This window comes from Uloborus diversus, chromosome 3, assembly GCF_026930045.1.
Source record: "Uloborus diversus isolate 005 chromosome 3, Udiv.v.3.1, whole genome shotgun sequence".
Classification (NCBI taxonomy): Eukaryota; Metazoa; Arthropoda; class Arachnida; order Araneae; family Uloboridae; genus Uloborus; species Uloborus diversus.
This window is the reverse complement of record NC_072733.1, coordinates 64,816,366-64,888,454: the sequence shown is the minus strand read 5'-3', so window position 1 is coordinate 64,888,454 and position 72,089 is coordinate 64,816,366. Positions and strand designations below refer to the sequence as shown.

General features: G+C 33.1%; 1 protein-coding gene across 1 annotated transcript; it reads left to right on the top strand.

Annotated features, from left to right (window-relative positions):
* The first annotated feature begins 17,165 nt into the window (after positions 1 to 17,165).
* On the top strand, positions 17,166 to 69,495 carry LOC129218774 (uncharacterized). The gene is made up of 3 exons (XM_054853098.1): positions 17,166 to 17,363; positions 18,953 to 19,138; positions 69,331 to 69,495. The coding sequence occupies exons 1-3, from the start codon at positions 17,166 to 17,168 to the stop codon at positions 69,493 to 69,495; spliced, it is 549 nt and encodes a 182-aa protein (XP_054709073.1).
* The last annotated feature ends 2,594 nt before the right edge of the window (positions 69,496 to 72,089 follow it).

The following is a 72,089-nucleotide window of genomic DNA, read 5'->3' as shown; positions in this document are numbered from 1 at the left end:
ACGTTATTATTTTTTGTCCATCTTAGATTAAAACGGAAAATATTTAAATAAAATAAAAGAATAAAAAACTGAAAACCGACTACGGCAAAAAAAATAAATAAATAAATAAAAAAACTAATTTGAATTTTGACATCTTGAATTCAAATCATGTTTTTCGCAATCACGAGTGTGTGTATGTGCGTGTGTGTTTGTGTGTGGGGGTATGTGTTTGTGTGTACGGGTTATGTGTATGTGTGTGTAGGCATGTGTGTTTGTGTCTGTGTGCTGGCATAAGTGTGTGGGTAGTTGTGTGTATGAATGTGTGTGGGGGGGGGGTATGTGTATGTGTGGTGTAGGCATATGTGTTTGTGTCTGTGTGCAGGCATGAATGTGTGGGTAGTTGTGTGTATGTGTGTGTATGTGTGGGTGTCTGTATGGTATGCGTGTGTGTATGTGTTTGTGTATGTGTGTGTAGGTGTGTGTGTGTGTGCGTGTGTGTGTAGATGTGTATGTATGCGCGTGTGTGTATTACATGGATGCAACCTGGAGACGGCTTTCGCTATAGGAGCAGCATCGTGAGGAGCCCGTCGACGGTGATGGTGCGGAGGGTGGCGGGGGGAAAAATCAAAGGAACGTCAAAAACAGTCAAGTGAAAACAATAAGCAATCGTGATTGCTCAAAAAAAAAAAGCCCTAAAAGATAAGAAACAAGGTAGGTGCTGTTTAATACCATCGTCCTATTGAGTAAAACCAGTAATTTGATAGGTTAGATATTCCTGTTTATTTAGTTCTATTGAAATCCTCTGCCACTTTCGCATTAATAACATAATTCAATTCAAATACCGTAGTCGTGCGGTATAGTAGAACTGTAGTTGAGAACGCACGACAACGGCATTTGAATTGAATTATAATGTTATTAATGCGAAAGTGGCAGAGGATTTCAATAGAACTAAATAAACAGGAGTATCTATCCTATCAAATTACTGGTTTTACTCAATAGGACGATGATATTAAACAGCACCTACCTTGTTTCTTATCTTTTAGGGCTTTTTTTTTTTTTTTTTGCCGTATTCGGGTTTTAGTTTTTTCATCTTTTATTTTTTAGAGCTACAATTTCCGAGGGAGTGCTCCAAACCTCTTCTCCCCTACCATTATCAAAGACAAGTAGAATGCATCTTTAAGAATGCAAATTAGAAAAATTTCTTGTGGCGGGCCCTTGAATTACTCCTCCACGTCATATCACAAAAAGAACGTGTTGAACTCCGTTTTTAGCACTACAATTGCAGAAAGAAATCCGCCTGACAACCCCGAACCACCCTCTTCTAAACATTATTGGACATAATGTTTGCGTTTTTAACGTTTCAATTTCAAAAAACGGGCGTGGGGAGGGAGTCGCACCGGAGCGCATAATATTACGAAAGTCAGTTAGAATTACAAATAGAGAAAATTTTCCTTTGATATGGGCCCTCAAATCTCCCCTCACTCTAACATCATCAAAAAGATCGTCTAAAACTGTATTCTTAGAGCTAGAAGTTCGAAAAATAGACAGGTGAGTGACACCGAACCTCTTCAATCCTAACATTACCAAAGATCGTCTAAAATGCGTTTTCAAGAATAAAATTTCGAAAAATTTCCGGGGGAGAAACCCCCGGACCCCCTTTACTTCGGAGTTAATACTATTTTTAAGGTTTGGTTCATATCGGCTTCCTTTTAAATCAGAAGATCTATACAGCCGCCACAGAACAAACAGTACTTACAGAAATTCCACTTTGAGGCGCCGATTATGCATACATTTGTTGAGAAAAAGCTGTAACCTTCTCAATAATTTTTACTCTTATGATGAACTTGTGTCGCCTAGTAAAAATTCCTTAAAAAATGCTCTGTCGCAAATGACGTCATTTTGGTTACTCTTAGTTGTGTTTTCAGTTTGCTGCACACATTTAAAATGTTTATGGCAATTACCGATCATCCCGACTGTGGGATTCATGCTGTGTTCGATTTTTGAGAGCAAGAAATGAGAAAGCGGCTGAAATTCACCGTCAAGTTAAAGATGTTTACGGTGAAGACAGGAGCAGTGATGGAATGGTGAGAAAGTGGGTTAGAATGTTGAATGAAGGTTGAACAAATGTAGGGAACTTGGAGTCCACAGTGAGGCTCCAAGTAGTCGTTTTTTTTTTTTTTTTGTCAGCAATGATCTGGTAAGGAAAGTTGCTGAAAAAATGCATGAGATGAGACGTTTCACACTGACGACACTTTCAGACTATGCTTAGTTCACGATAAGAGTATGTGAAAGAAGCGTGGAGTCTTGGTTATCGTCATTGGTGGGAAGTTTCTATGAAAAAAGTGCAGAAAAACTGATAACCCTCTACGAGTGTTTCTGTGCGACCTAAATTTCTATTTTAACGATCCTCAATTTAAAGTTCGCAAGTTTTTTCGGCTCATCTGTACATACCTAATGTATGTACATACCATCTGTATGTACCTAAATACATATAGATGACCAAAATGTCCATTTTGAACACCTCCTAATTATTACAAGTTCTCGTGTGACGTCTTCATGCGCGTAAACGTTCGTCACTCAAAAACGTTATTAAATAGTAAGTTGTGTTTGTGTGTGTGTGTGTGTGTGTGTGTGTGTGTGTGAAAACTCATACGTACGTAGCATGATCTACGAGTTCGAGGACAAACTGTATAAAACCTTAGCCTGAATAGTTCACATTGTCGAAGTACATCTACCTACAAAATAGTCACCTTGAGTGATTATGCACTTCTGCCCACGTTCGTATAGCTTTTAGAAGCACTCCTGGAAGCCATTTTTCGAAACCTCCTGTAAGGCTTCTTGCGCTGCTGCTTTAACTTCATCGTGGGGAAGAAGGCGACTTCCATATTGAGGATGCACACTTCGATTGGTCAATACTCTGATATGAAAGCTTATAACAATGTTTCGTCGGACTTAGCTCCGTGTGACTTTTACGTACTCCCAGCAAAAAACAAAATATTGCATGGACGCCGCTTTCTTTCGTCAGATGAAAACAAGGACGGATCCAGAAAATATTCAAGCAGGGGGCAATCGATTTCATTTTTTTACTTTTTTCTAATTTCCAAACATTCACTTCCTAACATCATGGAAAATCGTCTCAAATTAAGTTTTTTTTTTTTTTGGAACTTCTATTTTTACAAAATTCCGGCGGAATGAAACCCACCCTTCCTTTTCCTGAACGTCATCGGTGTTGTATAATTGCTTATTTTTAGACATCAATTTAAAAAACTTACCAGAGGAGAGTGTCCCGAACCCCATTTAATGACCGCTGCTTAGATCGTCTAAGATTTTTGGAATCTTGAAAAACTTCCTGTACAAAGTGCCGATTCCTATCACTGAAGTGTTACGAGATGTGCCCCAATTGCGTTTGTTTTTAAGAATACAATTCGGAAAAAATTTCGAGGGAGAGCCGAATTAATTGAAACGCAGCTTTTGTAACATAAACGAAGAACGTATGAAATTATGTTTTTGGAACTTCAGTACCTAAAGTATTCCAAAGGTGAGTTCCTTCATCTTGGCTCAAGGAGGGGGGCGATCGCCCCCATCGCCCCTCCCTTGTATCCGTCCTTGGATGAAGATGAAGCTGCATCTCAGGAGGTTGCGAAAAATGGCTTCCAGTAGTGTTTCCAAAAGTTATATGAACATTGGCAGAAGTACATAGTCGTTCAAGGTGACCCTTTGAAGGTGGATGTGCTTTGGTAATGTGAACTGTTCTGGGAAAGGTTTTATACAGCTTGTCCCCGAGCTTTTGGATCGTTCTACGTACACTCTGTATAGGGTGTAGTTATGCTTCTCCTTTTTTGACTGCTGTATGATGAAAGAAAAAAAAACAACAGCCAAAAAAAAAAAGGAAGAAAAACAAAGACTTTAAATAACCAATTGATTTTTTTTATTGAACATATGACTAAGATTTTAGTAATAATGTAATAATGTATGGATTTAGGTACACTATACGTAGTTAAAAGATATTAAATTATGCTGTTTAATCATTCAAAAAAAATTATGAATAAAAAAAGAACAATGAAACCGTCAAAAAATTACACAATGAAAGAGGAAGGATTGCACGTAGACATTTTTTAGTCATCAAATTAAACAAAAAGGGTGACAGATAAATTATAATACTAAATCATAATAGGAATAATTTTATTCTTATTTAAAATTTATGAATAGAAATGTTTGCATTTTTCATAAAAGCTATAACAGTGACATAACTTTTTGCTGAAAAAAAGAAATAGCCATGAAAAGAGCGAGGTTCTTAAAACGCAGCTACAATAAACAAACTCGATATTTATACCAAGTTAATAATAACTTAATTCATATACTACTTGATCTGATGTTTGCACACATAATATTGAACAATTTGATTGTTTAATCTTTTATGAAGCACTATAAACAAGTTCAAATTAACTTTTTCAATTTAGCAATAATTTTCTGAAATTTACTTTTTCATAACATATTACTAAAAATATAATGAAAACAAACATAAATTCATTGATTTTTTAAAAATACATAAAAATAGTTACTTACAATAGAAAAAAATCGATCGCTATAAATGATGCAAATAATATTAAGGTAATTGATTCAGCTATTAAAGTAGCAAAATATATTTAATTTATTCCTTGCTACGTAGTAAAACATTGGTAACACCTATAAGTAAAAATCAACAGGCTGCGAAAATTAATCATTCATATGCCGCGAGAATTCTCGTTCAAGACGAAGGCAAAATATTTGCTGTGAAATTACACCCGTCACGGAAAAACCACGTAACCTGTGATATAATTCGCCCGCTGACGTACTCTGGATTACGTATCCACACACGTGAAATTCAAAGTTTCTTGGATTTCTCCGGGACCCCTTATCAGATCCAGACCAAATTACCATGGGACCATCTGGGGAGCATACCCTTCCAAACAAAATAAAGAATTTTTCAAATCAGTCGAGTAGTCTTGGAATAATCCGAAAACATACATAAAAAGTAGTGATGTGCCGGATCGTTAAAAAAGTAGATCCGCGGATACGGATACGGATCCGGAACATTAGTGTCAAGATCCACGGATACGGATACGGATCTCAACCTTTTTTTTACCCAATTCAACTATCCAAGTGTAAAATTTGTTACGGAAGGTATTCCCGTCAGAATAATGGCAGTTTCTTTAAAAAATGTCAACTGCGGCAAAAATATAATCAAGACTATGATTTACTCTTTAAAGAAATCTCCGTTAAAATTGAGGGAGAGTTGGAAGGAATGGGCCAGCGCTGCATTAATGCTTAGATGGAATGTGAAAAATTATTTCTAGCTTGCTCGGTAGATGTAGGATACAGGAACAAGAGTGTAAAGCTGCTACTAGACAGGCTAGAAATAATTTTTCGCATTTTATTTCAGCATAAATGCAGCGCTGACCCATTCACCGAACTTATTCCGACCGACGAAATACAGAGCCGGGAACACCTTTACAAACAGTAAATACAATAGAGAATTTTGTCTCACTTTTTTGGAAGGATGCCGAGAAAAACAAAAATGAAGAATAACAGAAACCCCAAATCAATAACAAAAATTAATATTAAATTAAAAATTAAAAAACCAAAACATGTCCCAGAGAGCCGACCTCATATTAAGATGAATTTCGCGGGTCAGATTACACATTTGTTAACAAATAGGAACTGACAGCAGGTAAAAATTTTAAATCATTGAGCTTTTTCTCCTTATCTTCCGACTATGAAATCGCTACCAATCACGCGTATAAAGGCTTAGAATCGCATTTAAAATTTACTTAACAAGATTATAGTTCCTACTGTATATAAGTTAGAAGTTTCAAATAAATATCAAACGCAGAAAACTTCGTTCTTTCAATTAGGGCCAACATTTTTAACGTACGGGTAAATTTTTACTACCCTAATTGTAAAAAACGTTATGCCGGTTTTTAATTAATATCTCCGGTAATTAAAGTTCTACAAAAACGAGGCCAAGCTAAGAACACTTTCGATCAAGTCACCTTTTGAACAAAAAATGAACTATCAAAATCGGTTTATCTGTTTAGGAGCTACGATGCCACAAAAAGACACACTGATACACACTTTTAAAACTTATTTCCCCTTCCTTTTTGCAACGGGGGGGGGGGGGGTGATACAAATTGGCTTCTGAAATGATACCTTAAAATTTAAATAGGGAATAAAACCTAATTTAAACGGAATTTAAGAGTCTTTTATTCAAATATTAAAAAAATTTAGAATAGAAATGATCCGCTAAAGATCCGTTAAAAAGTAACGGATACGGATGCGGATACAGATCTTTATTTTCCCTCGGATATCCGCGGATACGGATATCCGGAACATCACTAATAAAAAGCCGTATGACGAAATCATAACCTCGTTTTTTGAAGTCGGTTAAAAAGATGACGCATTAAGAAATATAGGTGAAACAAGTATGAGAAATACAACGCAAAATGACATTTCTTGAGCAAAATAAATAATCACTAAATATTTAAGAAATGCTTGAAACAACGAGGGAAGAGGGGGGGAGTCACCCTCTGATTTTAAAGTAACTCGCAACATTAAACTTCGGCCCTAAAACTTCGGCCTCATTTTTTTAGTACAGAACCGCTACCACCAACGCGTCGAAAGAGTTTCTGAATCTACTTCAGCACTTCCGAAGAAAAAATTCAAAAGTCTCTTTGATTTCAGAATTATGTCGCCATCCCAAACCTCTTTAATCAATTTCTTCCATTAGTGCTCTAAATTGTTCCTAAACAATAGATAAAGCTTGAAAAAAAAATCTCTAACTTTATGAATGGTGTTAGTTTCAAACAACTCGGAAATACAGCCGAGTTTAATTTCAAAATTAGAGGGGGGAGGGGAGCACGCAAGTATTCTCGGAAGTAAAAAAAAACAGTCGTAAAAAATAGAGTTCAAAATAATCCTAAACATTGAGCAGAAAAACCTTTTTGAAACTTGCACCCCAGTTTGTTTTGACGTGAAGTGGTGGATTTAAAATATCGCAAATGTTGCATTGGCGCGAGAGGCCCCATAAACCATAGGGGCATCGTAGGAGTTACAAAAATGTTTATGATAAATGTTTTACAACTTCCGTGATAGAGAAAGAGGGCCCCGAAATGTATTTCGACGGGGCGCAAACTTGTAACTCCGTCCCCCCAAACTTGAATTCATATTGCAAATATCGAAAAATTAAAAATTACCGTCGGTTCAACGGGAATCTAACAAAATGTCACAAAAACGGGTTCCGCCATCTCATATTTGTCTCCAAGTTAGTCTCCAATTCGGCAATATATCACCAAATGATCGTCAATCTAAGACGCTATATTAGTTTTGCATTAAAATAAGTAATTAATAGCCACAAAAAAAAAAAAAAAAAAAGAGTAACCCCCGATTAAAAACAAAAACGGAAGTGCACAACTGGAACGTTCGCAGACCCCACATACGAAATTAAAACTTTCTACAGCTTACCATTTTTGAGTTATGACTTATGAGAGATACATACGTACATCCAGCCGGAAAAAAACAACGCAATAATTAACTTCTTTGTACCTGAATGCAGTATTAAAAATTCTTTCAGGGGTGACTAAAAGGGTGACTAAAATAGATATTGATACTGAAATTTAAGTAAAAAATTTTATATGAAAACAATAACTCCCTTTACTTTATATTAAAAAGTAAAACAGCAAAGGTCTTTTTTTCTTCGAAAACATCGACCAATTCCATCAGCTTTTCGATGCTTTTTAAGGTTGATGGGCCGATGTTTCCTGCAAGTTAGCATCGGCCGCCGATACCGATGCCGATGACTAAATTGTTGAACCATTGGTGCCGATGCATTGGTCGAGTCCTAGTCAATATTAGAGCTAACAGCCGTGGAGGGGGGGGGGAGGGGGTCCTGGGTTAGAATTCTGGCTCGGGCACGGATGTACTTTCTCTTTCTTGTCCTTTCTTTGTGTGAATGTGTAATTTTACTGTGAATGTTTGCCTACCCTATAAGCGGGTCCTTATGGCATGTATGTACAATGGAACTTCACACCAAAGTACGGTACAGTTGGAAAAGTGAAGCAGCGTATCCCGAATCGCCAGTCTAGCGGCCTCAAGACAACAGCATCAACAACATTAGAGTTGAGAAATTTTTAGCATATAATTATAGGTAATGATGATGCTCAAAAATGGAAATGGTTTTAGGTGAGTGAAATTATTAATTTTCATTTTATCAATTAAAATATAATTTGCACCCAAACTACCCCGGCCCGCTATGATGAAACTTTCGTCGGAGTAGTTTTTCTAAATCAAGCTTTATAACAACAACTGTGAAGATGATTAATAATATGTTATTGCCACAACACAGATTAACGTTTTTCCTATCCTTTGTGCTACTTATTTCTAAATTTTCAGTCTTGTCAATTACATTCTTTGCTTTATCTGGCTCACATAAAATCTAAACTTTAAAAAAAAAAAAATGTCGCAAGATTTAATTTTTCTTATAAATTTTCATTTAATTTAATATTACTGGTAATTTTGCTTTTTTTTCATCGGAAAAAGCCTTGGCCCAAAACCATAATGAAGCAATCCATATATTTGCGCATTTTATTGCTAGTAAATTTGTGTCTCATTTCTCTAAGTCTGTGTTTCTCAACAATTTAACATTCGTGAATCAGTTTGTGATCATTGCATCCCCTCATAAAATGACAACATAAAAAATTATGCATTATAAGGATATTGACGCTTAAGCCTCATTACGACCGTAACTGAAAATCTGCATTAAAACTGGAAATTTTGTTTTGGATTGAAAGTAATGGATTTTCAGGTTTTCATTAAATAATATATTTCTGTTCAATATGAGTTTGAACTCGCTGGTGCTCGCAGTATGCGACTGACTACATTCTCTGTATTTCTCGTAATTACCACGAAATATAAATGAATTTTCAAAGCGCAAAATTAATGAAAATTATTGAAGTTACCATCTAATATTACGAAAGAAGCTTTTCTAATTTACTGATGATAAATACTAATTTGTTGAAAAGAACATTACTCACTTATAATTAAATATTCTCTGTTCTTTCAGTATTTCGAAACTTTCAGATTTCGTTATTGGTCTGAGAAAAATACCTTTTTACAGCTCATAAAAAATTATTCTACCATTCTGTCTGGAATTGATCGACCATGTTATTTAAAGCATGAATTTTATGTGTTAAGACATTTGAAGACTAAATTAAATTTTCTCGATCTGAGACGGAGCATTTCTAATTCAAACACCACAAAATGAAACCCACAATAAACGCTGTTCTAGCTTATTACACCATAAAAGTTCACGAACTGGAAAGAACATTAATTTTCCAGAAATTCAACAAAAGTCAGAGCGATGTAATGGCTTAATGTTGTGGTTTTACGATGATGACTTCATTTGCTTAAAGTGAATTTTGAACTGAAATAAGAGTTCGTCGTCCTCGTTAAAATGCGATATAGACCTGAGATCCCAGTGGAGGAATTGCTTTTTACATACATTTACACCCCCCCCCCCTTTATTTTTTTACTTGAAACAAATATCAATTCTTCGAAACTTTCGAATAAATACATTTTCACCACTAAAAATCAATTCCCGCCTCTATTTTTAAGATGTAGTATATTTTGCACCCGTATAGTGACATTTTTTTTTTCAAAAAAACAAAAGTTAAATGAGCCTCAAGGAAAATCATTGGAAAAAAATTATTTCGTCCTTTATGATTTAAACGACTTTAATTTTTCTTATATAAAACGTTTAGTATAAAAACGAGCTCAAATAATGAATTTTCAAGTTTACTTATTTCGTAATTACATACCTCTTGATTACTACTATCATTTAGCAAAGCTATCTGGAACGAACCTCTCTCAAACGGGTCAAAACCTGCTGTCAAAAACTGGCTTTTTTCAAAAAATCCTCTCAATCGAAGTTTCTATTGAACGGTCACTATGAAAACGCACGAATAACACCAGCAACATTTTTATAATAAATTGCATAACAAATTCAAATTTTTAATTTTTCAAGATAATACGGGGGGGGGGGGGCGCAAGGAGACTATCCCCCCTGAAAAACTCTCATGTTTTGGGATCTTTTTAAGAAAGAAAAAAAGTAAAAGTTTTTTAAAAAAGAAAAAAATATTTAAAAATAACGAAATTTTTAACAAAGCTGTTTCATTTATTAAAAAAAGAAAAGTTTTTATTTAGGCGGAACTATATCCATCCTTTCGGAACACACTATTTCTAAAATGTTGCTTCATCGTTTACAAATCGCAACAAATTGAGGAAAACAAGAACGGTTTTTTTTATCATTCTTGTCGTAAATAACTGGGAGTCCGCTGCAAATTTCAGACATTAGTTAATTTACTATGTATTAGTTAATTGTACTAATGTACAATTGTTTTACATACTTTCGAGAAAGTGTCACAGATATTCAAGACGATATAAGCATTTCTTTCAACACTACGAATTTTATTTAAAGGTTTTATTGAAGGCTCATAACACGAAAAATTATCCATCAAAACTTACTAAACTTTCAGAAAACTTGACAGTATACCAGAGAAATATAATGCTGAAATTTAAAATTAAAACGTCTAAAATTTGATGAAATAAGAAAGTTTAAAGCAATGAATTTTTCACTGCGCATGTGCGAAAGAGGGCAGTTTATAACCTTCATAGTTTAAAACCCAACTAGGTTCCCCAACACATAGTAAAACTCCAGTTCAATATCTTGAAGATTCAAATTATCTGCAATCAAATGAGCTGAATTTCAGGGAAGACGACGAATCGTTAGGGATCGTTTGCTAGTTTGCAACATTTACTTGCAATCATTCAGTGTCATTCGTGATAAAAATAGATTGTTTGCGAACGATGTGTCACGATTCGTCGCTTATCCAAGAGTTATTGAAATTTAGCTCATTTGATGGCTGATAACTTTCTGAGTTTTTAAGATATTGAACTGGAATTTTATTATGAGTAGGGGAATTTAGTTGGATTTTAAATTATGAAAGTTATAAATTGCTATTTTTCGCTCATGTGCAGTGAAAAATTAATTGTTTTAAACCTTCATATTTTTCGAATTTTTGACATTTTAATTTCAAATTTTTGTATTATGTCTTTCTTGTATATTGTCAAGTTTTCTGAAAGTTTGGTAAGCTTTGATGGAAAACCTTTGCGTGTTATGGGCCCAAAACCTTCAATTGAAATTCGTAGTTCTGAAAGGAATGCTAAAATTTTCATCACATCAGTGATACTTTCTAGAAAGCAAGTAAAATAATTGTACATAGTAAGGTAACTAATTTCTGAAATTTGCATCTCATTCTCAGCTATTTACGATGAATGATGATAAAAAAAAATTGTTTTCCTCAATTTGTTGCTGGTCCCCTAATCACATGGTTATTCTAACTTTTGTTTGAAAAGGAAAACTGAAGTATACCTTTTATGTGACAAAAGTTGGAGAACAATTGGTCTCTTATTGTTTGAAAAGTTCTTTAAAATGTGAATTTTTGAATGTGTCCCAATAGTTTTGGTGCTGTAGCGTAAGTCTTATCACAACACCTATTTGTGCTTAGCGAACAATTGTGAGATTTAAATAAAAATTGGAATTTATTTTCCTAAATCACCTTCTTCGTAAACAAATCATAAGGGCTTGTAAATCTTATGGCGACGCTTAGTTTACTTTTGAAAGTTTGTTCTAATGCATTATGTTAATCAACAGATTAATTATTGTTATCACGCAACCAAATTCAATACGTTTTATACAAAAGGCATGCATGAAATCCGGTTAACGATCGCCTGCATTTCACTTTTGAAATATGATAACACATATAGGGGAAGGTTGCCAACAATGACCGGTTCCCCATGACTAGATCGCGAAGATATTTCCCGTACCAGAGTTTGCGCAGAAGCAAAATCAGTTTTAGTTCCTTCCTTTGCTCGAAAACAGTCTACTGCAGAGTCGTCGATTAGCTAAAATTACTTCAACATATTGTTAATCTGTCAGATAAGATTTCTACCATTATTTTACTATTTACTGAGTGTTTCATTTAGTTATAACATGCTTTGAATATTGCTGCTCAATTAAACGTTAACATTGACTTAAAAGAGTGTCTTTTCAAGTACAATTCCCCATACTTCATGTTTCATCATGATTTGTCTCACAGCAGTAACACCTATAAGAATATTCAAAATGACGCAGTTGCTATCATTGGACCACTAGGTGTTTTCACGAATGAATCACCTGGCAAAGTGGTTCATTCATGGAAAATTGCATATATTGTTGTAACACAGCTCAATTTCACCTTTGAAAATTGCTCAATTGTTTTAAATATGATCGTAATGAAAAAAGGTTTCTCAGTAATTCATGAACACTCTCTTGCTTTATTATAATTTCACCTCATTTTTTTTTATATATATATAAAATAGATCAAAAATTTAAAACATAATAATACAGTTTCAAATGCTTTTACTGTTCCAGAAAAATGCAAAAAATAGTAAAATATGGCCCCTGGACAAGTGAGAGCATGTAGCGTACTACAGTAGCTTACAGAAATGGTGGCATGGACCTTAACGAAGTCTGCCGATAATATAGAGTCCTGAAAGCAACTTTAAACAGCCGCATAAAAGATAAAAACCGGTTTGTTGTTACCTTAGTCATTTATTAGAAATTTAGGAGATATGCCCTCCGAAATAGGAATATAATTAGTGAATCATATTTTGAAACTAGAGAAGACGTTTTCGGAAGTACTTCCGAAAAATTGAGGGAATTGGCTTTCCAAGAAGCTGAGAAAAATAACATGTCCCACAGATTTAATTAAGACAAAAAGTCTGTTAGTATTAATATTCTCTGGTTGTTTTAGACTTAAGCTTCTGGTTTCATTTATAAAATGGTCAATAAGTTCTTTGACAGTTTAGAGAGCAAGTACAATCTTGCGTCAAACGAAAATTTTCAAAATGGATTTAACAAAACTCCCAACAGTTCAAAAAAAATTGCAAAGATAATAGCTAAGAACGGTGTTGCACAGGTTGGGAAAACATCAAGTGGTGAACGAGGTGTGATGACAACAGCTGTGTGTTGTGTGAGCCCTGGGGTTTTTTTAATGTTCTTCTTATCTGAAAATAAAATATCTTAAAAAATAAATCTATTTTTCCATAACTTATTGTTATATGTAGTGTTTGTAGATCGCCTGTTATAAATATGTGTAAGTTACGCATTGATTTTTTAATTTTTTTAAGGTGGTCCATCGATGGAAACTCGATGGTCTATCCATAGCAACCAGTTGCCATGAATGGACCACATGCCACAATATTTATTTTTAATTTTCATTCTTTATTGTGTATATTTACGATGAAAGTGAATATTATTATTAAAAGAGAAATATACTGGGAACTTGTTCCTATAATTAACGTGAAATTTGAGTTGGATTTCCTTTCTTAAAAAATCGAAAACTGTTATGTTGTTCATTGACGGCAGTCTTCCCCTATGATGGTGATATCTCACTCAAGGTCGTTTTCAGTTTTGATTCATATGACGTCATTCTAGCTACGACAGAGATACAAAAGGATCAAGTCTTCAAAATAAATCAATATTTTTAAGTGCAAGAAATTAGAACAACATAAAAATCCGTCACATATGAAGAAGCTACAATTTGCTGCTGAAGTTAGAGTGAGCAATATTTTTGCCGATCTGAGCTTAAAGTTTTGGAAGTCAGTAGAGCTAAGCTGTTATTTTATAAGAAGGAGCGATGGAGATTAAGGTCCCGAGCTGGGTCACGAGTGCTAAAAGATTGAGAAATGCTAATTTATGGAAATGAAACATACATTTACTAGTAATTAAAATACACAAAAATATGTATTGCTGCTTCATAATTTTGCATTAAGACTTTCCCCGATAAAAATTCAAAATAAGTTGAAAATCAAATTTACCCATTTATAACAGAGCTTAATGTATTGCAACACTGTCTTCTAAAACTCAGAGGTAAGAACAGTCACTTAAAAGCAATGTGTCAGTGACAAATATGAAAATTTAGAAATAAGTATCATATTTAATACATCTTTTCATGAGCTAAAGTAGTTTATGGCGAAAAAATTGCACTTTCATACAATTCCTGAAGGGTGGAAAATGAATCAGTTATTGATCATGGAAGACGGTTTTTGATAAATTATCTTTCGAGTCATGACTTCCAAAACATCTAAATGTCATACGAGAAATTAGGTTTTCAAATGAGAAATAAAGTAGACTTTTTGCGAGTTAAGGAAATTCGCTGGAAGTCGGGAACATTTTGAAGAGCCAATAATGATGCAGCGGGAAATGGCCGAAGTGAAAGTTGGTGGAAACTAAAAGTTTATTCAGAGCTTGAAATATATAAATATTTGTTTATAAAAAAGGAATTTCTATTCAATACTTTGAGGTATTTGAGACACTGTTATCTAATGGTTTCTCAAAACTTTTGCTTCCACTTGAAAAAGAGACTGGTGTTGTATATTCAGATATATATATTTAGATTCTAAGACGAATTCAGACTTGTTCTTAGTTTTATATGCTTTATAACATAAAAGGTCTTGTTTCTTGTCTTAGTAGGATAGTTGTGTGTGTTTATTTGTATTCTTATGTATAGTCATAGAAAAAAAAACGAAACACTTTTTATTATTCGGCCATTATACATGCTAGAAAGGAAAAAAAGGTGTCATCCGACTTGGTTTAAAGTCTTCTTTAAAACTACGTAGGTAAAATTTTGATAAGGGACCATATACAAAGCAAAATGAGCACCAACTCTTGATTTTCAAATAGGAACCCCTATTTTTTGCTACATAATTATGTTTAGACAGCAAAATACAGCCAAGGTACGAAATTTCACTGCATTCCGTGCAGTAGAACAGGAGTTATTAACGAAAAACGTTTTAGGGAACGTCACCACATTGAAAACGCTTCTTTCAAGGTCACAGCTTATCAAGTAACGGAATGTAAACAAAGAAAAGATCGAGATTATGCAGCTCAATTCATGATTTTTTGAAGTTCCCTTTTTTTCCGTAATTCGATACTTTTTGGCCGATAATTTTCCGCCAAAAAGAGATTTACGGTCGAAAACATTTTTTTTTAAAGTTAAAGTATTTACTGATTTTTGTCCATCTGAATTAACCTAAGAAAGACGGATGGGGTTTGACTGGTCCATCGTATAGATCGTTGTTTAGTAAATCGAATAATGACAAATTAAAAGTAATAGAACTTTTTGCCTTTTCTAATATGAACCTATTGGACTGCTTATATAATCATTCAGCAAATTAGCCTCATACAAATGTAAATATCCAACCTTATACCTAGAATCACAATGTGAATATTTTTTGATAAATGTATTGCACCTATGTTACAGGTTTATTTTCGAATGAATAGAAAGTCTTTTGATGTAAAATGGAATTGCGCGTTTTTAATTTCGCAGAACATCGGCAGAAGTTTGGGTCATCGCACACAAAAATATAAAAAATATACCGCACAACGTGTGAAGACGCAGCATTAAATAGATTGGAGACACGAGCGAAGCAAGGTCCATTTAATCCATGAAAGATAGCTCTAAATACATAAAATGAACGAAGTATTAATATAAAAATAAAACAGAAACAGGAGAATATAAATACCCGTTAATGAGCTAACCGTTCATACTCGAACTTTATTTGGAAAAAATTTGGTTATTTGAATTAACACAGTGGACAAACACAGTAATTGCTCTAGCGGCTTTTTTATAATCAACAAAAGAGAATTTGTTTCAAATCCAAATTTGATGCGGAAGATCATAATGCGTGGTATAATTCAAAAAGCAGAACACAATTATCGATTTTAGTTAAACATGGACTTGCTCTTAAAAGCAATTTAGGACAGTAATTTCTCAATGCTGTTTCTAGCAACGAGATTCGAGATGGTCCAACCCGAATTTTAAAAAGAGAAATGTTATTTTAGCTTTAACTAAGGTGAACCGAAATCAGACTTCTTGTCATTTCTCTGGTTTTGTAACTTTGCACTGGCAAACGAAGCTTAACATTTTTTGATTTTGTTTCGCTTACTATACCTGCAAACGAACATTTTCTATAGTATCAGGCATTAGGCTCGCGCACCTATAGCAATACTATACGCAGCGTGCCCGACAGGCGGGTTAATCTATTCAGAGGCTACAATTTCGTCCTTGCTGCGGATTTCTCAGACTGGAATCGGAACTAATCGCGCGGGATGCAGAAGTCTCCTCATTGAAGCTGAGAGCGCGAATTAACTGGTAGGTAAAGTAAATTTATCTGCTGTATGTTTACGGCATCTCCCTGGTGAGATAAATTTTCTTCATCCACCAGTTTTTAGGCACTCTCAGCTAGTGCTGGACGATATATCGATATACCGCTGAACACCGGTTTCATAACCATATCATGAAAACCGGTATTTTGAAAACCGAACCCATGATATATCACGGCCGGCGGTACATCGTAAACAAAACCGGTGTCTTCGAATTTCGAATTCACCGACGCTGGAATCGGCTGCACGAAACCGGTTGAATTGCGATCTCTCCGACGGACGTTCGACTTGCCTGAAGATCGGCGATTCCCCTCCGAGACCTGGCTGATTCGAAGACTACGCTCTCCCCCCCCCCCCTCTCTCTCTCTTCGCCGCACGATCGCTTCCCGTCGCGGCGCAAACGGGAGAGTGTTACGTCATCGGTGCATCTGGCATAGACCACGCTTGCGCTGCTTTGAGGGTGGATGGAGGGTGGGAGGGGACACGCCTAACGATACCGGTATTTGGTAGCAAACTTCGTCGTTTCGAATTTCGGAGGATATTCGAATTTCGAACTTGTCGAAGCTGCTGAAACCGGTTTTTTCACCTTCGCGAGCTTCACCGATTTGGAGCGTTACTCTGGATGTCTCTAGAACTTCAAGTGACGTCTATTTCTCCCTCACGACAAGCGAGAAACGATGAGAAATTTGTCGGTTGCCACATTTTGTGTTACTCTGAAAGCCCCGAGCGGCCTCTGGCGACAATTATCTCTCCTTTTACCGTGTATCGAGAAGGAAAAACGATTGACCAATCAAATGACACCATATCTCACTTGCATTTTGCTGCTTAACGACCCAAACAATCACACGTGCTATTACAGTCAGCCATACTTTGTAATTTTGTAGATATGGAAAGAAAAAACATTCGAGTAAAAAAACACCAATTCAGGCTACTGAGCCAAGAGATGGAAAACAATCCTTCTCTAAATGCGAATAAACTCACTGGCAAATATACTGCTCTAGATCGCGCGAGAGATTGGAATGTTTTGGCAGAAAAACTGAATGCTGCGGGAGGAGCGATAAAAAATGTAAAAGCTTGGCAAAAGGTAAGTCATATATTTTTATTTCTTCCGTTTTTAATACATACGTTTTCTAAAAGTCAATGTTGTCATTTTTCGATCTGTTGCTCAAGTTTAGAAATATGAAACTGCTTTTTAGGCTAACAACAGTGGCCTTCAATTTATTTACAATTACATTTTTTTGGTGGTAGAAGCACATAATTATGGTGCATAATTTTATTTCCGCTAACGTTTGAAATGCTATTTAAACAACTAGCTATGAAACATGTAATAAGATCTTCCTATTCTTCAACAATTCAACGTTTAAAGTAAAAAGGATATATCTCCTTTTCAGGAATTTTTTTCGGTGCACTTAACATTCTTGATGCTTTATTTACAAATTAATCACAATTTCACAGTGACTGACTATATTAGAAAAGCAAAAAGTTTTTCCTTTAAGGTATATCTATTATGAAATTGGAAAATAGCAGCCTAATTCTCAGTTTGAAAATAATTTTTCTCTATATTAGTTTACTGTACGATTTTAAGGCAGCTGGGTGTTTTGAGTAAATTTTTTACAAGATATCTCTATAAAATAAACATATATTGTAGTCGATAGAAAAAATCAGTATAGAATATTTAAGAAAATTAGAAAGTTTGTTACCAAAAATGTTTTTTTTTTCCTCCATTCTGAGTGAATAAAAAAATCGTTATTTTTTTCTTTACTAATTACAAAGTATAGTATTTGGTGCTAATAATTAACTTAATTTAATACGTAAAAGAGAATTTAGCCGTGGAAAGTATCGCATAAGCAAATTTAGCCATGGGAAAGAAAATAATAGTCGTAATAACTTCCATGTCTTTTTGGGAATTTCATCCCTCACTACCCCACCCCCTCCCCTTTTTAAAGCAATCTTTTCAATTTTTATTAGTGCTGCTCGAAACAAAATTTATCCCCATCGACAACACTGCACATGTAGCGAATTGCTATATTTTTCGCTTGACCTCATAGGGGACCTACTTATTCCCACAATATAATCGATCAAACATAGTGCTTTCCAATAAAAATTTATTTGTTTCATATTTATAATACTAATACTTAAAGCATGCAGACTACTTTTGAAGTTAAAAGCTCTTCTTCAACACTTAACATGATATCCCGATTCCTGAGATTCCTATATTCGGTGTGTCTTTATACTTTCTGCTTTTGGAAAACCAAATTTTATTGTTCTTGCATCTTATATGTCATCCCATATGGGATACTTGTTAAATCTCTAAAGAATAGTGCTACTAAATTTATTTCTTGTATATCAGGCATGAAAATTTTTAGTTGCCTTCAGTACAAAAACAATATCATTTTAGCAATAGCTGTTTATTAACATTCCCCCTAAATATTTTAACTGTTTTCCATCATTTTAATGCTTTTCGGCTAGATGCCAATTTGTTAAGAAGAAATTTTTTAGGTATTATAGAAAATTCTTATATTTTTAACATCAGTTAAAAATAATTGGAATACTACCTGAAGTTAAAAACAAGCTTTAAACAATTATGACATACTTTGCTTAGTAATTTTCACTTTAAATGTATACCAGTCAATATTTCCAATTTTAATTTTTTCTAATCTGCTTATATTTCAGTGCTGGTCCGATCACAAAAGTTCCGTGAAGGCTCGGAACTTGGCGCTGTTGAAAGAAAGGAGAAAAACAGGCGGGGGTGAATGTGCGGAGAAGGAGTTATCCCCTGAAGAAGAAAGGGTGCTTGCCCTAATTGGGCAGGATGCAATACACGGGCTTCCCGTCCCAGAAAGTCAAAGCTTACCTCAGGTAATATTGGTTTATTATTTTTATTTCAACTTAAATATAATCTCATTATATAATAAATAATTCTTATTGGTCATAAATTGCCTTTTTGAAAGCATGCTAAACTTCTGTGCATTTGATTCTCCGTAGTTATTGGTATTCTGTCACTTAGCTGATAATTTAAAATTGGTCAACTTTTACAAAATAAACGGGGAACAAATTTTTTTTTCACTGAAATGACCTGATGCTTAAAATGAGAAACTTTTCTGAAAACATTTATTAGAGATTAATAAAAGTAGTTTCCTACAGCATAAGATAGAAGTAATAATTATGGCAATGAATTAGGTTTTAAAAGATTACTTCATTTCTTTTGAGAATATTTATTGAATTGATTCGTTGTGTTTGATGAGATAGTTTTATGGTTGTCTATTTCTCTTTTTTAAGAGTACTCCTGATTCAGAGAAGCATTTTCCATACATTATGTATTACGCTAAATTAATTAGATCATACGTTTTGCAAGTTTATTTCCGGAACGCCAAATTTTCCTTTGACAAGAAATTTTACTGCAGTTACTGCTCTAGTGATCCAACAATATCTAAAATGTCTGGCTTATCATAGCTCATTTGCCCTACCTATGTTCCTTGCCAATTTTTCCATACTCAAACCTTATCTTCTGCAATAATATAATTTCCCAGATTCAAACCATTTTCCTCACCCATTGTTCCTCTGAAAATAATGTAAACTTTACAGTGCAATAACTATATTAGGCAAAAAGCTTTTTCTTTAAGGTAAATTTATTATGAAATTGAAAAGCACCCTGTTTAGCTAATTCTCAATTTGCCTGTAATTTTCTCTTTAAGTTTACTGTGGTGGCTATTTGGCAGAATTATGATTTTCAGGCAGTGTGGTGAATTCAGCAAATTTTGTATGAGACATCTCTAACAAACGTATTGTAGATTTGTTTATAATAGTCGATATAAAAACCAACATATAATATTGTTCATAAAATCAGAAAGTTGGCAACCAAAAATTTTTCTTTCCATTGTGAGTAAATAAAAAAAAAAGTATTTTCTTTTTGTTTGCTGATTACAAAGTACGAAGCTTGATGCTAATATTTTACTTAATTTTATACCATTCGAATTACAAAGGGAAATATCACACAATAAAAGATTCATTATAGCTCACTATTTGCGTCGAAAAAGAGGTTCCCTGAAACCTCAAAACACGTGAATGCAGTAGAGCAGTGGCACCGACTCCATGGGGCCTGACGGAGCAGACCCCCCCCCCCCCCCAAAGAATCAAGAAAATTATTCGTTACATTACGCTTTATAAACTCAAATTTATCTTTTATTTCCCTTGTTTGAAGATAGTAGTTTACCTTGTAAAATACATTCAGCAATGAGTTAAAACAAATAATTATTACAGTAGTAAGCTGGTTAACTGAAAATGAGTGGTGTGAATAATGATAGTGTTACGGTGCTCATTAGAAAGAAAATGCTAATGTATGCATTAGTTATGTGTTTTCTGTGTGAAAAATTGAGAATTAGAATAGCATGTGCGTACATGCTTAGACACAAAAAGGCAATAATTTTGCCTTTTAGATAGGTAGCGAGATGAATTGCTTGTTTCAAGTGATAGTTTTGAATATTTTCGGGAATCGTGTTTAAAAGCAAACCTTCACAAAGTGATGATCCTTTGCTTCCTTGGAATCGACATATGCCAAAGAAGTATGAAAACAACGAAGCACACTTTCAAAATCCCAAAGGAGTACTACAAAGCAATACAATGAGGTTTGTGAAACGAATTACTAAGCTGTTGGCGTCAATTGGGCTCACACAGGTCATTGTAGTTGAACAAGTGTGCTTGCTTTAAGTAAACAAGGTGAAACAAATTTTAAAAAATCAACCGAGTTCTTCAAAAATGACCAAGACATTGAGAGACTGGGTTTACACTTGAATATGTGAGCTGATATCACGAATGAAAAAACAACTGGTCTTAAAAACAGGCGTAAATTAAATGCCTTTTTAAGAAAAAACTGTGCATGTTTGTATTTATTTTTTCCTTTTTTCAAAGCCAAAAATAAGAGTCAGGCTTGTCGAGTTTTCAGGGTTCCAATATTAATTATGTGACTTTTAAATGCTTAAGAAAAATTTAAACTTACTATTGTTACATGAACCCGAATTTTAAAAAGAGAAATGTTACTTTAGCTTTAACTAAGGTGAACCGAAATCAGACTTCTTGTCATTTCTCTGGTTTTGTAACTTTGCACTGGCAAACGAAGCTTAACATTTTTTGATTTTGTTTCGCTTACTATACCTGCAAACGAACATTTTCTATAGTATCAGGCATTAGGCTCGCGCACCTATAGCAATACTATACGCAGCATACCCGACAGGCGGGTTAATCTATTCAGAGGCTACAATTTCGTCCTTGCTGCGGATTTCTCAGACTGGAATCGGAACTAATCGCGCGGGATGCAGAAGTCTCCTCATTGAAGCTGAGAGCGCGAATTAACTGGTAGGTAAAGTAAATTTATCTGCTGCATGTTTACGGCATCTCCCTGGTGAGATAAATTTTCTTCATCCACCAGTTTTTAGGCACTCTCAGCTAGTGCTGGACGATATATCGATATACCGCTGAACACCGGTTTCATAACCATATCATGAAAACCGGTATTTTGAAAACCGAACCCATGATATATCACGGCCGGCGGTACATCGTAAACAAAACCGGTGTCTTCGAATTTCGAATTCACCGACGCTGGAATCGGCTGCACGAAACCGGTTGAATTGCGATCTCTCCGACGGACGTTCTGCTGAAGATCGGCGATTCCCCTCCGAGACCTGGCTGATTCCGAAGACTACGCTCTCCCCCCCCCCTCTCTCTCTTCGCCGCACGATCGCTTCCCGTCGCGGCGCAAACGGGAGAGTGTTACGTCATCGGTGCATCTGGCATAGACCACGCTTGCGCTGCTTTGAGGGTGGATGGAGGGTGGGAGGGGACACGCCTAACGATACCGGTATTTGGTAGCAAACTTCGTCGTTTCGAATTTCGGAGGATATTCGAATTTCGAACTTGTCGAAGCTGCTGAAACCGGTTTTTTCACCTTCGCGAGCTTCACCGATTTGGAACCGTTCATTTGGTTTTCTGGCGCTTTATTAGTTTTTTTTTCCTCTGTTCTCCTTACTTTGTTGTTATCGTTATTGTTACATATTTTAAAATAATTATCGTTGTTTATTGTTCCTGTTGTTCTTTTTTTAACTTTCTTCTTAGTTTATGCTTAGACCGTTTGATGCAATTTATATCACTATAAGTTATATATAGTTAAAACTTATTCTGACAGGGGTACTCACAGGGAGGGGAGGAGGGGGGTATAGCACGACTTGCGCCATCAAAAAAAAAAAAAAAAAAAAAAATTGGACTCGGGGGAGGGGGATAATTTTTTTATTTATTTAATTTTTTGATTTATTTTTAATTTAAATTATTTATTTTGTTCTGTTTATATTTTATTTTATTTATTTATTTAGTTTGTGGGTGTGTGTCATTGGCGTAGCACACAGAACTTTTCTAATAAAATAATAATAATAAATCAATAATGTATATAAAAATATTTAAAAAAATAAATAAAAAGGAGATCTAAGAAATAAAAAAGGGAGAGAGTTGTGAAAACGGGGAGGGGGAGGGCGATTGGCACCCCTGTATTCTGATGTGATTGGCATCTGAATAGTATTTTATAAATTTCAGAAATTGTCTATATAATGCCAAAATCTTTGATGCAAATGATCCCAAGGTGTGTGTTGTAACGCTCTTGTACTGTACCTATAAAGGTTGGGAAATTCTTCAAAACTCTGGCTTCGAATTGAAAAAAGTAATTATTAGTATAATCCTTTAAAAAATGAGAGCCTGATTTTGATATGTATTTCATAAAAGTGTGGGGAAGGGATGCCATAAGTCCCCCTCTATATGTATACAGCTGATTATACCGATATACAGTGAAACCTGTGTAAGTTGACCACTCGCGGTGCAGTACTTTGGCGGTCAACTTAGACAGGTGGTCAACTTATAAAGGGCGGTAATGTTTTTTTTTTATTTTTTGTCATTTCTTGCACCATGTATTCATTTTTTGAGGAATTCACCTTTACTCTTTCAGCTCCACTTTCATCGTTTAACATTATTGAAAGTAAAACAATAATTAAAAATATTATTCAAATACTTTTGTTACTTTCCCCTTGTTTTTAACTAGATTAGACACTAGTTTTAGAAATTCCATATATGCCAGCTAATTTTTTCTGGCTTTCTCCATTTTCAATTACTGTTAATATTTCATACTTTTTATTAATCTCAAGTTCCACTAACTTTCTTTTTGAAGCCTTTTTAAGTAAAACTTATCGCACAAAGAGCAACAAGCTCGACTCTCCCAGTTCATAAAGGCAAAATTAAAATTTCCTATCTCTTAATCCCTTGCACCAGAAACATGTAGCTTTACTCATTACTCATTAGCAGGCCCAGATCTGCGTACCCGCAGTGCGAGGGGCCCGCGTCCTTGAAGGGGCTAACAGCCCTAGAAATTGATGAAAAAATAGAAAAAAAAACTAGCACTAAGGCTTATCGCTTTTCAAATAGACACTGCTGGCCACTAGGGAGAGGCCCTACATATTTTGTTGCAGGGGGCCCAAAATGTACAGATCCGGCGTGGCTCTTTTTAGCAGAATTCCTGAAAAGCCACAACGTATTGCAACTGAAGGAAAAGACTTTGAACTTTTCTACTGACACCTATTTTCATTGAACAGAGTACAAAAAGCTATCTAAAATAGAACAACAAATGAAAAACAAGTTTGGAGAATAAAGAGCAGCATAAACTTTATGTTGCTGTTTAGTTAGTAAAATGCTAGTATGTCCTCAAAGCATTAAAAACATTCTTTGAATGCTATCAAAATTATTATTATTATTATTATTATTATTATTATTATGAATAAATAAATAAATTGTAAAATAAAATAATATGCTGAAGAAAGTTTAAAAAAATAAACCAAGTGGTCAACTTACAAAGGGTTTTTTTACAATACTCCAGACCAAATTTGGCGTACATTAGTGGTCAAGATAGACAGGTGGTCAAGATAGAGAGGTGGTCAAGTTACAGAGGTTTTCCTTCATTATATTAGATAGGGCTAATTCCGTTCCTGACAATAGCGGTCAACATAGACAGGTGGTCAACTTACAAGGGTGGTCAACTTCACAGGTTTTACTGTATCGATATATCATGATGTTTACTTTCTGATATATCGCGATATGCAAATCCAGATATCGTTCAGCCCTACAGCTTCAATGACATGACACCTGCTTCATTGCTCGGTTAAACCTAGTTCAGGGCTGTTGTGCGAATTATTAGGACCCACAACAGCCATTGAATGGTATAACCAGACCGTAATTATAACGCAGTGAAGACGTGGTCCACATTCAGTCATCGAAATTGGTCCATACGGCCCGTTGTTTGCTTAAATAATACGATCCGAAAGCAGAATTATAGTGCCAGTGTCATAAAGGTGGAGCCCAATATTCAAGTATTGGATTCTGAAAAACATGCATTTAATAAGATAGGCATCTAGTAGTTGATAACGATAATTTATTATAATTCTTCTTTTTTTTTTTTTTTTTTTTTTGTCGATATTTTTCCATGTTATTCAAAAAAGAAAATAATTTGAAATTTTATCTTTTCTTGCGAGAATGATTTTAATGCGAAATGCACGGACAATGACCGAGGAAGTAAGTAGAAAAAAAAGTATTTAAATTATAATTAAGAATAGACAAAAACTCAACTTAATCTAACACGCAAATTAATGTTTTGTTAAATCTTTGACGAAGTCAAAAAAAAAAAAAAAAAAGTTCACAATTAGCCACAACTACTACTTTCGCGCAGAATACGACTCAAAGCACGCGGCCCACTACTGCGACTGACATTTCCTCCCCTAGATCTTAACACATTGAAAAATATTCAAACACTTTACAAAAAAATAATAATAATAATAATAATAAAAATTTCTAAAAACCAGTAAACTTATTTAAGAGTAAATATTACCTATTGACCCATCTGGATACTGTTAAAGGCAAAACTTCACACCGTCGGCTATTTTTCGAGTGCTTTTTCCCGATTTAGACAAAGCAATTATTTTTCCTTTTAGCAAATTATCACCGGGAACAGTCTTTAATTCTACACTGTCTATTTCAACATGACTAGCAAGACAATGAGGTTTTATTGTATGTTTCTGTGAAAAAGTTGTGCATGTTAATTTTTTTTCCTCTGTTATTGTTTAACAAAAGGCAATGGCTAAACGCAGGAAAAAAAAAAGAAACACAAGTATTTAAAGTGTAGCATTTAATTTTAAAAGTTCTATGAAATATTCTTCTATTAGACAATGAAGTAGTGTTTCGCATTATTTACACATTGACGTTTTAGCGATATCCACAAAAAACTGACGGTTGCAATATTGTGTTGTGTTGTTGTTGTTGTTGCATGCCCCCATGATCAGCAGTGCTAGACCAGGTCCATGAGTTTGTTTATCCTCAAGAAATCCAGCACCGTCACTGGGTCTTCAGTCAAATCCCTCCTGGAGAGCTCTAGGCACGACAGTATATGGTCAGGCGAGGCCTGCTCAACTTAACACTTGTGTTGTTCTTCTGCAGAGACAGTGAATAAATTTATGCATTTAAAAAAATCATAGACGTAACTCTAATGTAGAAAAAACACGTTATAATTGGTTTGCTTATTTTGTTGAACAATTTTTTTCTTTTTTTACGAAGAAATCAACTTTCATAATTTCTGTTTTAAAAAAGGATACGGTCCCCTAAAGTGGGAAAAAATGAATTTTTAAGCATAGCGCAAAAACTACTGAATATTTTGAGCTCAAATTTTGGATTCCCACATAAAAGCTCTTTTAGATTGTTTTTCTGTTAAAATTTAATATGGTTTCAGATCATATTTTTTTCAAAAAATATTAAAATAATTCATAAAAAAACTAAAATTACATTTTAGGTGTTGTAAATTATGTTTTTATTATTGGATCGATTCATATTTTGATATAAAAAAACAATCTTTGCCGTGCCTAATCTGGTTTTTGTGTTATGAGTAAAAATTTCAAAATACGTTTTAACATTACGAGAGGAATTTTTCAAAACTCGATTCTGAAGTAACAGCTATATCGAATTAAACAAAACTTTGTATACAAAGTTAAAAAATGATGCTGATCACAAATATGTGATAAAAAAAGGGGGTTCTCATTGAAAAACTTAAAGTTGATGCTCGTTTTAATATGAAGACGACCCCTTAACAACAATTTTTTAACTTAATTATGTAGAACGTTTTATTCCTGAAACATTAACACCTTACACGTGTCTCTAGTGTCAATAGTCTTTGAATACGATCGAGTGTTTCGTTTTTTTTTTTTTTTTTTTTTCTATGACTGTACAACGACAATAGTTAATGTTTAGGTTAAATTAAAATTCGAAATATTAAGTAACAAAAAATGCGTATGTATTTCTGCTACTCATTTATTTTTTACTGCAGGGAAATCCCTTTGCAACGAATTCCAATACAACGAAATGTCTGTATCAACGATATGATTTAACAGTCCCGATTCAATTTCCATTACATTGTTTGAATTCCCATTTGCGATTACAGCGATTTTGCAGTCCCATGAAGTTCTTTGTAACGGAATTTCACAGTAAATCCAACTCATAGAAGAATCTTTAAAAAAAAAAGAAAAGATTTAAATTCATTCTTCTAAAACATGACAGACTTCGCAGAAAGTAGTTAACCTCTACAGATCTTGATCTTCATCTAATACTAATATAATTGCTAGTCTGACAATATATCACACTTAATTTTGTACAGCATGAATTATTGGCATGACGCACCGCCTCTTTAAGAATAGGGTAAGTCCTGCGTCCAAGGCTTAGGAAAAACGGTTATTGTGATAGACACCTTGCAGCTCATTATCAGAAGCATTTTACTAGTCATTTATTACATTTTTTCTTTGCGACTTTAACCGACTATGTAACAGATAATTTTCTCATCTCACAGATGTCAAACCATTCCGGTAAGCAGAAAAATATCAGTTAGTAAGACTTATCAAGTGGTATTCAAATAGTATCAAAAAGTAAGACGTATCAAATGGTATTCAAATAGTATCATTCAGTAAGACGTTCATCCAGAACAGAACGAACCAGCTTTCTCTTACACCAGCATTTTGTTTTAATTGAAATAACTGAGCTTCTGCTCCAGATTATTTCAAATAAAAGTTTCGATCAGTTAAAACAACACGTGTATATTTTTGATAAATTTGTTTTCAAAGAATATTTTTTGTTTCATAAGGGTTTCAATCATTTTTTGCGAGACAGACTTTGACTTACTGTTGTCTGAAGAATACTTTTTTTCAACAATTTCAAACGTGATGTGAAAAATATTTTTGGAATTTCAGCCATGTTTATACTTCTAATGAATTTTTAAAAAGACACTTCACAACTTAATTGAATCGGTAGTTTGAAGAAAAGAACAAGCGCCAAAATATGAAAAATTGAATTTTAGCGGTAAAAAATTGTTTGAAGGTTCAAACAATTTTTTTCAGCTAAAATTCAATTTTTTCATATTTTGGCGCTTGTTCCCTCCTTCAAACTACCGCTTCAATTTTAAGACTGTTCTGACCCAGGTTGGCAACAGACTTGGTGATATATAGCCAAATTATCGCTAAATGACTGCCAAACTGTCGCTAAGCCTCCTAAATGTCACCGAATCCACTGCCAAATACTATGCTGCCACCGTTTGCTAGATGTGTTAAATATATTTTTTAATGCTTAAAAAGTTTCCTCAAATGCTTTTCCTTCCCCCACAGAAAATCTGATGCATCAAGAGTTATACAGGATTATGAGTATCATTTTGACCAAAAAAGTTCTGTTCGAATCGGATATTTTTCACCAAATATTTTTTTTATAATTTTTTGATGGATCAATTAACAGACAATTCCACCTATCTCATAAACAAGTAGTGATATTTATTATTTGAAAATAATTATTGATTTCATGTGCATTTGACAAAGGGTTTTCAGCTATGTTCATACAACACATTGCACAATCAAATACACATATCTTAAAATATACAATATTTATACAATGCACGCAATCTTTCATGAAAAATTTTTATTTTCATTTATATGTTCCTTTTTTATTTTATAACTTAAAAATGTTTTTTTTTTTTTTTTTCATTATTAACGTCACAACGTGAAAAGTAAAGGCAACTTTAATTGTAAAAATAACTGCTGCTAGATGCTTCTCTCTATTTTGAGAAAATATAGTTTGTTGTATTTTTCCTAATAAATATTGGACTTAAGTTTGCGTGGAGAGCTAATGTCAGGCTATTGTTATAGCCTTTACTTCCATCTACTCAATCAGGGATTTTCATACAGACAGGGTGAAATATATTTCTGTTTGTAATTTCTTTTTTTTTCTTTTTTTTTATATGTGAAATGCATATTTGTAAAAAAAAATATTTCCCTGATTGAAATAAAATGAATTGAATTGAATTGAATTGAACAAGACCAACAAAACGTATTATAAATAAAGCTAGTCGACCCGTGCGAAACTCCGCACTGTGCTTCGAATCTTTTCATGTGGCATTTTCCTCTTTAAAAATAGAACACTATGAAGAAGAATCTAAAAAAGTAAAGGGAAAAAGTAAACGCACAAAAGAAGACATGTAATTTGAAGACATCAGCAACAAAACCTTACAACGTTGTGATAATGTGATCATCGCTCACCTTTTGGTTGTACGTATTTTCAAGGCAAGCATAACTATCATTAAAAGTGTGACTGAGTGACTCGTGAAAAAACAGTAATTTTGCATGTGAAAAAACAGGTTGTGGTAAATACAGTCCTGCCTATGTGAGCCTATGACGAAAAAAAAAAAAAAGAAACACTTAAGAGATATTTAATGGCACGGATTCGAACTGGCGCCATTCTGATTAACAACACGACACTCCAACCAACCAAAAAGTTGTGCCTTCGTTTTCGAATGCAATTCGTTGGGGCTATTCTCCGCTTTAAATCCTCTAAAGCCCATTTTTTTAAAAAAGAGATATAATTTTTTTATTTTTGTAGTATTAAAGTATGTTAGTTGAACCTCTAGAAATAAGATAAAATATTTGTTTTAACAGCATTTTTAAAGATAGAATCAATTCTGGAAAGTCAGCATTTTGATTTTTAAGTTTTCCCATTACAATCAACGTACTTTGCATGTTGTTAGCTTATTATAAAAATATTATATCGTTTTATTTTTTTGCTTTGAACTGTGTCTACATTATGTTCCTTTTCATGAATAAAAGAAAAATAAAAAATAAACATTGAGAATCCATTTTTCAAACGAGCTGATGTGTGCATCACATGGCCACTCCAATTTAATGTCATTTCCCCATTATTAGCAATTTTAATATGATTCAATTGTTTACTCTCTAAATATCACCAACAGTGGACAAATTGAAACCAAATTTAAAATTAAAAAAAAAAAATCTCCAAATTTGTCGCCAAGTTGGCGACAAAACTTGGCGACCAAAAGACTGGCGGTATATCGCCAAGTGTCCGACAAATTATTACACCACTTGAGTTTAAATCGAAATTAACAATGATTTCCCCCCAAAAAGGGGCAAAGGACCCCCTTAGGAACATCCGAATGCAACTAAAAGGGAAGGTGCACAACTAGAGCCCATTAGGAATCTACGTACCAAATTTCAACTTTCTAGGACTTACCGTTTTTGAGTTATGCGAGATACATACGCACATACGCACATACATACGTACATACGGACGTCACGAGAAAATTCGTTGTAATTAACTCGGGGGTCGTCAAAATGGATATTTCGGGTGTCTGTAGGTTCCTAGGCATATATCCACGTGTAGTCGGGTCGAAAAAAAAACTCAACATTCATTCGGGGGTGAGAAAAATGGAAATAAGGGCGGTTTTTAAACGAAATTTTTTTCGCGAATACAATACTTCCTTTTTGTAAAAGGAAGTAAAAAGGAGGACTTTTTTGAACAAAATTTTGATGTCCCGTGCATAACACAAAAACTTGATCTTTCTTGTTTTATAAGCTTAATTTTCACGAAAAATATTAACTGTTTTGAATATACTTTTATATATTTTTATACCACGTGTGGTCGGGTCGAAAAAAAACTCAACATTCATTCGGGGATGAGAAAAATGGAAATTAAGGCTGGTTTTTGAGTAAAATTCTTTTCGCGAATACAATACTTCCTTTTTTGTAAAAGGAAGTAAAAAGGAGAACTTTTTTAAACAAAATTTGATGTCCCGTGCATAACACAAAAACATGATCTTTCTTGTTTTATAAGCTTAACTTTCACGAAAGATATTAACTGTTTTGAATATACTTTAATTTTCCAATTAAAATTCATTCCTAAAAGTTTTTTAATGAAGGTTATTAAAAATTAAGAGATCGTATATAATTAGTTAGGTATTAAAATAATTCATCCTATAATAATTAAAATCAGTGTTTATTTTATAATTGGGTGTTTAGTTGATTTTTGTACTGGAATCGTAAAATAAATTTGATTTATACGTTTGGGTAAGAAATAGTATGTATGTATGACCCATTATTTTTTACTTTTTAGTTCCTCTTTATTTTTTGGAGTCGGTTCTTTTTTTATTTGAAAATAATTTATCGTCATTAGCCTGCACGATAAGCTTTAAAATGAGAGGTAAATCAAAGAAATCGATCAAGAATTGAAGAAAATCTCGCGTAGGAACAAAAAACAGGCTACAGAAATTATATAAAAGGATTGACAAGAAATTTTCTTGAGCTCTTCGTGAATAAGAAAGTTTTGCCATTTCCTTCAGGCGAAAGGAAGTGATAAACATCGTTACCTCTTAACTTAACTGCAGTTAGAGAAGAATTACTTATATCAATATTGTCTTCATATAAGATACTGGGGAAGCCAATATTGAAAAGTATTCGCACAATTGGTAGAAACTTTAATAAAGATTTGGATAAATAACGGACCGTGAGTAAATAAAAGATATGAAATATCTAAGAATATAGTTTCATTTTTGAACATAGTATAAGAAAAATGGACATCATGGCGGTGGGAAAGAAGTTAGAACTTCACTATTTACATCTTTAAGAAAGCATAAGCTTACTTTGTGTTACTGATATTAGGAACCGTCATTTTTGAATTGCTAGAATTTCCTTAAACTAAAAATCTCGTATTTATAATACAGAAGAAAGTTTGTCTGTAGAACTGTGGGTGTGTGAGTTTGTAACTCGCTTTGAACTAAGATTGTTCAGCAGATTTTTATAAAATTTTCCACATTACTGGTTTAAAGCTTGGGGTGTCCAACTCGAGGCGCTTTTTCTAAAACTCGATTATGTTGAAAAATAATAATAATGTTATCTTATTATTATTATTTTAAGCCTAAAAATGACATAAAATTGATATATTTTTACAAAACAATGATAGCATAGAATTTGGTGCCATTGAAAAGCCTGTAAAAGTACCCTGTTCGAGTTTTTTCTTATGAATTACCAGAGCTCGAACCGCCTAAATTACCTAGAAAAAGAGTTATAAGCATTTTTAGTTGGTGAAACTTCATATTGAAAAACACTTGGCTTATTTTGTTTTCTTCGTTAGTGAGAGTAATAATGAGCGTGAAAAAACGAATGGTTTTTTCCTTCACACATAGGCGCTTGCACAAAACCCTAGTGGCAGGATTTTTGTCGCTGTTACTTCCATTTAAAGCCCGCAATAATTGTTAAAATAGAGCAAATAGCACTAAATAAAGTTTGGAGCTACTGCCTTTTCTTTTCGTCTCTGCTAAAAATATTTTAAATCCTAAAAATAGATGATGGTATTCCCTTTTCCTGATAAACTAAGTATAAGAAACGCATAAAATGTAAGGCTTGTAGGTTCTATAGCTTTTTCTGGGATTTTATTTCGGCAAAATACCATAATGAATTAGTACACAGGTTTCCTCATAAATACAGATACTAAGTTTAAGTAGAGGTAGAGCAAGAAGTGCTAAGGATCCTATGATTGAAAACGTCGTTTTAGAGTTGTAGTAAAAATGCAAAACCTAAAAGGAAAGAAAACAAAGATTAATGTAAAAGCGTTTGCTGAACATAATACGAGTAAGAAGAGTTGGAAAAATGCACTGTATAATGCTGGCACATTTGTTGAAAGTATCCACCATGACGTGTTACAAATAAACTTTCCACTCTAGCGCAGCCGTAAACAACGTCACTTCTGTTGACTTTCAGTGATGTTTCCGAACATAAGTTATATGCAACTACAACTCATTTAAATAAGTTTTCCATCATGAGTTACATGTGCAAATTTGACTCCTTTAGATGAGCATTCATCCGTTGTATAGGTAAGCTTTATGAAATGCTCAATACATTATTTCATTGTAAAAAAAAAAACTGTGTAAGGCTACCAGTATTAATGGGTGTAACGTTACATGAATTCCGGAGTGTGTAGTATCATTGTTTTAAAAACTGAAATTGTTGGAGGAACCTTGCACTAATGTATGTGTAAAGTCTTACCTGCAGTCAGTAGAATTCAAAGCGCATGCGTAAAGATCAGCATAAACGCGGAGCTGGTGAACTCTTATTAGCAAAACGGAAATCGGCCTTTGTGGCCGAGTGGTAAAAACTCCTGCTTTGCGCCCTGTCTGTGAGACTCACGTTGTGGGTTCCGACACCACTCAGTTTATTTTATCTCTTAATGCAATAAAAATGTCTTGCTTGTACATTAAAATTAATAAATAATTGGTGTGTGTTGATGTGAAAAAGCAAGAACTTAATAAATATTGAATGAACGAGTGATTGAAAGCCAAAACTAAAGAAGACAAAATCAAGGGGTTCCCAGCAAGGGTTTTTTAATACTGTTATAACGAAATCTCAAGTATTGTAGCCTACTAATTTATTTTTTACTTTCAATTTAAACGTTTCGAAAAAATTATTTCTTGATCATTTAATATATCTAGATAATTTATATCATCGAATAGTTAACTTGATGTATAAGTCTACTTACAATTAAAAATGATTTTTCGTTCAAGAAAGTCAGAGGAAAGCTTAATTTTTGCTAATGTGTAATCTTTCAAGGAACTTCTTTGTAAGAGAACATAAAATTCTGGTATAAAACTCTGGTGTGTTTCTACTATATCGTAACGTCTTAGAAATGAGTGAGACGTTACGATATAGTTACATTTCCATGGCGTAACCTTCCACGTGCGATATGTAACTTTACACCAGTTATATCAGTTAAGTTACTGCAGAGCAGTGGAGGCAGCCAGTGGCGGCGCTAGGCGTCGGCGACGTCGGCAACTGCCGACGGCCTCGCGCAGATAGGGCCTCGCAAAATTCTCAGAAGTAAATTCTCAGAAGTATTAAGATATTTCCATGTTTTCGATTGAAGCTCTCATTAAATATAACAGACGCAAAAGTAATCAAAATAGTGCGTGCAGGAGAGACTGCACAGAGTCAGCCTTAGCAAATGTTTGGCCCAATTCTGTCGGGGTCTGAATTAAAAATATTCATTGGCAACAGCTAATTGATCAGCTAACTCTATCCCCCCCCTTTCTTTTTTCTCTTCTTTTCAGTTCTTTTCTTTTTTCTTTTGTTTCCTAAGTTCATCTAAAAGTAAGAAAATATCCAAAATGCTGCTCCTCCAAACTCTTCCCCCTCCACACACACACCGAAAGCATTATGGAGCAACTGAAATTTTGTTTCCAGATCTTAAACTTCGCGATATTTCCAGCTTGAAGCTCCCAAATGCTCAACAACGTCGAAAATCGCTTAAAATTGCGTTTTTTTTAGCTTGAATTTCAAAAATTATCGAGCGTAATATTACAAAATAGGGCAATACAATCGCATTTTTAAGGATTGAATTTCAGAAAATATTCGGGCAAGGGTCCCCATATCGCCTTTCTTTTATATCATAAGCAATTAGGCTTTTTAAACTTCATTAACAGAAAGTTCAAGTGGAATGGCTCCTGAATATAAAATATTCCTAAGTTTTTAGGACCATAATTTTCAAAAATTTTCGAGGGATCTCCCTTCCTTCCGGTAAAATCTTCAAAGTTTGTCTAAAATTCCGTTTTTGAAACTTCAATTTCGAGAATTTGCAGGAAATTGATTTTGACTTTTTTTTTTTTTTTTTTTTTAAGTATCGGTCTGGGACAGTCTCTGACCCTAAAGTCAATAAATATGGCCTATAAATGCATTATTAAGGCTTCAATTTCTAGAAATTTCCACCGAGACCCCCTGTACCTTTTTTACCTTAACATCAGCAAAGAAAGCCCAAAATGGCGTTTTTAAATTACAAATTTCGAAATCTTTCCGGGGGAGAACCCCCAGACCCCCCTTTCTATCAGGTAATTTTTTCCACAGTCAAAGTGCCGGCTCCTCCCCCCACCACGAAAAAAACTTCTTTTTGACTGTGCTACTAATAACGGAATGTTTTTGTCCCAGCAATTAAGTGAATTGGGAACCCTAAGTGCCAATAGTTAGTACAAAAACTAATTCTATGAATTCAATTATTTGTCTCACAATATTTTATGATTAAAAGGGCCTCGCAAAACTGCATCGCCGACGTTTACTTTTGCTCTCGTGCCGCCACTGGAGGCAGCTATGCTGCCACCGATTTTATGCGGTAAGGTTCCACAAAATTTTTTACATCGTTTGAAAGGAAACTACAGATAATTCGTTTTTTCTAGAGGGGGAAAAAGTAACTTTTTTTGCAAGTGCACTACCAAAAAAGTATGAGTGCCCCGAAACGCAGTCTTTAAGCTAACTTTCTTTAAAGCAACGTATTTAAAAAAGAGATATTATTTTGTTTTTAAAAGTCTTTCTTACAACAATCAATGTAAACATATCGTAGCCTCAAAGCAGCAGTAAGCTATCTTACTATTATTCCTGGTATTAGATGCTTTAATCTTGCTCTGAGGTGACGATATGCCAATTAAATAATAATAATAAAATGAACTTGGGTGTTTTGTTCCAGTTTTGATGAAGTAAATTCAAGGAATTGAAGGAAATTAAAATCAATAACTTGCATTCTTCTTAAAACAATTCGATAAAATGCTATTTGTCCTTTTCATTTCTAACTATTTAAACAATATTGCACAGCAAAACGGTAATAATGTTGTTACTTAAATATTTAAATTTTTAATAAAACTAAACAGCACGGAACAATAGATCGATATTTGTTACATATTCCGCAAAATGAATTTCAGTTTAAATTGATTAGCAATATAGGAAGCACTCCTTTATTAGCATTTCTATGCAAAGTGAAGAACGCAATGTGGAAAAAGTAATCTACTTCAGCCTCAAGTTGAAGATAAAATGAAAAAATTCAGATATTTTTTCTCCCTTCCAGAACGTGATTTGAAAATGCGGCTACGTGACCCGGCACAAATTTACGTGCCTCTGTTTTGTACAAAATCGATCTTAGATGATCATCATACTTTCCTCTTTTTTTTCCTTTTTCCATTTATTCCTAAATAAACAGAGCCATTTACTAACGAACTCCAAAAGGCTAAAGCGAGTATTTGTAGGTTCTCGAAAGACTAATGCATTTGAGACGCAATTTGCTGTGCGCAGTAATGTACCTAAACTGAACACAACAGCAGAATTTTTGACTGCAGATCTTGAGAGTAATTACTCCTCCAGGGGTAATTTACAACCCGGGTTATAGTTGAAGTTATGCAGTAATCGAAGGCGGGTCCCTGCATGATCTTACTTCTGGAACGGAATTCGAATTTATGTTCACATTTTTTAGCCAAGGGTCTTTCAAAGAAATGCTTTATGAAAAATACTAAAATTTGAACTTTTCCAAATAGCTTTCAAGCATTCGTTTTTTTTTTTTTTTTTCGTTGTTTCATAGTCTTAAAAACTTTTTTTTCCTCTCGAAATAGGCTGCCCTTCAAAAGAAAATACTAATTTACTCATTGTTAATTATGTTTTTTCTTTCTTTTTTTCAGGAAAGAAAACTATCATAGAGACTTTTCTTCAACATTTGTAAGTTAAAAGTTATTTTCTTATAAATCACGCAATGTACTACTACTAATTATTACGTTTACACATAAATAAGGGAGTGATATTCAAGAACAATATATGTTAACCACTTATTGCCTAAATCACTGCGCTCACCACATAACAGTCATACTTTTTTCTGAATGACACCTGCAGCACCAATTAGATGCTTCCAAATTTCAAAGGTAAGACTAAATGCTAAAATAACTAACACAGGGTCCACCAGAAAAGTGGACTATTTTAAATTTCGCGCTGTACCGGCTTTGTATGAATGGGAGAACTCAGACTACTGGATGTTTACAATCCAAACTGTAGTAAGCATGGGTAAGTGGACAGGAGAACGGTATCGGGTACGACCATAACGCTGGCTTGGCAACACGAAACATGGCTATGCTAAAAGTGAGAGCTACATCGCTACAACAAGACGGTTATTATAAATTTAATATTCATTATTATTCTGGTAATAATTACTATCACAGTATTCATTAAAAAAATGTCATTAACCCCGTGGTATCAAAGAACTATCTGAAAGATGGCTCAAGATTTCATAACATGATATACTGAGCCTCAAATACTGGGTTTCTAAAGTTAAAAATGTACTGCTATAGAAATAAGTAAGTAATTTATTGCAAAAACCATTAGCTCACCCTAGTAGGCACGTGATTTTCAGTTAGTACTAATTTTATAACTGTGTGCTTTATACATGCTTACATATTTAGTTCAACGTTAACGGCTTTTATGAAATGTGTCACGTTCGAAATACAGGGTGTCGAAAAGGTCCTTGACACATTTTAAAAGGTTATAATAAAGCAACAAATTTCTTTATGAATACGCGGTTCGCATCATAATACCAAAGAATATAGATAAAGGAGAAGAACTTCCACTTCAAAACCAGTTTGTACGCTCCGCAGAGAAAATAAAATACTAACGAAAACATGTTTTGGGACAAAAGCCGACATTTAGGAACAAATTCGTCGCCAACGGTGAACTGACTTGGCGGAGGGTTGCCATTTCCTCGCATGGTCGGGGAGACACACCCCCCATGGAGATTCTAAAGCCTTTTGTATCTGAAGATTTGAAGAGTTCCAGATGTTCAATCGTTCTTCTCTTTTAACTAATATACAAGTGTCATCGCGCCGTTCGACCCCTGAGCGTTGTGCGAACTGATGCATCTACTAATCAAAATGAATTCGCCCTAAATTTCCCCGAAGAAACATTATTATTTGTTTCCACTTTTGCTGATTTATATCATTGAGGTTGTAAAAACAAAATAACCTTTTTGGTCTGCTACGGGAGTTGTTTTAGGGGAGTATTCTTCTTTTTTTTAAATTTAAAGAAATGGTTTAAACGAAGAAATAAATTTAAAAGAAGTTAATATTTTTTTTGCTTAATTTTACCCCTTTGACAGGAACACCAAGTGTCCCAGCATCTACTTTACAGCACAAAAAAAAATGTTGTATTTTCGGTGCCCAGAGTTTGAGGACTGATTTTAGATAAATTTGGGGCTCTGAATCAAAATATGAAATTAGTTTTTCTCTAGCAGCTCTAGTTTTCAGATAATTTCAGCTGCTTTACCCAAATTATGCAGTTTTAACTCCATTTTATGCATTTCTAAATCAAAGTGTAGGCTTCTGAAACAAGGACTGCCTCCAGCATATTTGCTCTGCTATAATCAGTTTGCAGTCTAGTTACATTCAGAAAAACTCACTACATGGAGTAAATATCTAGCAAGTTTAGTAACAAGGCTTCAACGAATTACGGTCAACTTGTAAGTTCTTGCAATGCATATATTCGCTTTGCGTGATGTGTGACGAATTGGATCTTTGTATGTAATATTTTCAGGGTCCGACTAATGTAGATCCTAAACAAACTTTTTTTGGGGTCTTCTACAGTGAAACCTTATAAACAAAAGCATTAATAAAGAATCAGGGGTGGTAGTTTCAGGGGTGTTCAGGTGTTAAATCACTTATTCAAAGCAACCCACACTTGTACACATGAAAAACTGTAGATAAATTCAGGAGAGTACCTTAATTTTCTTAAATAGAAACTACAGCAATTTTAGTATTTTTGGGGCTCTTAAAAATTGGGGACACATGGCCAACAGCCTAATTGGTCTGGTTGGTAATTGAGCTCTGATTCTTTTGTATAATACACTATGAATAAAACTTCGAATCAAGATATTTTAGTATTTTAACCATGGAATATTTTCTTGTTCATTTCTGCTGTTTTTTTTTCATTTTGCAATTCCATTGTCGTAGAATGAAACAATATGGTTGACTACCCCACGAACTATCTGTTTTAGGAATTGCGCAGAAAGTGTTAGATATCGTAAAAGCCGCCTAAACCATAAATTGAACAAACAATATGAATCAAATTTTATTTTGGCGTCTAGGTCCTTAGTATCTGCAAATATACCTTAACCGTGCAACCTCTAAGAGCAGCCACCCCTTCGTTCCGCAAAATTTCGGCCGTTCAAAATGGGTGGCCGCTTTAAAGGGTTTTTGTTACAGTTGCAATGTTATTCTATATTACGCAATGTAAGTTAGTCTAATACATAGAATGAAATTTGAGACTGTTCTAAAATGGAAATAGTATATTATTTAATTATTGCTTACATTTTTTCGAAGAAAGGATACAATTTGGGACTTGAGTTTTCAATCTTCTCCTGCAATTGTTCACAAAATCGAATTAAAAATGTTGCTTGTTGCAATTCAAATGTTTTTCAGTTCAAAATGACAAAAAAAAAAAAAAAAGAAAAAAAAACAAATTGCTCTAACCAATTTATTTGTCATTGCATCTGAGCAGATTTCTAGTGAAATATAGTGTGTAATTAATTTGTTGACCTGACAACAATAAGAAATGTAATGATATGGAAGCAAACTAATGAACTAATCATGTAAATATTCTTATTTTATGTAATCAAGTGTTTCAGTGTATTATGAATTTTATTGACTCAAATTTTTAATGCAATCTTTATTTTTGATGCAAACAATACAATTGGAAAAATGAGCATACATACCAAACTGATTGAAGTCAAGATAAATTTAATATAAAAGGAAATAACTAATGAAATTGCCTATTGATCATTAGAATATTAGCTCTATATAGGCTGTAGTACGTAGCATAAAAAACATTGTATTATGAAAAACATTCAATGATTTCAACAGAAATGAATTGAATTTGTGGGATGAAAGCTATTTTTTAAATTAGACATCTTTCATTACTTTTCATCATTGAAAGACTATCACTCATTATCATGCTACCAACCTTTGTTAATTTTTTTTTTTTTTTTTGCACAATCTAAAACATTTTCACTTTTATTAGAACCTGTTGAATTTGTCAAAGTGAAGTTTCAGTAAGAGTTCTCTCGAGTACATTTCTGGACGAAAATAGTTTTAAACATGAGTTCTCAATTGTTTCCATCCAGGTATAACTATTTTGAATAGTTTCATACGGCGAAATGGATCAAGCTTATTCTCTTCCTACTTAATCATGGAAAATTATCGAACTTTATCGAATATCGGAGTAACGTGCACGCTTAATAAGGGGACCCACTAATGATTTTTGGAAAAATGCTGAATTATCCTAGCCGCTGATACTTTTTAGGAAACTCTGTAAAGATACATTTACCGCTGGCTTCCCGCCTTCCCCATCTCTCTTCTTATTAGTTCTCTCTTCTCTTCCTTTCCTCCGAAAACACCAATCACTACCCCATCACCCCGAGGCACGGAAGAAAAAGCTATGTCCGTAAGGTTAGTCCCCCCCCCCCCCGGAGATCATCAGTGAAATTGTTAATGAGGTCTAAGGATATTAATGGTGCAATACTATAATAAGGTTTAAGGCGAGCTGAACGATGGTTTTTCTTGATCGTTGGCGGTCTGTGATGAATTTCCCCTACTGAATGGAAAACTGGTACTCTGCCCCGCTTAAACGAACACCGTGAGTTCCAAGAAATATTATTCGATTAAGCGGGGAAATTTTATTTATTTTTCCTGATTGACAACGTTGTCTTAAAACGTTGTAATAAATCAATTTCTAAGTAATAGAAGTAACATGTTTTTTATTAAAAAGCGTTTTAAATAAGCTAAGTAAATAAAAGTACGTATGAAAATTATATGTCACTTACAACTGTGGGTAGTGAATCTTTGTTTCGACACCTTTTTTCAGTTAATATTTTTTGGAGACACTCCATAATAGTGAATTCCTTGCTCAAGGTATTTTGAGAACACCTTTCTAACTTCAATTACCGTGTTTTACGCAATTAATATCTATCAATTTCTTATCTTCTGCAATGTTTATATTTCGTTGTGTTTTTTAATTTAATTATCAACTGTCTGTTGGTAATGGCAACGATAAAAGAAAATAAATAGAATAGTGGATATGCTTTGATAGATTATGAATGTTTTTTCCCCGCCGGTTGTTTGCCGAAAAATACAATTTTTAATTTTTGCGTCAGTAATTGCTCTTAATTAATTTTTAATGTATTCAAAAATTTTCTCAGCTAAAACATATACGAAAGCTGATCACTATTATTCGATTAACCGGGGAAATTGTTCGATTAAGCGGAATCCCTAACATTCCGAAATATCTGACATTGGGAAATATTCGGTTCCTGGAGATTTTATTCGTATAAGCGGGGTTTTCGTTACAAGATTAAGCGGGGCTGACAACATTGTGTTTCCATTGCAAACCAAGTGCGCAGAACAAAAATTGACTTATTTTGTAAACAAACAAATAACAGAATTTTTTAAAAAATACCAAAAACTTTTCATAATGAACTCAAAAGTACAAAATAATTTTTCTGAGCCACAAAGGACAATTTAAGAATTCCTGTAGTTTTCGAAAATGATACCACAAACGGAGAAAAGTGCGACTCACGTCATGAAGAGGATTTATTATTATCTAGCTTTCAATCATAACTTTGAGTGTTCAAACATGCATATTTTTCTTGTTGGGGAAACGTTTTTTGTGTTCTCAAGAAGCATTATAATATTGGATGCAAAATAAACCTAATATTTACTCTTTGTTAAGCTTTAGTAGTTCAAAAAAAAAAAACCCCTCTTAAATACAGAACGTCATGTAACACTTTTATCTCTGTACTTTTTTGAAAAACCTTCTTCATATAAAAAACGCTGTCCAAAAAGGTGATTTTCAGGAAAAAGTTATAAAGGTCACTATATATGTGTCATGAAAAGGTCTGCGGACTGATTTCTAGTTGATAAGGATACAATGCGAACATTTATCGCTTGAAATCTGAAGACTTTTATTGTCCTAAAGTTAAAATTGCGGAATAAAACGCAAATGCGTAAGGATCGATAAAATTAAAAATTTTAAAAACCCCGATTGAGTCGCAACTGCAGAATCAAGAGGAAAAATTGAAAATCCTTTTAAAAGTCTTATATTAATTAAAATCAAAGTCAAGTATTTTTTTTTTTACTATTAAAGAGTCATTCCATTTCAAATCAGGCAGGCAGGTATGAAAAGTGTCATATGACCATCACCGATTTTTTTGAAAAAAATACAGTAGTTACAACCAAGGTACATATGAACTATCCCAAAAGGATTTTGCAAGAAAATTTTTTTTTTCTTCAGTTACAGCCTATTAAAATTCTGCACAAAATCCGCCATTTTGGAAAAAACCGGCAAAACACTCCATTTGAAATGGACACTATTTCAAAAGTATTTAACCTATTCGAATAATTCTTTTTTCTAAAAATAAATAAGGACCCATATATCCTCTAGACATCGTTTTTGAAAGTTTAGTTAGGTTTTTTGATAAAGAAAAAAATTCATTTTTGCCGCTAAAAAACTGCATTTTTACCAATTTTATGATTTTTTTTCTCCATGAAAAAAAAGTTTTTTTTACTAAACGGAGATGGCAGTCTAAAGCCCTTATATGATAGTTTCATAACATATTTTATTAGAATCCTTGGATGCATACAGCCTCGTAAATAAAATTTGAAATTTTGAAAATTTTCAAAAATTAGCGATTTTTGAAGGTATTTTACTCAAAAAACCCATTTTTTAAAAATCTAAAAATTGGCTCATTTGAACCCCATGTAATGCTTAACTAGTGGATAGACACCGCATCCGGTATTTTTTCCCATAAAATGTTTTATGATTTTTTTGAAAGTGACCTTATCGCCCATGGCATGCATGTAAAATAAAAATGTCTAATAATTTCAGTCACTGAAAATCTGATTATATTAATGCCTAATAGCTACAAAAACGGTGCACTTTATCAGGAACAACTAAAATCTTACTGACTTTTAATAATATATCAGTAACAAACTGCTTTTGATGATCCAGTCAATTCGTCTTTTTGTAAGACTCTGTGTGTAGTTCATAGATAGAAGAGCCTTTGGTGATTATATTAATGACTAGCTATGATAATGATGTACTTTATCAGTAACAGTTAAAATCTTTCTTTTTTTTTTAAATAAATATTAGTTTATTTCGTCTCCTTAGCTATGCATTCACCGTTACTTTCATATGCAGCAACAAATCATATTTTTTCTCTTTCAATAGACATTCTCTTCAACTCAATTACACGACAGGGGAAATCATCAAAGGGAGGAACAATACAATGCATTTAAAACGATTAATTTTAATTTCGTGCTTTGGTTGTCATTGGCGAATGTTGTCACATAATTTTTGGATCCTACCTCGTATGATTACTTTTATACGTAAGAATATTTATATTAAATTCAAACCGTAAAACTCACTTGTAGTTTAAGAATTTAAAAAGCCCACCTGTTTTATGAGAGAAGTAATCAATTGAACATGGTTGTAAGTTGAGGTAACCAAACAGATCACGAAAGGTGACTATTATAGCCAGGGATCCAATTTCTAACTAAAGAAGTGCAGGATCCCTGTAGTCTTCAGAACTTGTTTTAATGCTTAAGTGGCCTGAATTCGGTCAAAAATACAAAAATTCGAGAAAACAAATAAGGAAGTATGGGAGCTCAGCTCCCATAACAATTAGGCGCTGATCAACAGAAAAATATATTTATATAACGAAATACAAAAAGGCGAATTGACTGGGTCATCAGATATTTTGAAAAAAACTGCTGGGTTTTATTCAGAATGGCATAGGAATGATGTGAAAAAAAAATTGGACTTCATATTCGAATTCAGTTTTGCGTTATTTTGGTTTTGCTACAAAATTTCAAGGTGTACGAACGCTTTTGGGAGCCACTGAATTAGTCATTAATATAATCACCAAAGGCTCTTCTATCTAAAGGCTACTCACAGAGTCTTACAAAAAGACGAATTGACTGGGTCATCAAAAGCGGTTTGATATTGCTATATTATTAAAAGTCAGTAAAATTTTATTTGTTGCTGCTAAAGTGCACCATCATTCTAGCTATTAGGCATTAATCCATTAATATGATCAGATTTTCAGTGACTGAAATTATTAGAAATTTTTATTTTACATGCATGCCATGGGCGATAAGGTCACTTTCAAAAAATCATAAAACATTTTATGGAAAAAAATACTGGATGCGGTGTCTATCCACTTGTTAAGCATTATATGGGGTTCAAATGAGCCAATTTTTAGATTTTTAAAAAATGGGTTTTTTGATTAAAATCACTTCAAAAATCGCTAATTTTGGAAAATTTTCAAAATTTCAAATTTTATTTCCGAGGCTGTATACATCCAAGGATTCTAATAAAAAATATTATGAAACTATCATATAAGGGCTTTAGACTGCCATCTCCGTTTAGTAAAAAAAACTATTTTTTCATGGAGGAAAAAAATCATGAAATCGGTAAAAATGCAGTTTTTTCGCGGCAAAAATGAATTTTTTTCTTTATCAAAAAATCTAAATAAACTTTCAAAAATGATGTCTAGAGGATATATGGGTCCTTATTTATTTTTAGAAAAAAGAATTATTCGAATAGGTTAAATACTTTTGAAATAGTGTCCATTTCAAATGGAGTGTTTTGCCGTTTTTTTCCAAAATGGCGGATTTTGTGCAGAATTTTAATAGGCTGTAACTGAAGAAAAAAAAAATTTCTTGCAAAATCCTTTTGGGATATTTCATATGTCCCTTAGTTGTAACTACTGTAATTTTTTCAAAAAAATCGGTGATGGTCATGTGACAGACCCTGCCTGATCTGAAATGGAATGGCTCTAAATAGAAACTGGCAACAGATAAAAACTTTGAATCACTGCTTTTAATTTCCTTGTTGGCCAACAATGAATGGGGTCGTTTCCAAAATTTTAAAAGTATTTTTTTCTGAAAGAGCATGCTTAAAAACACAGGATCTGACCATTTTTTAAATAATTTGTTTAAGTTTAATATTTAAAAGAAAAAATGCTAAAATCTGCGCGCTTTCATTGTTTACATTTCTTGCCTATGACATCACAAATGATGAAATGCCATTCACAGAGCAAAATATTTAATTCGCATCTTTACTCAGGTGTATTGGCAACGATATGGTTAATAGCTAGCGCAGAGCGCAATTTTAATTCGCTTCTTGATTATCATAACGTGGAAACGCGGTACAAAGATGCGTCAAAGAGCATCATTTGTGACGTCACCAAGACCACGCCTTTTTTGAAAAATCGGACATATTAAAAAATTAATTAAAAAATAACTGTTTGGAAAATGAAAGAATTTTCTGGGTTATGTTATTTATTTATTTATTTATTTTATTTTATTTTATTTTATTTTGCTTATTCTATCAATTTTAGTGACTAAAAGTACTACTTTTGACTGAAGGAAACAACCCCATTCGGTTTTCAATCGCGTGAATAAAGGCTTAGCCGTTATTAAAACCTGCTTTAAAAAACGTCATAATTCGAATTTTATGAAAGATAGAAGCTCCAAACACATTTTATCAGACGCGGAAAAAAATTCTCTAAATTTTGGTATTAAATTTTGAAATTTTTAACTTTCTCACTGCAAAAATCGCGAAAAACATTTTAGAGGTTTTTAATTAATATCTTCGTTAATTAATGTCATCCAAAGACGCAACCTAGCTAAAAACACTCTCGATCAACTCTCCTTTCGAAATTTTTTTTAAAATAAAGCTGTCCATCCATTTTGGTGCTAGAGAGCGACAGACAGATACACACACATACACATAACGGGAGCTCAGATTTTAAGAAAATGCATATGTACTTGAATAATTGCAAATTGCCTATCTCTACTATATCAGTGATATAATTGATTCACGTGCTTTAAGAATTACTGCGGAACTTAGAATTGGATAGGGAGAATGTCCATCCGTCTCAATTTTTCAGGCTGGCCAAATTGATTTGAGAAGGTAATTCAATAAATGAATTTTTTTTTTTCGAAGATCTTCTAACAATTGTTTTACAACAACATAAGGGGTATTTAGCACGTTTGGGAACAAATAACAGACGTGTTTAGCTTTTATCAAAAGTCTAGAACATTGTGACTGCAAAAATCCACAGTGAAAAACACACGAACACAATGAAAAAGTATGCTTTGGTTTTTCCAGTAACTAAAATAAAATATTTAAATTTCGGATGTTTAGTTCTGATGTAAATTAGTATGCTAATTAATTAATATGTTGAAGTTTGCTGATCGTTTATTTAGTACTTTTGATATAAAGTTATCTTACCAACCCACTAGTACTCTCTTTTTAGAATTAAGAGAGGGGGAATATGTAAGAGGTAAAAATGTCGCGTAAAAATTAAGTGAAAGGGGGGGTGGTCACAAGCGGTTTCTTTATAATATCTGATACCAGGGTCCACCGACTGATGACAGGCCCTGGTGTTCAGCAAATTGTGATTTAAAAAAAGGACAAAAGAAAAAAAAAATTTGGAAGTGAAAAACAACGCATGTTTTCTTTTGTCCTGCAAAATTAATTTATTTTAAAGATTCAAAATTTTTACTCGTTTTATACTTTTGCGCCATTCTAATTTCGCCCCATTTCTTTTAAATCACGTGTAGCTAACTTACGCTTGACGATTCTACAATGACTTTTTTACTACCCTTTAGCAATGAACCACCGTACAAATGAGGCTTAATTACCTCCCTTTCATTGCTTTCGCCGAGGGGAGAGAATAGAGAAAATATCTTCACCTCCGGATTCGCATTGCAAATGCAGCGACATCAGCATTGGCGATTTAGTGCCTTTTCGATCATTCAAGCACGCTTTTTCCCAAACTTGTCTCGCCAACCTGTTCCTGAATGTCGGCTTTTTGGTCGAACCACTTTTTCGTCAGGGGTCGAAAGGAAGGTTACATACGTTTCTACCGGAGTGGAACATCTTTGCGTGTGAACTATCTTTGATAATACTTCGCAGCTTCAAGAATTTTTTATGACAGTGCAAAAAAGTGATTAAAGAAAGACATAAAGTCGTTATAAGTTGCTGTAACGTCATAGTAAGACAAACAAGTGTTATGTGAGGTGTTTAACCGTATGTTGCTCAAACCAAATCTAAACGGCACTCAAGATCATTCCATGTCCACAAACGGTATAGGGTGAGCTGCTAGTAGTTGATGATTTAATGGAAATTTCTACAAGTTCTGTTTAATTTCACAAGGAAAAAAAACTGGAAAAAAATTGAAAATTTTTCAATGTGTTTATAACACTATCAGGATCAACGGTTACTAATCATTTTTCTGTTTTACTTACTATTTTTCAAGTTATTTCGAATAGAAGTTAAAAAGGGAGATTTTGCCAGTAGTTGACCACTCACTTCCAGTAGTTGACCAGCGTCTGCCAGTAGTTGACCACTTTTTAAACAATGTAAAATCTGAAATCTACTATATTAAAATCGGACCGGATGCATGCCTGTATGTACTTATGTTCCCTTAAAAGTCGCCTCTGATCGGTTGTTGGTTGGATGACGTCATCACAGATTTCACGTGACTTTGATGATGGTTACACGACGACTAGTAAGTTAAAATGCCGTGAAAATTTCGTGACATTTGGTGCCAAAACTAAGTCACCTAAAAATGGTGCCAACTTTATATTATATCTTCAATTTCTTGCCAAGTCTATAGACTGCAAACGCATATGACGTCACTGATATATGAGACGCCGAAGGCACCTCAGGTGGAGAATCTAGCCATCCTAGACCGCTCATATAATGCTTAAATATTTACTAAAAATAATGCATTGATATTATGAGTGATTATGTGTAAGTACAGTAAACTCCCAATTATATGCAGAATAGGGTGACATGGTAACCGCGGATGATTGAATTTTTCAGATAATCCGCCAAATAAATTAAAACCGATAGCTAAAAAAATCAACACTCGAACATACTTTTAAACTCTGCCAGCGATGACCTATTAAATTTTAAAAAGTTGCCAAATTTGGCGACATTTAGCAATTTCTCACCAAATTTGACACCAAAAATAAGTTGTCAAAAATTATGCCAACTTAGAGATATCTGTTTAATTTCTCGCCATGTCCATAGCAGCCACTCCAAGCAGATATGACATATTACCATCATGTAAGTCGCCTCAGGACCCGAACGTTACCGTCGACCCGAATCTAGTCAGCAAAGCTGTCAGAATAATGCCTAAATATCATAACATTACTGTTAAGTAACACTTAAATGAAAAATGTTTAATAGTTTATAGGGGTGTCGAAAACTAAATTTCCTTATATACGTAGCCAGAGCAGCCTATTCGCTGAACCTATCGATCCAAAATTTTGGAACGGTTATTTGAAGGAATGCGTTTGAGATTAATGATTTTAAAGAAAGCAGTGATCTCATGGCCGCGGTTACAGTGATAAAATCTCAAAATTTTCAAATGACAACACCCACTTTTTCCTTGTGCAAATTGATCAGTGTATTTATAAATCAGAAATAGCGTTCGATCGATCGACGTGTGACGAAAATTATTTGTTTGAAAATTTAAGTACCAAAAGAGACTTAAGAAACACGCTTTCCACTCTGCATTTTACAGATTTTTCCTTAAGCTTTGCACATGGCGTTTAGTGGTCTGTGCTTCTACTACTGTCTTACCCTGTGAGTTATGCAAAATCCTTGTCTTTTATACTGTCACTAGGATAAACAATTTTCATCTTTGCAGTTTTTGTCACACGCCAATTGTTACAACGCAATTTGAGGTTTTTCAATACGCGGATCAATTTGAGCAAGAAAAATGTGGATGTTGCGATTCGAAATTTCCGAAATTAGTTTACTATAACGAAATCTGTGTTAGTACTACGTTGTTTAAAATTTTCGCAGTTAGGAGAGCATTTGTTCAAATAAACGTAACACAAATTTTGGTTCTATTGGTTCAGCGTACAGGCGGCTAGTCAATTACATGCAAAAATACTTTTCTTTTTTTTGAACAATAGTAGAATTATAGTTTATCTTAAGCTAAAAAATGTTTGTAATCACTTTGATTTCGAGAAAAAAGCTTTAAAACCAACATAAGTTCATTACTTGACCGTTCTGGTCAACTACTGGCATTAATTGCATTTTAGACAACCAGTAGTTGACCACCCCCCTCAATCCCAACATAAATGATTAGTAAAATGATGCAATTTTTTTATTTACTTAGTATAAACATGGATGATCAGCATATATCAGTAAATGAACCTGAGGAATAAAATTTAACTTCGAGCATTACGATTCAATATTTTATCTCATGACAATTCTCACTCGTAAGAAAAGTGATTTTCTTGAACATTTTTGTGTGTCTTTGTAATTGTACCGTTCTAACCTCCATTCAAAACTTTACTTACAACTATAAATTATAAGAGAACACTTCATGGGATGCTATAAATTAGATTCAGCAATCAGATTAAAAATATCTACTTATCTTTCTTGTTTTGTAAACATTAGTGCTCGAATGGTCAACTACTGGTAGGTTGTCAACCAGTGGTAAGTCACCCTATACATTAAACTCTGGTCATGAAAGGTATCGCTTTTTGTTTAATAAAATAAAACACCTTACATTACTTTTGCTTTATTTTTTTTTAATGTGACGATAAAATCATCACAGTATGTTAGTTATAATGACACTTTTTTTTTTCTTTCCTTTTTTCACGATTTTATAAAAATTCTTGAGCTTGTGCCGCATTATGGAATGTGCGAACTGCATTTTCATATGACAATTTTTTGCTTTTCTGTGAATTTTAAAATGCATCAAGGACTTTTTGGACATCCTGTATATTTTTCTTTGTAGTTAATTTCCACAAAAATAAGTCATTGTAGTGTTTATTCTACTGATGTTTGTGCAGCAAAATTTTCACTGCTTGAAAGCTCACATTATGAAAAACATGTAAAATTTGATTTAAAATCTGAAATCATGTGTGGAGATATTTTCCGTGTCAATTTTTCCATTAATATTGTTAATTTCTTGATTTTCTGAATGGAATGAATTTTTAATTAACCCAGGAACGTGCTCAGAGATATACCTTTTCATAAGTCACTTCTTCGTGAAAAGCTCAGCAGTTCGTCCACTGCCTGAGAGTTTTACTTTAATCATTCGTGTACTCATGTATATGCGTTATAAGTTTCTTATTTTATTTTCTTATGAATGAATTTTCTTATGAACAGGTAAGTTGTACTGTATACAATATAGCTTACCTGACCTATTTATGAAGTGTACAATATTAAAGAGATATTAAGAGTAAAAATGTTTAGTAATATTTGAAAGTGACGAGTGTGATCTTACTTTTTAGTGTGCTTAACTGAACTCTCTATTGTAAGTATAAATTCAGTTAAATCTAAATTTATCTTAAATTTGCCTCGTTTGTTAATCTCTGATCTGCTTCGTAAATTCTTTCTTCATTCCTTTGTAAATTCGTAAATATTGTTGGTCATAAGAATAATATTATATCATTTCAATTTGTCAAAACCATTCTTTAACACTTTTACGTTTGGGCAATTCCACGGGTAACTGACTGAAATTTTTAGAGCAAAACAGTAAGTATTTTGTAACGTTCAACGCAAAATATACGTTGTGCAAATGATCTTTTCTCCAGGATTATTGTATTTTTTAAGCTTAATTAGTGGTACAATTGAATTCTCAATATATTTTGGTTGATTTTCAAAAATTTGTTAAAAAAACGGTAACTGACTGACATTTTAAAAAGTACCATGTCAGTCAGTTACAGTGCTTTTTTTTTTCCTTGATCATCCAAAATGTATTTCAAGAATTCAAGTTTACCATTAAATTCAGCTTAAAAAATATAATCCAGGAGAAAATATCGTTTGCACAAGAATTATTTTGAGCTAAATGTTGCAAAATACACACTGGTTTGCTTAAAAAATTTACCCGTGGAATTGCATATGTGTGTGTTTGTGTGTTTTGTGATAACACCGTAACTCTCTCAATACTTTTTTTAAATTCATAAGTTTTTTTAATCATTTTAAAGTTTTTTCCCCGTTTTCGACGAAAAATAAAGACACAATTTATAATTTTGTTGTTTTGCCTGTAATCAAAGTATTCAGTATTTTATTACGTATTGGTTCATTTCACAGATCCCAAAACGTAGACACAATGATGCAGTTGGTTAGAGTATCTTGCTAATAATTCAAAAGTTGTGAGATCGAATTCAAAACGGGCGGAACATATATTTTTAATGACTTATTTTATTCAGAAGAATTCTGATCCCGATTTCCATGAATATATAATCTAAACTCATTGCAGAATTCTGACAGCATTGAGAAGAGATAAAATGGAGGGAGTGAAGATTTTCATTCGTGAAGCAGAGATTCCAAATCACGTGAGATATTTTAAAGCAAAACATTGGAAGAAATCAGGTTTTTTTCGCTAGTTTCACGCAAAACGTGTCAACCATTCGTCGTTGTTGAGTCACGTGACTTGGAGTCAGTACCTTAGTTTTTGCTAAGCAAATGATTGGACTTGCTCCCTCCATTTACTAATTCCTGCTTTAAGGCTGTGTTTTTGTTAAAATAGGAAACGAAATATTAGTCTTACTTAAGTAAATTGCAGTATAACTTTTTAAAAATATTTTTTTTTTTAAATAGAGACATTGATTTGAATTTATTTTACAGCTTTATTATGTACTGCTTTAGTGTATAGCATTCTAGAGATGATATTCCGTTAGCTCAATATTGGTAACAGCATTCTGCTAATAATTAGAGGGTCATGGGATCGATCCTTCCATAGGAAGGTTCTTTCCAGAAAACGTAGTTTTTGACTGATTAATCGCCCTCCGCTGAATTCTGATCCTAATTTCCACAAGGACATAACATTAACTCATTGGAGACAGAATTCAAACCCACAGTTTTGTTGTTGCATTGAGATCAGAAAAAAGAAAAAAATGTTGAACATGGTAAATCACACATATATTATTTCTCAAACTTTTTTTTTTTTTTTTTTGTAGATACGTTATAAATTTTGTAATGTTGTTGTCGTGTGCCAGCCGGCCAATTTGGGATGCGCTGCTTCACTTTTTACAACTGTACCATAATTTGGTGTCATGTCAGACTTCCACAGTACACACATGCCACAAGGCCCGTTTATAGTGTGGGCAACCATTCACAGCATAACAACACATTCACACAAAGGAAGGACAAGGACGGGAGAAAGTTCATCCATGCCTGGAGCCGGGATTCGAACCCGGAACCTCCCCATCGCAGTCAGACTGCTCTGACCACTAGGCAAGGCGGCCAGCAATTTCTGTAATACTTCGTCGAAATTCAAGAGTGAAACATCGTTTTAAAGATTTTTTTCACCGCTATCAGTGAAAGAAAACCAGTCACATTTTTACTATTCTTTCATTATTTAAAAAAAAAAAAAAAAAAAAAAAAAAAAAAAAACGGGCTATACAAGCGTATTTCAAGCATTAGAAATCGGAAATGCGCCTAGAAATTCTAGTCAAGCGCATTTTCACACTTGATATTTTAAACAAAAATTTAGCATCGTGAAAAATGAGGGGGGGGGGGCATTGCAAATTTTAAAATATTACACTTCAATGTTTTTTTTTCCTAAATATGAATTAACTCTAATTGTTAATCAAAATAATTCACCTCTCTATAAAACTTCTGTGAAAGAAAGCTTCTTTGAAACGATAGTTTTAAGGTGCCCGCATCCAAACACAAATGTAAATGCAAAACAGTTATTCTGATGCCTAAAATCGAATGTGGAAATCCGTTAGAATAAAAGAAGATATTGAAAAATAACGTAAAAAAATACAGCAATGAACCAGTACCTGCCCTTCTGATCAGTTAAATTTATTTTATGGCTACTTCTAGACGCACAGAATATGTTAAAATATCGTCAAGTTGAATAATATACCATCATAATAGTATGCGCATGTAAAGTTGCCCATAAGATTCGAGAATTTACGATAATGGAACGAGAATCGTTCAAACATTCGAATTTGAAACTGCCTTTCCCCCTGTTTCGCTTGAGTAATGATAAAGGGAAAAGGGAAAGAAAAACAGAAATTTTATTTTTCATTCTATTTGTTCGATGCATCATAAAAGAAATCGGTATTGCTTGGGTATGAAGGATTTCCAAGATAATGTTGTCTGAAAAGAAATGACTGATCTTCAGCGAGAAAAATTAGATTGATTTAAATATCTACATTATGATTTGCACAGATTTTTGTAACAGTTTTTTGTCATAGGCTGCACTGATTTGATCTCTTAATTTATCAGTTATTGGTGTGTAATAAATATCTGCATTAATTAGCTTAAAATTGCTTTTTAGAATTTGTTCTATTATTTCAACCATTAAATATTTTTCTTTATCTTAAGACACAGTTCATTCACTTACTTTTTCAATCATTTATTAAATCACTTACGTATTCATTCATTCATTCATTTATTTACATTCTTTTATACAATAATTCACTCATTTTTTGATTCATTCACTATTTTATTTCACTGATTAATTTATTTTTCTCTTATATTAATTATTTTATTTAATTATTCCTTTCATTATCAATTTATTTCTTTATTCATTATTTTATTCATTATTTCATTCACTCATTCATTTAACCAAAAATATTTTTAAATATTAAATACAAAATAATTTAATTGAAAAATACTTTATTTTTCCTCATGAAAAAAAAATGTTTTTCTTTTTTTACAGGTACAAATTTAAGGTCAAAAATTAAAAATAATGCTTCAAAGAAAGTTTTATTATAAAATACATTGTGCTCTCTTTATCCACCGTAATTTTCAAAGAAATTTCCAATTTGTTCGTATTAGAAAAAAGTAAGGGATCTTTACTATTTCACTTTGCCTCACAATTTCCCTACTATACCAAGAAATCCGGTGTTGTTAAAAGAAAAACTTTTTCTAATTTTAAATACAAGAAATAAATACACTCAGAATCTGAAATTTTCTGGACTAATTTTCTGACTTTGAAAAATTAATCTTCTAATTTTATCAAAATCGAAATTTTCTCGATAGAAAACCAGTTTTAGTGCTATTGATTTCGTAGATAAAACGTTTGAATTTCTGCCGTAGGTACTAATGTTAAAATTTTTTGCATTGTTCCATGAAAACGACAAAATGAACATGCTCTGTGTTTTAACTTTATTCCATCAAAATTTGCTTGAAGAAAACTACTAGTTAGATCTGGGTATATAGAGATAATATCCCCGATAATTTTAATGTTAAATATTTATAAACTGTTGAGAAATTAAAGAAACATATGTCTAAATCAAATATACTGAAGCATCGAAATGTGGTATCTTATAGGTGCTACATTCATATTTTTTCTTTCAATTCAAACTATTCTGTCAAGAGTTTAAGAGTTAGTGAAGGAAGAAACCAAGAGACACGCAATTTCTCGTTTCATAACATTACTTTCGTGTTTTGATTTTTCATTTCATTGTTTGAACTACCCTTTTTTAAGCGATATATTTACGATGAATTAATCCTTCTTCCTTGAGTTAAATAAATACCTTTGTGCATAAAAAGTAAAATAAGCATTAACAACGTCGAACAGCACAAATTACTGATTACAACAGACACGTGTTTCGGCGCTACAAGGAACGCCTTTTTCAATGCAAAAGAAATGAGCTTATGGATGAAAAGACATCTGACAAAGGCCGAGAGCAAAATACTACAAAAAAACTTGGATGACTATTCATCCATAAGCTCATTTCTTTTGCATTGAAAAAGGCGTTCCTTGTAACGCCGAAACACGTGTCTGCAGCAATCTGCAATTCTGCAGTAATCCTTTTTCATGAGTTCATTAAATACCTTTGTCCATAAAAAGTAAAATAAGAAGTAACAACGTCGAATAGCACAAATTACAGGTTACTACAGACACGTGTTTCGGCGCTACAAGGAACGCCTTTTTCAATGCAAAAGAAATGAGCTTATGGATGAAAAGACATCTGACAAAGGCCAAGAGCAAAATCCTACCAAAAAAACTCTGATGACTATTCATCCATAAGCTCATTTCTTTTGCATTGAAAAAGGCTTTCCTTGTAACGCCTAAACACGTGTTTGCAGTAATCTGCAATTCTGCATTAATCCTTTTTCATGAGTTAAATAAATACCTTTGTGCATAAAAATTAAAATAAGAAGTAACAACATCGAATAGCACAAATTGCAGATTACTGCAGACAAGTGTTTCGTTACAAGGAATGCCTTTTTCAATGTAAAAAAAATAATGAGCTTATGGATGAAAATACATCCGACAAAAGCCAAAATCCGACAAACGCTCGGATGACTATTCATCCATAAGCTCATTTCTTTTTCATTGAAAAAGGTGTTCCTTGTAACGCCGAAACACATGTCTGCAATTTGAGCTATTCAAAGCTGTTATTTCTTATTTTTCTTTATTTCATGCTTTTTCTTTCACGCAAAAGTAAACTGAAAAGAAACTTTAAAATTGCTTAATAATAAACTGAAATTGATTTTAATTTATTACAAAGAACGACGGTAAATGCTGTTATAAATTTTAGCATTTAAAGTTAAAAAAAAAAACAAGGGCTCTATATAGCAATTATTAACCAGTTTATGCAGGTTTATTCTTTTAATAAAGATATAATCATTTCAAGCTGAATTCTCACATTCATAACAACATGGTTCCATACTTCACTGCAGTTTATTCAGGAAGCAAATTAATTTTAATCTTAGAAGCACGTTAAGACCTTGTTTTGCAACTTTATTTCATTATCTACACTTTTTATTCTTGCTAATTTAAATGACGTGACTTTTTTTTCCCCTCATTTTATGAAATAGTGATTTGAATATTTTAATAATTGTCCTTAAATTGAGTTTCAGGTCCACTAATAACGTCAAAAATTGAAAGAAAAGTTCTTTCTTTCCTTCAAAAGTAATTAGAAAATACTATTAAAGTTTTTCTTTTAAAACAGTCTTTCTTTCATTATCCTCATTTTTTTCTGCCCAAAGTTAATTAATTGATTATAAATGTTGCAAAAGCTTTTATACGCTTGTCACTAAAATTAATTTGGGAACATCTTGAGGCCACAAAGCAAATTCCAAATTAATTGGATAATGTAAATTTTTGCTCGGATTATTGGGTTATTTTAGTTAAAGAAGAGCTGTGCTTCAAAAAGAATGAAAAAATTAGCTTGAATCAAAATTCTTTTGAATCGTTTTTGATTTAAAAACAAAAAATCTTTGGGGTAATTTAATATTTGTAATCAGAATTCTGTGTTCAGTGTGCATCTAATTATATAGTGTTTGTCATTAATATGTTGTAATTATAGTGCATAATCAAACTCGACATCAAAGTCCTAAATCTATGCATATTATTACGCAATCGTGCCTCGCTTTTCTGACTCTTGGAAAAGGTATCATTCCGGTAGTCTTGTCACAGAATTTTGATGACGTAATAATCTCAATTTGATTAATATCAATGATCTGCGTTTTTTACGTCAGCGCTTAATACACGAATATGGATACCACGTCACCTTATATTATTTATTTATTTTTATTCAGCTTCTCATAATTTTCAGAAAAAAAAACTTTTTTTCAATGAGTTTTTTCTTTCATTTGTTTTTAATGATTATAAAGAGAAAAATACTCAAAATCTTTTTTTTTTCTTGCTTAGGTCTAAAAGTCTGCTAATTCATTTTATAAAAAGTTTTAACTATTTTTACTGGTTAAAAGAGAAATCATTTCTCTTAGGGTGATAATTTTTCCCGACCCACCCCTACGTTCCATCTGCTCACCTATCCACAATTTTTACACTTAACCTCAAAGGCTTTTTTTTTCCTTTTGTCTCATTGATTTATATTGACTCGGCTAAGTGTGTGCAAGAAATTATTTTACAATTCATGTATTATTGCTAAAACGCTTGAAAACCTGGGGAGATAAAAGAGCAGGGGCCAAAGTCTCTGAAGTATCCGCCGAAAGCGTGTCAGTGAGCGAAACGAGCATGGAACGGAGCTTCTTAGTCTTTAATTAAAATGTGAGAAAGAAAAATCTCTTGCATGAAGCAAAAGGAGTTTCTTCCGAAAATTTTGGCTTATCCCTAGGTCGAATTTTTAATATGTGTTCTAAAGTGTACAGAGGAGTGTATGGTTCGACTACCAGTGAGACATAAACTTGAACATCCAGTTTATAGGACGCATGTATTTCACTGTTGAAAATAGTTACTCAAAAATAAGGCAAAAATATACTCCTTTTTGAGTACTTTCCCAATTTAGAATAATTCCGAGTCAAAAGCCATTTTGAAAAACACATGTACTCATTATTTGATGTACGTTCTGGATATCCAATTCTAGTACATATTGAATTCAAAAAAAAGCACGTTCATCGTTTAAGAAAGAGTCTTTTTACTTTCAATTGTTGGCTATTTTCCATATTATGGTTGTCATTTCTGCTTGTAATTATTAGTGTAAATTACACTTCACAATGGTGTTCCGAAGGGTGTTTTAACGACACGTGACTCTTGCTTAGTCTTTGGTTAGATTTTTAAAACCTCTACAACTTATATATGAATCGTTTGCGTATTGTTTGCGTATTATGATGTATTCCTTTCATCGACTGCGCTCAAGTACGAAATTCGCGTTTTTAATTTTTCATTCACAAAAAAATTAAGCTTATTACATTGCGGGGTGGTATCCCCTGAATGCAGCTTCAGTTGATATAGGGTTTAGTTGATACTAAGACTTTAATTTTCGAATGCGAATGTGCCTAGAACTTCGTCCTACGAGGAAGTAACAGACTTAGGCTGATCCCATCTATTTACGCTGCAAAACCTGTCTTTTTTTTGTTTGAGAGTTATTCTACAGATGGGGTCGACAAATACTTTTAAATAGGGGTCCGAGTACATTTGAAAAATTTTCATCGAGGTCCAGGAAAAAAAATTATATCCCTTATAATTGTTTTATTTTAATTTTTACTCCAAAACTGATGTTAAATGCAATCGGTAGGCGTATTTGAATTCAAAAATCAACTGGCAAAATTATTTTTAGTCTCGAGTCTTGCAGTTTGTTTGAGCTAAAAGTGTGTGTTTCAAGTGGGCACCGTAAGTTTCAAGCAATATTTGGTTTTCAAATGTTCCCCAAACGTTCGTGAACCTTACTTGGTAGCCAAGTAAATGGATCAAATCAGTCAATTAAATTTTAGAAAACATGATGAACGAAAAAAATATGGTAGGAGAAATCTAACCTGGCAGCCTTGTAATGTTATGATTAGGACCATTGTTGCCTTCACAACGCTGCTTGGTTAGTTTTGTCCCGACTATAATATGCTAAAAATAAATGGTGTGGTTGGTGCCCGAAGGTATTGTTATCCATAGAAGAAAATGTTCAAGTAATTCAAGCACCCAAAGGTATAGTTATCTACAGAAAAATATTCTAAAGTAAGTTATTTCTGTAAGTTAAACTTTCAAAACAGTTTTAGCGGTTCAGTTTTTCACCGACCGCAGTCTAGATCAATCTGGACAGCGGTGCGCCAGTTGTCGCCCGCTGTTCTAAAGAAATCATTTTTTTGTGCACAAAAGTAAATGTTTATGGTTCGCTTTCAACTATCATATTGGATGTTTAAATAATTATATCATGTTAAGCAAGATACTACGGTGTTCCTTGACTAAGAGGCATGATTTTACTTAAGAGAAGTTGCTTATACTCTAGCAATTGTTTTTGTTACCGGCTTTAAGTTAACGTAATGTTGTTGTTTGGATCAAAAGATACATCACGTTTGGGTCAAGTTGACACGTTGTAAATATTTAGCTCTTTAATTTTTTAAGTCTTTCAATTCTTCTAGAAATGCTCATTAACTACCATAAAAAAAAACCTCAAAGGAAGAAAACTCCTCTTATAATAATTGAAAGAGCGAATTTCGAAGAAGATATCAATACTTCGGGTTCCTTTGATTGTAAATCAGATTTACGTTTATTATCTAACTCAGATTATTACTTCGAACATCTTATAAGACTGTATTAAAAACAACTCTCAAAAACTTCATTTCGTTGCTTATTACATCAGCGTAACAGTTTATTTATTTGTGTATTATTACACAAATTATTATTATGATCCACGTTAGATCAAGTTGAAACACTTTTAAAACAAATTTTAAGAATTTTTTCAATATGAAAACACCCATGTCAAGAAAAATTTTGAAATCTTTAATTGGTAGGAAAATAGAAGTTGTATTATGAAATTTTGTTTTTGTACGTAACATTAGTACATAACTTTGAAAATTCAAAAAATCAAAATGTAAAAAGTGTATCATCTACTACCTGGTCTCCCCTACTTTTAGCAAAAATTAAACTTCTTTGGATACATTCTTTCAGCAAAATATTTAAATAAACTTAACTTCGGGTTTAAACTATTATTCAGTGTAAAATAATAATCACTGACTTTTATCAACTATATAAAATGAGATTTTTTTGACGTCTTCAAAGTTTTATGATAAATACATACTTCAAAATATAAATAAACTAACAGTCTTGGTACTTAAAAAGGCTCGTTTGCATAAGCTAGAAACTAAGAAATTAATTTTTAATTCGTAAAAAAAATCTACCCTAAGTAATAAAGTAAACAATTAGAGTAAATACAGTGTTTGCTTAAAGAACAAGATTGAAAAATTGCTGTTTGAGTTGAGTAGAAGAAAATTAGTTGGAATTTTTATTTCTTGCTTAATTAAATCTGACAAGAGTTAAGCACGATGTTAGATAATAAGTAGCTTTTTTGACCTCTAATTTGTCTTTCTTGTCGATGCATTTTTAAAAGGTATTTTATGAAATGTTGCACAGTAGTTTTAATTTTTGTTACTACGAGGAGCACGTTTAAAAGTAAAGCAGAATACTAAATTTAATCCGGCTAAAGAGCATTATTTGCTCAAAAGAAAGTTACTTAAAATTTGAAGTCGTTTAAAATAAAAAAAGGAGTGATTTCTATGTTTACGCTTCACAGACCAAGGAATTTTCTCTATTTAAGCTAAGAGAATCGCCAGTTCTGCATATACAATGTGCATGTTCAGTTTTCAACATTTAATTGTGCATGATATTCCCCCTGTTTCATCTGAAATATACTTTCTCCGTTTTTTCATGAAGCATTGGATACTCCACAAAGCTCCATCATGGTGCTACAATGCTACTGTGGTCAGGTAAATGGCAGTATCTGCAGAAATTTGTTTTCGCGACATTTGAAGAAATGCGTTTTGGATTCACTATTATTGACAACAGGGAAATGTTGGAATTAGACGTTTTTTTTTCTTCAGCGGAAACCAAATAATCAAGCTTGTACAATACAGCTAACGTACAATAGATGACTCACGGTAGAATAGTGGGCAATGTTGATGAAGGTACAGTAGGACACTATCCCACTGACCCCAAAGTAGTACTTTTAAATCAAGCGTCAGAACTTGCAAAGTTTGTCAGTTAAAGAAATTAACACTACAAATACCTATGCAGTTAGGTTTCAGGTTTAATTTAATTCATTGATATTGATTATTGAATATAATAGTTTGTGCCTAAAATTCAAAAACGTAAAACTTCCATGATTTTTCCAAAAGTGATAATAGTAATCAACTAAGTTGCAGCTTCTTTTCAAAACGAAATATGACTGTGGCTGACTTCTATGGCGTTGCTACACAAATTAAATAAAATATGGCATACATTTTTTTTAAGCATTTGAATTAGGGAAATTACCTGTGTTCCTCTCTTTCCCTTATTTTAAAAAAAAAACGGATATCCTCTTAAACAATTAATACATATTTTTATTCAATTTGTTTGTCATAAATAATAGAAACATTACAAAATAATTTAATTCATTACCATGAATCATATGGATTAAATCTATGGTAACGCAAATTACATTTCACACACTCTCTCCGCGTTTTTGCTGAAATTTCAGCGATAGCATTTTGTTTAAAATATTATTTTCATATCTTATACCAAAAAAGTACTATACAAATCTTTACTTAACTTTGAAACTTCTGCAAATGAAAGCAAAATCAATAATTAATAAATTCTTGCTGGGTTCGAAACCTTTACGGAGTTAAGAGCCATTTTTTCTCGATTAAGGCAATTATTTCACTTTCTTTTTCCATAGAGACAAATATTAGTTGGGGAAGGTGGAGCAAAGTGAAATACAGTGCAGCGCAAACGTTTAAGCACAATGCAAATATTCAAACGAAAAAAAAAATGTTCAACAGAATGCTTTCAAATATTTACTGTAGATGAATAGTACATATAATAATAAAACAAAATAATAATAATAATTTAAAAAAAAAACATTTTTGCAGTTTCAAAAAAAAAAAAAAATCGTTACGAAAATTAGAAACTACAAAAATACATTTTTTAATGTTACGAAGTCAGATTTTATGAAAGTATCTTTTGAAACGTGATAGATGGTTGAAAGGCAAGATATTATTCTTAGGCTACAAAGTGTAGTAATCGCTCTACGAATAATCAAAATTCCAAAATGTCTGTAGCTTTCGCCTGAAGAAATTGAGCAATTTTGGAAATTGAAAGTTGATAGTGAATGCATTTTTCAAGTTTCTGTCATTTTTAATTGGTCCAAATGTGGTAGTGCATAGTGCTTTACTATAAGGAGGGTAATTCAAAGATGCGTATCGCCCTAACAGCCAAGAAAAATTATATTTCGTGAGGATGGAGGATATAAAAGACTGGTTCGAGCTGAGAATTTATCTCTTCATCGAATAAAACTTCAACTTGGATCAAACATACTTCGTGATAGCATAAGTACTGCCGTGGGCAGGTAAACGGCAGTATCTGCAGAAATGAGTTTTCGAGATATCTGAAGAAATCTGTGTTGGATTCAATACTAACAGTAGGGAAATGTTGGAAATGGACTGTTTTTTCGCTCCTTTTTTCAGCGGAAACCCAATAATCGAGCTTGCACATTAAAATAACGTGCAACAAACGACAAAAATGCCAAAAAAATGAAAAATGTGCAGTTACTGCCCTTTACCTGCCCACGGCAGAGTAGACGAGCGACTGAGTCGGCATTCACAGAAAAGGCAGAAATTTGTACATGAGAATTTGGATGGCCTAGATGGGTTATTTTTCTTTTCGCGTGACTTGAGGAGAGATTTGAAGAGCATATGCTGCAAGCCACAAGATGGTAGCTTGCTTATGGTATCCAGAGCTTTTGAATTTAATTATTGGAGAACCACCCAAAATGATACACAAAATTCAAACATTGTCAAATGGCAATTGTTGAATTTCCGAGTGATCATTTGTTAACGATTGGTGAACTCATAAGTGCTCCCAATCGGATCTTTCAGAAAGACAACGCATCGATCGATACACACTTCCCAACAAAAGAATGACTTACATCTCAGAATATCAATATGATGACCCGATCAGCAATCAGTTAAGATCTTAGTTCAATATAAAAAGTCTAGCAATCCTCTCAACAAGTGACTTCGACAAGAATGGGAAGCAGTGCAGCATTATTCAGTGCAATCTAAAATCAGCGATTTTGAAAGCCTGATGTAGATTCGCTCCCAAAACCTTCATTCTATCTCCCCAGGATCAGTGGAAACACCACAGACTACTAAAGGACTCTTGGGTTTTCTGAAATGTAAGTATTTTGTTTTTGTGGATAAACTTTTTTGCATATATAACGAGATCGACGTTGGTCAAGTTGACACATTAAAATGAAAAAATAATTGTATGTGAAAAAAATTATGTCAATGAAGGTTTTGAAATCATTAATTGGTTGGAAAATAGCTGCAATATCAGGTGAAATCCGGTTTAGGTACCCAACACTGATAACAGAACTTATAAAAATCAAAATGCTAAAAATGTATCAAATATGCCTGGTCTTTCCAGCTAATCTTAAATCATTTAACAGACACATTCCATTGTTTGCGAACTGATCAAATCCTAACCTGTGAATGAATTTAAGCATTAAGTGAAGTTTTTAATGCATTTAAGTGGTTTAAAAATATTGCAAACATAAACTACATTGAAAGTTCAAGCTGAAAAGAAAACGATTGCTAAAATAAAATCATCATAATAGACCTCACTAATTTTCTTCACATTTCCAGGAACAAACTCTCATATTATTAATCAAAAAATGTCTAGTTATACCCAAGTATTGATCTAAACATCTCACGAAAAGCACCAGGTAATGATACTTTTGAAAATGAAATTAATGTGCTTAACCACTTATTCATATATGTCCCATGTTAACATATTTCCAATCTCTCGTAGTCATTATGGATAACAGTTGCGCTGAAACCTTAGTAAGCAATAACTTGTGATTACCTCGAGTAACATAATAAACGTTTCTATAACATGCAATCTCTAACACCTGAGAGCTATTTTAGAAACATAAATGTTTGAAACTGAGGTGAAAACTGTAAATAACAAAGTAATACTCAAAAGGAAAGTAAATATCAAAAACGGTTTTAGCTAGATAAAAATTATACTAATATGAAAATACTCCATTTCCAAAACACATAAACAACACAGTGATTTTCATGAAAAACGCATTACTAGAACAGTAAGTCTTCGTAATTTTATAATGATAACATTCCTAACAGAAATTAATGCTATCTGAGGAACCAGATGAAGCATCTGAGGCAGAAAATCTCATAAAAGATTAATTTAAATGTATCTTCGAGCGAGTTCCGATGCCAAGAGCGTTTTAGTTGCATTCTTAGGAGATAATCTAGGTCTTCGATCACTTATGGAAATGAGCTTTGGACACTGAAAGGGTTTTCCGAGAAGTTTCCTGACTGACCTTTTATATTCATATCTCCCAGTAACATTTCCTCCAGTTGCATCTGTCAGATCGAGATGTCTTACTTTGTGCATGAAATATTTTTAACAATGGACCTAAAATTCTTAATGCATTATTCATTGTGTGAAATTCTGGAATTGAAATATTGTACAAGTGTTGTTTAACTTGTAAAACAAATACAATGAGAGAAAGATCGTCAAAAATGAGGCAGGGATTGCTCTTGATGCATATTCGTGCTTTTCATGCAGTAGATCGTCAAAAATCGGGTAGTTCGAATTTTCAAATAGTTCGGATTTTCACGAATAACCAAGAAATTGCCGTTTAAGAAAAGAGTATTCTATCCAATAAAGTGGTTATGCAATATGTATGTGCATATCATAAAATACAGTACATAACGCTACAATATCTAATTACATTTTTAACAACATTTAACTCTAGTGGTTTATTGAACACAAAGCACAATTTATAAAAAAAAAAAAACTTCTAAGGAGTGCGTTCGGATTTTTGACAATTCTGATTTTTGACGTTATATTCTTGACGATTCTGACTTTTGACGTTTGGATTTTTGAAGTTCTTTTCTTGACGATTCTGATTTTTAACGTTTAGATTTTTGACGTTCTATTCTTGATGATTCTGATTTTTGACGCTCGGATTTTTGGCGTTCGGATTTTTGACGTTTTACTGCAGTTTTCTTTTGTTGAGATAGTTCTCGATCTACCCTATGACAGTCCTCTTCAGAATTTTAACAAGCGGCTGAAACTGATACACACGTAAGATTACTCGAGCTAATTATTAAAATTTTACACCACGTTTATAACCGTAATATTGTGTACAAAATTATTGAAAGTTGATTTTAAAAACGTACTCTTGCCGTGCTGTAAATATGGTCCCTCATAAGATTAAAAATTTTCTTCTGGGAAGTTTCCTGGCTTTGAAAAATAAGAAAGAAAATAAAAGAAATTTAAAATTCACTCCCTCTCCCTTTTTCAGCGCAATGTTTGCATTTTAAAAACACCGCATTCCACTTCAAGAGCACTTTATAAGATTTTCATTCAATTTTTCTGAAGTTAAATTTTTATATTCTTATATTAAACTCATATTTTGGAACATTAATTTGAAGTTTAGATTGCAAGGAAGAGTGAAAGAGCGCTTGAAACCGCCAAGTTTTTTGGTTGCATTTTCCTCAACTGCTGTCATTACAGATTGCAAATGGAAGTAGAAAAACCATCTGATAAGCAAATGAATGTCTACGCTGTGACGAAGAGGTTAAGTGTGATTTCCAGTTTTTAACTTCACTTTAATAGGAAGAATTGATTTCTGATAGATGTATCACACAAGAAAACTAAAAGCAATCGTAAACTCAACCCCGTTCTATCCTCAACTTCAAGCGCAGGTATCCTAACGGGAATTTTCAACAAGGTTGCTCTCGATTGAGCGGAAGTTTGCTTACAACGAGCTACCTGTTTTCTTTATTTCTGACTAATTTATAACCTTAGTCTGTTGTTCGCTCGATTTGATTTATAATATATTTTTACTAATATTTACTTTTTAAAAGGATAGCTTTCTACATACCATTTTCTGTAAATGTTGGAAGAGTTAAGAACAAAATGCTAATGCGGGCATTGTATCGTTAATTTGTGTGTGGTAATATTAAGAGAGGGGGATGAACTAAAATGGTAAAGAAAATGGCTTCACAAAAGAAAACAGCTTGGATGGTATGGTGCGGCTCTGGTAACTTAATGCTTGACCTTGGACGAGATCATTTATGTATTAGTTGAAAGATTAGAAATATTTAGACTGTCTTAGCTCCAATAATTGCTATCGCGAACGAAACTTGCTGTTCTTGCCCCTATTTTAGTAAGTGGAATCGATTAAGCCTCATCGGACTGAGTCAACTTATCAGAGAAAGCCTATACAACAATGTAATAGGAGCATTAGAGTGAGAATCAAAACAAACAACAACCACCAAAGTCCAGTCGGCGTTTCTAGTGGATATTACAAGATAGGTAAAGAGTAGTTTTGCGTTTGATAAAACAAGGGGATGAGATATGGCGAGCTGCGAGGAGAATAATCACAATGTGAAGGACGATGAGAAATTCCTTAAAAATGAAAACGTTTATACAAGGATCCCGGTCAGATCTAGCCCTTTATAGAGCGAGAAATAAAGAAGAATACAAACCTGTTTCTGTTAGTTTCACGAAAGTTTCTTTGACAGATTTATGAGTGTAGCAGCTGACTTCCAGAATTGGAAAGAATCAAAAACACATAAGTTAAATGCAACTCAATGCACTATCTAGAAACATTTTTATGTCAGAATTTTACCCAAGAATGTTCCTTTTTTATTCCATTGATTTTCAAACGATGGAGTTAAATAATAAAAATAAAACAACAAGTCAGATTTTTTAAATGCCAATTCCATTTCTTGAAACAATAAGACTAATAGTAAGTATTTCATATGCATTTTTGGCAAATGTTTGGTAAACGCTCCCCCCTCCATTACTTTTAACCTATAGAATATTGTACTTTTGATCTTCTGAAAACAGATTTTTCTAAACACAAAACCTCCACGATTAATGGACTCTGACCATCCTAGATCTCAGGACAGATGAAAGAAAATTACTAAATCTGATTTTTTTTTTTTTTTTGCAAAAAGTCCTTCTATCATTTAAATAACGAAGTAGACATGCAATTCGTAAAAAATGTTATTATGTTGAATATAAGACAACAGCAAATAGTCATTACAGTTTCAAACTTAATTAAATGACCCCAAATTGTCCACAAAAAAAAACATCTAAATACCGCAGTTAGCACTTTTTTTTTTTTTTTTTTGAATTATTAAAATACCGTATATAAATCAAACCACATAACCCTCAATGATTCAAATCATATACTATAAATCTCCATTTAGAAAATGCAATTGAGGAGCGGGGTAGCTAAAACATTTAATGCAATAAATCACTATTCTCAATTTCATACTGGCCAATTTCCTTAAGCCAAATGAAAATTTTGTAATGAATAGGATTTTTTTTTTCCTAGTCAGCCCCAGTCTTATTCATCGATTTCATCTTTGCGTTGAGACCCTAATTTATTTCTGATATTGTTAGCATGCAAAAGAGTTTTTTTTTTTTTTCCTCCTTTAAAATGTCAAAAACGTTGCTAACTATTAATAATGAATCCGGAATGAATCGTTTTTCTTCGTTAAGCAAAACATTAAACTTTAAAAAAAATTACTTTTTTCTATACTCTTGATTAATGTATGTAGTTAAGAATTAACTATCTCTATTTATGAAATTCAGTATAAAATATAGAAAAAAACTCCGGAAGAGAATTTAGCACTTCTTCAAATTTTCAACTCGACTTCTTTTTTTGTTCCCCCAAGTACATTTTTTTTTCTACCACGAAACGAAAGGCTCTTTTTTAGTTAAATAAGCACGTATTTCTCTTAACATGTTCTTTTTAACTGCTCAAGTTGACATTAAGAAAAAAGTGGAGGACTCATGTTTTATTGATGTAGTCTGTATTTCCTGTAACTGCTATGCAAACGTGTTGATTTGTGTTTGTTAATTTTTTTAACTTCGATTATAGAATGTTATAAGCTCGTGAATTTAAAAAAAAATTAACCATCCAACTATTTTGCCTGCTTTCTATAGTCAAAGTATTGAATTTTTTTAAATACTGAGAAGGTTTTCTTTTTTTTTTTTTACTTTGTTCATCCCTAAATTAAAATTGGCAGCCACGGTTCTACGCCTCCCCTGGAGGCAGCCCTGCCTTTACGTGTTCATTGTCCCCTACAGACTATTATTACAGGCAGCTGTTAGGGCCTTAGAAGGTCCTGGACAGTTATGCAACAAAGTAATTTTATCGGCCAACCGATGAATTTACAGACACACAGTAAAGCATCTTATTGCTCACAGCAGAGCATTGTTTAAGGAATTTTTACTAGGCAACACGAGTTTATCATAAGAGTAAAAATTATTGAGAAGGTTACAGCCTTTTTCTCAACAAATGTATGCATAATCGTCGCCTCAAAGTGGTATTTCTGTAAGTACTCTTTGTTCTGTGACGGCTGTATACGATTTCTGATTTAAAAGGAAGCCGATATAAACAAACCTTAAGCATAGTATTAACTCCGAAGTGAAGGGGCTCTGGGGGTTTCTCCCCCGGAAATTTTTCGAAATTTTTAGCTTTGAAAACGCATTTTAGACGATCTTTGGTAATGTTAGGATTAAAGAGGTTCGGTGTCGCTCACCTGTCTATTTTTCGAACTTGTAGCTCTAAGAATGCAGTTTTAGACGATCTTTTTGGTGATGTTAGAGTGAGGAGAGATTTGAGGGTCCATATCCCAGGAAATTTTTCTTTATTTGTAATCTTAGAAATGCATTCTAACTGTCTTTCGTAATATTATGCGCTAGGGTGCGACTCCCTCCCCACGCCCGTTTTTCGAAATTGAAACGTTCAAAACGCAAACATTATATCCAATAATGTTCAGAGGAGGGTGGTTCGGGGGTTGTCCGGCGGATTTTTTTCTGCAGTTGTAGTGCTAAAAACGGAGTTCAATGCGCTCTTTTTGTGAAGTGACGTGGAGGAGTGATTCTAGGGCCCGCAACAAGAAATTTTTCTAATTTGCAGTCTTAAAGATGCATTCTACTTGTCTTTGATAATGGTAGGGGAGATGAGGCTTGGAGCACTCTTTCGGAAATTGTAGCTCTAAAAAATAGAAGATTAAAAAACTGAAACCCGACTACGGCAAAAAAAAAAAACCCCAAAAGATAAGAAACAAGGTAATTGCTGTTTAATATCAGTCCTATAATCGTCCTATTGAGTCTCAACTACAGTTCTACTATACCGCACGACTACGGTATTTGAATTGAATTATAAATGTCATTAATGCGAAAGTGACAGAGGATTTCAATAGAACTAAATAAATAGGAATATCTAACCTATCAAATTACTGGTTTTACTCAACAGTACGATGATATTAAACAGCCCCTACCATGGCACGACTACGGTGTTTGAATTTAATTACTATGTTATTAATGCGAAAGTGACAGAGGATTTCAATAGAACTAAATAAATAGGAATACCTAACCTATCAAATTACTGGTTTTACTCAATAGGACGATGATATTAAACAGCACCTACCTTGTTTCTTATCTTTTTTTTTTTTTTTTTGCCGTAGTCGGGTTTTAGTTTTTTAATCTTTTATTTTATTTAAATATTTTCCGTTTTAATCAAAGGTGGACAAAAAAATAATAGCGTGAGTAATTTACGGTAAGCATTTTATTTTGATATACAAGAATGGTAAACTTAATTTATTGCTATTACATGAAGCTGATAGAAAATTTAAACAATAAAAGATTGATTTTACTTAATAAGACTATAATAGTAATCAACACCAAACTTGTTTCTTACCCTTTGTTCCCTTAGTCGGGTTATTAATAAATTTATTTAAAACCCACGCTAAAAAAATCCTTTAAAATCGAGTTTTACAAGGTAAAATCAACTCCTCCTATTGTGAAGTCGATTGATAGCGTACGTTACTTGGGCCATAATACCGAATCAATTGACACCTTATTCATGAAAGTTGGATAAACAGTTTAGGTGCTACAGCGGAACATACACAAATACAAAGACTGCTAATTGTTTTTAAAAAAGCAAATAAATTGTCTCATGCTACATTTGAAGTCGGTTAAAATATAGCCTATGTTACTCGGGTTATAATAGGGAATCGATTGACACCTTATTTATCAAAATCGGATGAATAGTTTAGGCACTACGGTGGATAATACGTAAATACAAAAACATACATAGACTGCTAAAATTATAACCCTTTCTTTTGGCTTCGCCGTAGCCGGGTGAAAAATAGAAAAATGTACCGCCAAAAGTCAGCAACCTTTCTGAAACGGTGCTTGAAACTTTTAAAAGAATTGGGAAATCTCCTCTGTTAAAGCCAGCCATGTCTCGGGAACCTTCAAGAAGAAGTAGGTGGGGTTTAATTCATTTTTTGCATGTTTTTGACCTTTTTAAATGTTGAATTTATTTTTAGATGGGAACAATGAGCAGCCTTAAAAAGTCTCATTCATTATCTCGGCATTCTGTAGATTCAGTCAAACAGCATTCATCTTCAAGGCATTCCGAGGATTCTGTTAAACATCAACCTAATACAAGATCAACAACACCAAAAAGCTCAGCTTCAACTTATTCTGCATAAATCATTTTATACTTCTCAGTAATTACTATCTTTTTTTGTTATGTAATACAGGTGGAAGGAGGTTTTGAATACTTTAAGGGTTTTTCCTCATCTAAAGAAGTTTTGGAGGAAAATGTATAGCCAAGTCTGTTTTCTAAGTAGTAGTAAATATTATCGAACTTTTTAATATCTCTTAGTGCACAAAACATATTTCGAAAGAATTTTTTTATACTGAAATACGCATTAATTTTTTTTTACCACATATGTTACATTGCGCCATCAAGCTCATGTTTTATCTGTCATTTTGTATAACATTTAAGGATAAATATCACTACCACATTAAAGTTTTTAAATCATAATCAATAATTCAAGTCACAACATTACCTGCATGATTAATGTGAGGTCATAGTTTACCTGCACAATTTGAATCCATTTTATGTTCCTAACTATGTGGCACATATTTTACAACTACTGTAGCAAAGAGTTTGGGTTTAATGAGAAAAAATTCTTTATTTTTCCAAGTTTAGAAACTGTTTCTTGCTTACTTTTTAAATAGAAGTTGCTGATTCCTTTTAGATTATTTAGTTAACAATAAAACAACTGCTAAAGTGCTAGTCAAAGCTTTAAAAATCATGTTTGTCCAGTGGTAAGGCAAAATTATGTTAATTTCTATGTACAGGGGTATCCCTCGTATGACATGGTTAATTCGTTCCCTGTAGTATTGAAACCGTGTTATACGAAACTTTTTTATAAATAGTATTTATACTTATTTTTTAAACTAATTAATCATGTATACATCATAAATCATGTCAATGTGTACTGTGTTGTATCGAAACCGTGTTCCGTGTTATATCGAAACTGTGTCATACAAGACCTTGATATAATTTAAATCAAGGAATGTGTACCGTGTTATACAACACCTTAAAATAATTTAAATCAAGGAATGTGTACCGTGTTATATCGAAACCCAGTCATAGGGTGCAAATTTTATAACAGCTGAAATTTCAGCTCAATAGAACATACAAACGAAAACTTGCTACCAGAGCATACAAAGACCCACTGATTTTAAAATAAGAGTTGTTATAAACGATAAAACTTAATTATTTGGTACTTACCTCAAATTAAAACTGTTATGCACAATAAGAAAAAACTTTATCAACTTTCTGTACTAACAACAAAATGCATTCTATAAGGAAAAAATCTGAGTTTTTCTATAGCAATAAAGTTTGTCTGAGGAACAACAACAAAACAAAATGTAAAATGAAATAAATATAATTATTCTATTTATTTTATTTCATATTTTGTTTCGACTACATTTTTTATTTATCGTTTGGCAAATTTAGCTTATGTTGAATCCTAATGTTATTTTCTTACAATGCATTGGAAACAAAATAATATTCATCTTTTTGTTTTTAAACACTGATGAGAAAAAAAGTATGCAATTAAAAGTTAAAAGTTATTGTTATACACAGAAACCAAACTTTTGAGCCGAAGACAGACAATTTTTTGTAAAAGTTTCATAGAAACAAAGTAAAAACTTATTACAGTTATTATCATACATTTTTTAACAATGTATTGAACAAAAATGAAATTCCTTCTTTTAAAATTCCTGTTACATCAAAACCGTGTAGTATTTAAAATCAAGTTTCGTATTAGGTAATATCGAAACCGTGTGATAATAATCGCAAATTTGATACCGTGTTATACGAGGGACGCTTGTATATAGATTTTGATGAAGAGAATAATCAGAAAATAAATGTTGAAACGAAATATTCTGTCTATGGAAGCGCATTAAATAATTTTTTTGGAACAAAAGTATCAAAATTTTTAATAGTTTGAAGTGTGCACTGCTTTTTGAGTTTATACCCAAGATGTGTTGAGGACCGAGTTTTGTGCACTTGGCCTTTTGTGCATAGACTGCTAAAATCATAACCCTTTCTTTTGACTTTGCCATAGTCGGGTAAAAACGAATAATACAACAGCTTGAGCACTATATACCTGCAAGCAAGCATCTTAGTTTGAAACACATGAAAGATAAATTAAATTACAGTGTTGCTACATAAAACTGGTAGACAACTTATATTAAAAAAGATTGCTCTTATTTAATAGGAATATAATAATAATCAACACCTAAATTGTTCTTTACCTAATGGTGTTTTTTCCGTAGAGTGGTTACAGTTTTTATTATATTTATTTAAAACCCGTGCTAAAAAGAGAAAGGAATGAAATTGGTTAAAATCAGGATGTATAAGGTTAAATCAAATTTTCCTACTATGCAAGTCTGCAAAAATATAGCCTATGTTACCCGGATCACAATTATGAAACGCATGACACCTTATTTATCTAAATCGGGCAATCTTGAACGATGCTGGCGAAAAGGAGAGGTGGGGGACCCTCCCCTGGAAACTTTCACAAGTTTTTTTTTTTTTTTTTAAACGTAGTTTGTAGACGATCTTTTGTAATATTAACAAGAGGAGTGGTTTGGAAGATCCCATATTAAAAAGGGAATGAAGAATAATCACATAGACTAGCATACAAAGCCAGTTTTGTTACTATATCTAAAACATATATGATCAGGGCCGGATTTAGACTTAACGGGGCAGTAAGCTATATCA

Excerpts from the sequence above, each read along its gene's own strand:
- LOC129218774 (XM_054853098.1), top strand. The coding sequence starts at position 17,166 with ATGGAAAGAAAAAACATTCGAGTAAAAAAACACCAATTCAGGCTACTG. Across the intron at positions 17,364-18,952 it reads ATGTAAAAGCTTGGCAAAAG|TGCTGGTCCGATCACAAAAG; the intron begins GTAAGTCATATA and ends CTTATATTTCAG. Across the intron at positions 19,139-69,330 it reads AAAGTCAAAGCTTACCTCAG|ATGGGAACAATGAGCAGCCT; the intron begins GTAATATTGGTT and ends ATTTATTTTTAG.